The sequence below is a fragment of the Elephas maximus genome, chromosome 2 (assembly GCF_024166365.1).
Source record: "Elephas maximus indicus isolate mEleMax1 chromosome 2, mEleMax1 primary haplotype, whole genome shotgun sequence".
Lineage (NCBI taxonomy): Eukaryota > Metazoa > Chordata > Mammalia > Proboscidea > Elephantidae > Elephas > Elephas maximus.
Window position 1 is genome coordinate 106,500,569 of NC_064820.1, and position 65,564 is coordinate 106,566,132.

At 40.5% G+C, this 65,564-nt stretch overlaps 1 protein-coding gene across 1 annotated transcript; it reads left to right on the plus strand.

Moving 5' to 3' along the window:
• Window positions 1–11,776: 11,776 nt before the first annotated feature.
• RGMB (repulsive guidance molecule BMP co-receptor b) lies at window positions 11,777–36,482 on the plus strand. Its single transcript, XM_049871430.1, has 3 exons — window positions 11,777–12,313; window positions 17,263–17,771; window positions 32,191–36,482. Exons 1-3 carry the CDS (start codon window positions 12,175–12,177, stop codon window positions 32,857–32,859), a joined length of 1,317 nt encoding a protein of 438 aa, XP_049727387.1. The 5' UTR covers window positions 11,777–12,174; the 3' UTR covers window positions 32,860–36,482.
• The last annotated feature ends 29,082 nt before the right edge of the window (window positions 36,483–65,564 follow it).

Consider the following 65,564-nt stretch of genomic DNA (forward strand, 5'->3'; position numbering starts at 1 on the left):
CGCATTCAAATCCCAATTGAGATTTAAAGAATTCTGCCTTAGAGTGTTGAAAATTCTCCCAACTAAGACACTTTTTGCCACAGTTTTATTCTGTTCCTTGAACACTACCAGATTGTTCCTTCCTGAGTCCTTGACCTCTGCCTGGAACTCTTTCCCCCATTTTATTACGTAACTGTGTTGCATTCAGGCCCCTTAAAGAATATCTCGGAAAGTTCTTTCTGCTACCAGTGGCTCCTTCTTAGCTCTTGTCACTTTCTATCCTGGCACCCTGTTATTTAATCTCTATAGCCTTATCTGAAGTTATTTTGTTTCTTGATTTGCTTACCTGTTTATTCTCTCACCACCAGAAAATAAATTCATGAAAGCCTTGACTGAATTGTTCACTGCAGTATACCATAATCCCCATGATTTAGAAGACTGTCAGGCTCATTAGTGGGTGCTCAGGAAATATTTGTTTAATGAAAGGAATAAAAGAAAGAACTTCTCTTTCAGCATGAATGTGTATCAGATCCCTGCTTAGAGTGGGTTTTGACAGGAAGCAAGAATGGTGATCAAGGGGTCTGGGGGTGTGTACCTCATACTTTGGGGCAGGCAGGGAAAGGGAAGCTTCATCTACCTCACAGTATTGCCCACACCAGTCATGCATTCCTCACATTCTTCATTAATGGATAGTTTCTGGCTAGGGCGGCTTAAGAGCGTATTAGCAACTCAACAGCAAGAGCCAAGATATCCCAGGATCTTTCCTACTCCCAAGCTATCCTCTATTGAGACAAACTGTGTTGGGTCCCATAGAGTCAATTCTAACTCATAGTGACCCATGTGACACAGTACAACTGCCCCATAGGGTTTTCTTCACTGTAATGTTTACAGTAGCAGATCATCAAGACTTTCTCCCGCAGAGCAGCTAGATGGGTTCAAGCCACCAGCCTTTTTGGTAGTAGCCAAGCTCTTAACCATTGCGATACTCAAACTCCTGACAAACGTGCCTTGTTTTCACCTTGGGTAACCTTGCTTTTGGCACAAACACTACCTCCTTATGTGATTCAGACAATTTGAAATGATGGGATAATGAGATATGAAGAAGAGAGAGGAAAAAGGAGAATATGTGATTTTTTTGCACTTGTGATTATTTGAACACTAATTTCTTGGGTCCTGTTATTGTTTCCATTTATTAAGTTGAATAAAATAAATCTCTTTTGAATTTTTTTGGTATTGGTGTCATGGATTGAATTGTGTTCCCCAAAAATATGTATATCAATTTGGCTAGGCCATGATTACTAGGATTGTGTGATTGTCCACCATTTTGTCATCTGATGTGATTTCCCTATGTGTTGTAAATCTTCTCTCTATGATGTGATGAGAGATGGGATTAGCGGCAGTTATGTTAATGAGTCAGGACTCAAATCTACAAGATTGGACTGTGTCTTGAGCCAATCTCTTTTGAGATATAAGGGAAGCAAGCAGAGAGACATGAAGACTTCATACCACCAAGAAAGTAATTCCAGGAAAAGAGCACGACCTTTGGGCTGGGGATCCCTGCGCTGACAAGCTCCTTGACCAGGGGAAGATTGATGGCAAGGACTTTCTTCCAGAGCCTACGGAGAGAGGAAGCCTTCCCCTGGAGATGACTCCCTGAATTTGGAACTGTAGTCTCCTAGACTGTGAAAGAATAAATTTCCCTTTGTTAAAGCCATCCCACTTGGGTATTTCTGTTATATCAGCACTAGGAAACTAAGACAACTAGTAAGGTAAAACATATCATCTATATGTTATAACACACCTAGCTTTTTTATTTAAACTGTTAATTGGTAGTATTAACAATTAGAATCAGGAAAATCCAATTTCCCATATGTCTTAGATTTCATGAGATTTTAAGGATTGTGGTATATTCTGCCATGTTTTTATAATGTTCTTGCCATCCCATCATTTCAAATTATCTGAATCACATGAGGAGGTAGTGTTTGTGCCAAAAGCAAAGTTGCCCAGGGTGAAAACAATGCATATTTGTCAGAAGTTTGAGTGGCGCAATGGCTCAGTTGAGTGTGGGGATAGAGAATTTTGCCTCTCAAAGAAACTATGAATTATGGTGGCAGGTATGAACTGGTTCACAGTTGGGCACCTTCCCACTTATTTATCTTTCTAAAAAGGTTTTTTTCTAACTTCTAGAAGTGTATTTTTTACAGAGAAAATGTAATGAAAATGACTATCTTTGAGATACCTATTTTCTCTCTTAAGACATATCACAAGATAATGTATGTGTGTGTATGTGTGTGCATGTGTACACATGCACGCCTACAGTACCTGCAATTGGAATACCATATTTTTACACAATAGCATACCAACATAAATAATGCACACACATAACGAGCAGAAATGGAGAAATTATTTTTAAAAGTTCCAGCATAGCATACCCATGCATATATGGTGCATGTCTCGTGACATTTCCAGAAGTGGATTTTGGCCTCATTTACCCTCATTCAAGGTCTGAAAATCTTACTTTTGATCATATTTGTATAAAAAAGGTATAAGGCATGGCCAAGAAGTCATGGGTCAAGTTTGGTAGTGCCTTGGTAATTGGAAAATAAACAATCGAAACTGTGCCTTTGTTTCTATTAATTTAAGTTGATAATTACATCCTGTAGCTTTCAAGTCATTAAATGAACCTTAAACCTACTGGAGCCTATCCATAAATCACCTACTATCAATTAGAAAGGTAAACAAAGTGAAGTCTCCACTGGCATAAATGGCATTGAGTATCTATCAATAGGAATCTCCATTCAATCTGCATTGACTTAATTATCACAGTCGTCTTTTAATTGGAGAGGTAAACAAAGCAAACTCGATACAATCCCTCTTGGCTCAGCAGTTGAATTCAAAAGTCTTATGAGATCATCTTAAGTGAAACCATTAAGCTGTATTAGACCTGCTTATTTATAGTCTAATTATGTCTTATTAGCGCCAATGTCTTTGATCAGTGATCATAAGTCACCTTAGTCACATGCTTGCGAGCATATAAAAATACCCTAGCTTCTCATACACCTCACATTTGAATTTTGTGATCTCTTCTCTAGAACTTTTTTTTTTTTTTTCTAGAACCAGCTAGTTATCTAGTATATTGCACACATTTTTTCGGTTTATAAATCAAAATCTTAGAACCCTTTAGGATCATGGCAAGAGTTAAACACAAGTCCTACACCGCTGACTTTATACTGAAAGTCATTGCAATGGCAGAAGAAACAGTAACAGAGCCTCAGCGAAAGAGTTCAAGGTTGGGGAGTTGTCCTTTCGAGAAAGGAAAAAGGTGAAAAAGGAGCTGGAGAAAATGAATCTGAGAAACTGTGCATGTCGTGGGCCTAAAGCTATGTGGCCTGAGTTGGAGAATGACTTGAAAGACTGAATTATTTCTCTAAAGGAACAAAATCAAGCTGTCTCTAATGTCAAAATTCAGATCAAAGAGAATCTTCTGGCAAATGAAAGAGGAATCCCAGATTTCAAGGCTAGTTTCACCTGGATTTCCAAATTTATGAAAAAGAATGGCCTGGACATGAGAATAAGAACCACTGATGATGATAACAAATGAATAAACTAAAATGGCCTTTTTAAGATGAAAACACAATGTCTTCTGGTGACTTTTAAAGTTGATTTTAAAGACATTGATTATCAATGCTTCAGTTTAAGATTTATGAAAGCATTAAAATAAAAATAACATTTTGTTTTTGTGGTTTTAGGCCTAGGATCATTTTTTACTTACTAATTTCCAGGCCTTAGTGCATTCGTGCACTTTGGTTTCAACATGGCGTACCATTTCCATCATGAGTCCATTCAGTTAATCTTGGTTGCACTTGGCTTAGGAAAATACATACCTTAAAAGAAGTTTCCACAGGATTAGTTTTATCTTGGTAACATTAAATCTATTGAAATTGAAGTCAGCAACATGTAAAAAAAATATTGGTATAGGATGATTATGAAAATAACACACACGGGGAGGGTTTCGAGGTTTGCAAAAACACACAAGGCGCCCTTGTCATTTTTATAAAAATATAGTAATCAACAATAACAAAGGGGAAAAAGCCAGCTCCTGCTGTTTCATGTTCCACTGTTTTACACTATGCTGAACAGTTAAAAGATTCATGGTTAACGCTTTTCCAATAGCAAGCAGATAAACAATTGCAACTTTTCTCCTGTCAATTCAAGGAAATTATTCTCTATGTTCTTTTTGTCTCAGAAATACTTTCATGGATGTTGACTTTATTCACTTAATGTACATTTATCTATTTTATTGTGTACATATATGGAAATACTTTAGAACTGTACAATTTCTCTTGGGAAACAGGCTTGTATTGCTGATAGAATGTATTACTACCACAGAGTAATATTTTCCACCTTCTAAAAGACACTGTTTTTTTTTTTTTAATTTTCTCTATCCATTATTTATGAGTCCAGTGGTTTTGTTTTTAAAACTTACTATTTACCAGAATTCCCTGTTTTAACCATCTTAGGAGCTGATGATTCAGGACAGCTGTCTTAAATCTGTGTACAGGAGCAAAAAACCAAAGCAAATTTTAACCCTTTTAAACATAGAAGTAAGTTTTTAGATCCTTTCAGTTTTTCTCAATTTAAACACTGATTCTTTACAGCAAGAAAGAACTTGATGAACTTTAGTGACATTTAACATTTTATTACATCACATTTAGAAAGTGGCATTTTCTCCTACTATTACTTTATAAAGTATACTTCATACTTTATAATGTATTATTCATTATATATAATTAATTATGATTATATTATTAGTACTGCTATTTAAAATAGCGTAATTTACTAGCAATAATAATTCTCAAATATTATGAGTAATAAAAAATAATTAAATCGGGCATTAATCTGAAATTAGTTTAGAGCAGAATTTCAACAAAACATGCAAAAAAAAGCAGTACGAGAAATACTGACAAAGCAACCCTATGCTTCTTGAGAATCGAGATGACTCTTCCGATGTATAAAACGAAAAACTCAGAAACAGCAAAGGTAAACTTGAGAACTGAGGTGCTTGGATGTATTTTAGTTAAACACTTTAAGAGCTGAAGTTTTATCATATTCAAGCCGAAACTCAGAACAGGATGTATCGTATCATCAGATGATTTATTTTTAATTAATAGAGAAATACTAGATCAATTTTACTGAAAAATGACTTCTTATCCCTTATCTATCCCCTTCTTTGGTTTCTTCTGGTTGGTGTAAGAAGGAAAGGTCAAAATGAGGTAAGAGAAAAAGTTGTGGAGCATTAAACAATACAAACAATTTGGGGGAGAAAAAAAAAACCATGGCCCTTTATTAATGGAACATCCAAGTCTTAACTAGAAATATAAATGTTTTGCATATATAAATGGGAAAGTGGAGGTATTGAGACTTGATGCAAACAAAAGCAATAAAATTAGACAAGCTCACAGCAATTTTTTGCACTAACTACTATTGTTTAAAGAAACTTTTTTTCCCCAATGAAAGGATACTTAAGAATCCTCTTTAATGGATAAATTTGAAAAGTTTGCATTATTATGAAAACTAAGCAATTCTGAAATTCTTTTGTTGAAATTGAAGATGCAATAGATTGATAGTTAAAAACTGAATACTTCATTTTGAAATTTCAGCCTTTTTTGTCCTGGAAAACAGACAAGTGCCCAGACAGAGAATTAAGGCTCAAGGTCTCAAAGTAGGTAGTGAATCGAAAATCCCGGAAAGTATCATGAGACTAAGGAAAAATTAAATATATTGATTCAGTGACTGCATTTACACGAAGGACTGTTAGCATCCGGATCCCACTGACCAATATTCATGGAAAGGGGAGGGGAAAGAAGGGATTCTGGCAGTTTGTGCCGGCTAATTCCGTGCTATCCAAAGCCAACCTAGCCAGGGAATGGTGAGCACTAGGGCTGCGTTAGAGAACATCCTCTGGCTGGCTCTCTGGGCTTACTTTGAACTCTTGCTCATCATTATTTTATGCGGCAGCTTGTCTTTGTGTTGGTGGAGGGGAAAAGAAAAACACAGGAGACTAGCCTTTAGGTTCTAAATCAAAGCTCCACTCTGCTGACTGTTGGGGTGGCTTTTCAAAGGCAAAGCAAGTGGGGACATTAAAATTCCTTGTTTCTGTGGACCAGGGGCTGAGTTCTGTTTTGTTTTGTTTTAATTCTAAGCAGCAAAAAGAGCATGTTTCAGTTTATAATACATTAACCTAACCTAGCTGAAAACATCTCCGGTATTTTTTCAATTTGACTGGCGCTTGAAGATCGAGCAAGATGGGAAAACACTTTAAAAGGAGAACTTGCAAAGGGTGTGAAGAGGCATCAATTGTCACAGAATTTCAGAAGCGGAAGGAGGCAGCCTGTTGGCTTTTAAAGTTTCCCGTTCTTGATAGTGACCCCAAAGTCCAAAGGGGTTAAATCAGTTGCCCAAGACCCAGACGCAGAAAGTCAGGATTAGACCCACCTCGCTGCGTGCTCACTCCTGCCCTGTTAAACTACCCTGTGCTGCCTCTAGCGTTAGACCGAGAAACTACAAGGTGAGAAGAGGGCCCGGAAAACCTGGAGAGGGCGAGAGACAACACTAAGGCAAGAAGTGAACTTCATGAGTCAAGATGTTTCAGTGTTTACCTTGACAAAGGAGAGAAGCTGCCTGCCTATCCCAGGCATTGAACGCGCAGACCAGGAGCTGCCGCTGAATTTCTATGATGCTTATTTTCAACTTTGGGAGATCAGTCTAGGGAAGTAAGTTAATCGCTTCATTCTCGTGCTCCACGCCTGCAACTCTGATGGAAGAGACTCGTTCCTCGAACACTCGTGGGTTTGTTTTTTTAGTAACACACTTAACCCGGGTCTTAAGTGTCTCCCCTCGTTCTTCGCAAACGTTTATCCCAAGTCTTCTTAAGCTGTACGCTCGAGTCACATTGGCACCTTAGATGGGCAGGAAAGACCGCTGGATTGCTTACTTGGACAAAAGTCCAGAGGATCGTTCCGGCCCCCTCTCCCATATTTATACACACTAGGAAAAACCCCAAAGATCATTTGTAGAGAGGAAGGTGTGTATTTTGTGATGCTGGTGGACAGACAGCTAGAGACCGGGGAAGGGAATGCAGGGCGGGGGCGCATCTGTCTCCTAGCCGCCGGGTGAGAACAGCTAGCACGCTCCCTACCTCCCTGCCCAGGCGACCGCTGGCATGGTCTCCGGCTGGGAAAAGGCAGCGTGGCGGGCTGTGAGGACCGCACGGAGGGTGGCGCTGGCGGCGTGAAAGGCGTCTTTGTGCAGGATGAGAGCAGGTGGGGAGTGGTGGGAGAGGTTAGCGCTGAGCAGGGACCTCGAGGCGGGGGTCTGAGGCGCAGCTACACCCGGCAGCCGCACTGGAACGTTCCGGGTGGCAACGGCAGGGGGCGGTACGGCACTGGCAGGATCCAGGCCCGGGGCCTGACGTCCCTGCTCTGTTTGGCTGTCTTTGACTCAAGAGGGGGGAGAAAGCAGCTTCGAGGAAGCGGGTTTGGGAGGGGGGGGATTAAGAGACTTGCCTCCCGCCCCCTTCCCTAGGTGGCGGAGAGCTTGCGCTGGCTGGAACTGCGCAGCTGGTCGTAGGGCGCTCGCTCCGGAGTCTGGGACAAGGGAGAGCGGCCTCCAGGCAGAGCCCCCACTCGCCCCGGGCACCGCGGCCCCCACCTGGGGGAGAGGGGCGGGCGCGGTGCTGCCCTCCCTCTGCGTCCTGGCCGCGTGGCTTGTGGCTTATTTTCCCAGCTGGCAAGCGTCGCGCTGCAGACAAGGGAATGCCTGTGGTGAGTTGTTTATTTTTGTTGAAGTTTGCGGTGGGCCGGGGGACGTGGGGGGCGACCGGCAGGCAGCGACCGGGACTGTTTTGTTTAGGTCTCCATCCACCTGTGTGGTATAAATCTGCCAGCCTCAGGGCGGTGGGGGGCCAGGGCGAGAAAGCCCTGTCTCTCCAAAAGGCCCCTTTTCGCCACTTGCAGACCTGGGACCACTCTTGATTCTCCACGCCTGGAACCGGCTAGATCCTAGATTACGCTGCCCCTATGCCCACCCGCCCCCCCATCAACGCTTCCTGCACCCGTTGCGGACAGGGCTGGCGATCCTAAGGGACCTGGGGAACAGCTGGCCATTGAAGCTCCTACCGGGTGCCCTTCCCGGTTCCTTGAGGGGAGGAGAGTTGAGATTTTCATGTGATGGGGCGCCTGTGAAATTGGTGGGAACTTGTTCTGGCGACTTCTCCTAGAGCTGCGTGAAGTTGGTTCAAGGGTGTCAGTACTACAAACTGAGATCCCGCGTTGGCCAGAGTGTCCTAAACTTGTGGGGAGGGGGTAACCAGTTGGCTCCTGGGGAGCCCAGAGGACCCTTCTCGGGAGGGCGGGGGGGGGGCCTGATGACAGTCACTGCTGCGGCTGCATTTGCCTAAAAAAAAAAAACCCTAAATACATTAGAGAGCTGGTAAAGCTTTTAAGGTCTTCTTGGGAGTGAGTGGCTGGCTAATGAGAGGTTAATTTTGTTTCGAAGGGAAGGCTGCGCTGGTTTCCTGAGATAAATGGACAGGAAGCGCATTACCTCCGCGCGCTGGCAAGCGGCTCCCAAATGCTTTTTGCACCTGCCACTTTGAGCCGTGCGAGCCGCGGCGGAGCCCGCAGGGATCGCGGAGGCCGATTGTGTACGTGCGGGTGATGAGCCCCATGCACGCTCCGGACCCTCTCCCTCTGGGGGCACAGCGCTCAAGCCGGGCTCTGTTCTCTCACACTCAGGTCTTGCGCCCCACGATCCCGCAGAGACCCCTGCAGGAGCGGAAGGGTTAAGAATGATGTAAGTACAAACCGAGAGCTGCTTGCCGCCGGGTTGTCCGACCCCAGGCTGTTTCAGCCCCTGCTTTGCGAACACCGTGGACAGGGAGCCCTTATTCTAGAATCGGTTGCACTAACCAAGACCCTGGGTCTGATTCCCGGTTCCTCTGACACAGGAGATGTGTTAAGCAGACAGACCTTCGTGTAATCTGGAAATGGAGATACATTAAAAAAAAATAATAATAACAGGGGTGCAATTAAGACATCGCGAATAGGTTCAGGAAAAGAAACCACATCTTGTTTAGCATCCATTTAAGATTCTGGCATGTGTTTTAATTTTATCCACTTGCATGTTCATACAGTGGCATGCTTTCCTGGGTTCCCTGAAATGTCCTGCTCTGATCTCATCTTTCCTTCCTGAAAACAAAGACGAAGGAAGAGAGTACAAACGGCAAGTAACAGGGTGGATTTGTGAGTTGTAAAAGCCATAACTCACGACTTTTTTTTTTCTGATTAAAATGTAAAACGTGTGTTTAAGTCATCGATTTTTTTTTTTTATTGTGCTCCAGCTCCCTCCCCAGACTTTTATTTGTAGAGTCTGAAATCCTCCTTAATCTTCAGCACAAGAGTGTAAGGAGTGGTTGCGCTATAAGCGACCATTCGCCGTCCTCTTCCTTTTCAAGATGGTTCTGATCTAACAGTCCGAATTTACCCCGCAAGGGTCAACTGATCTAATGTCTTGACACTTGAAAATAGGAACCACCTTGTGGTTTAATTGTGAAAATTAGCATTTTCCTCTAGCCGGCTGAACACTTATGCAGCAATAAAAAGTAAATTGTTAGGCTTATAAATCTTGGGCTTGTCAAATTTTCCAACAAAGGACCAATAATAAAGCACCTTAGAGGAGATGAAGTTTTTTTCTCTTAAGAATAGTTCCGTTTTACCACGCCAGGATTTGTAGTGACCCAAGGGCGCCCTCTATTGATAAGAAAATCTACAGCTCCCGTGTACTTAAGGAACAGGATATGGGGAGGAGGGGACGGTAAGGAGAGAGGAAGGGGAAAAAATCACGGAAAGTCACAGGCAAAAAACTCACACCAAGCTGTATTTATCCTTGACTCTGATTATAGGTTTTGAAGTATGGCCAGTAAGGTGGGACGATTCTTTCATAAGGGTCGAATTAAAACTTGGGTTAAGGAAAAAGAAATCGCATTTTACTGTCAGTCCTTGTTAGCAAAATGCTTTGAAAAACAATGTTCATATTTGATTAGTTTTGAAAGTTTACTAGTATTTTATTAACTTTATTATGTGTAGTAATTGCAAAAAAGTAAAATTTAGCTTTAATAGTATTTAGTCCATAGTATTTTTTTATTATCAAAATCCTATCTGATGATGCCTCCTCTAAAAAAGTCATTTCTCCAGGCAACTCTGAAGCTATTATTAATTATATTCATATTATGAGTATACACAAGGCTTGGATTATATCTTGGACACCAAAAGGTATGTTTACCACTTGAGTCATCGTTGTATGTAATAAGTAAGCAGTGAAAAGTTACAGTAAAAATAGGTAGACATCCTTTGTTGGGGACCTAGTGGTTTGAGCAATTCACGTGTCTAATGCGTGAACTAGTGGGACCGGAGGATTGCCCTCTATTATCCTGGTCTGTAGATTATTGTAAAATGTGCAATATTAACGTGTCCGTGGTTGATACGGAATTCCTAATTAGAGATTCTGAGTAATGTAGTGTCCGTAAAGCTGCATACAGCGATTTGGATGTAAGTGGATTTAAAATGGCAGCCCTGAGCTGTCTGGGGAACAGCAAAGGCAAGGGTAGTGTGAAGTGACTTCTAGTTTTGAGACCATTCTTGAGATTAGATACCACTTCACACTTACTTACAACCAAATTGGACCCTATCATCAATCTCACAGCTGCTTTACTGTTTCTCCACTTGGCAGCCGCTTTCCTGGAAGGCAACTGGGTGTTTTATTCCCCCCCCCCCATTTTTTTGGACACCTCCAATATCAAAAATAAAAACTGACCTGCCCTTGAATTAATTTGCCAATAGAACAGTGGAAATTTATAGAAAAGCCACTGAATAACAAGTCGTGGTATAATTATTCTTCACTGCACAAAATCTCACCTTCATTAATCTAATTATACTGTAACCTAACACCTTAAAGTTTGCCCACTCCCAGACCCCTCCCCGCCGCTTTACAAAAGGGAAAATATCAAAGAAACAAAAACACCAAAGCTTCATTCAGCTACTAGCGAATTCCACCAGGAGCTCGCGGACACCTTCCCAGTCCCATCCGATCTGCCCTGGACTGCGGGTAACATTCTGATTTCCCAAGCGGCTCGGTGCTTGTTTTACACAACGTCGCATCAGGCTCGGAACGCGGTCCCGAGAAGTGATAGGCTGCCGGAGACCTGCCGCAAGGCGCTCCATGAAAGTGCCAATTTCCTCCAAAGAGCTAGAGCCGGAGTAAGGGGGCGGAGGGAGTGTAATCAAAAAAAAAAAAGAAAAGAAAACCTTGAAGGGAAGTTGAACTCTACCACATTAATTCAAGGAGAGGTCAAAGGCCGGTTTTTTCGTAACGCCGGCGAGGTACAGAGTTACCGTCGTCTGTTTCAATTGGGTGCGAAGAAACAGTAAATCGCGAAGTGGGCGGACGGAGAGAAGGGGAGGGAGAAGGACGGGGTAGGGCCCGGGCGCTGTAGACTGGATCCGCAGTCGGAGGCCAAGGAACTCGAATTACAAGGAGCAGGCGGGAGGCAGGAGGAGGCGTAGGGGTGGGCACTTGGGGCCCTGCGAGTGGCGGGCTAGGCCCGACGAGCGCTCACAGCCAATGGGGCTGGAGGGAGGGGCGAGGCCGGGGGCGGGGACGGCGTGGATTGGTGGGCTCGGGCAGGGCGGGGCAGCAGTGCGGGTCCGAGATTGATTGACCGCGGGGGGCGCCGCGCAGAGACACCGAAGCCGCCGGCGGCTGCTCTCAGTAGCGGGGTGCGCCTCCCGTTGGTCCACGCCCGCGCTCACGCCCTTCGAGCCCACGCTGGCCGGGGCGCCCGCGTGCTCTGGGCGGCACTCGGCACTCGCTCACGGTCTTTGTGTCTTCTCTCCCGTCCCCCTCCCCGCGCCCGCCGCGATGCCGCTGCGCCCGGTTGCCGCCGCCGCCAACTCGCTCCACCCGCGGCGCGCTGCTCGCTCCGGCGGTGGCGGCGGTCTGTCTCCGACGCGGGCCTGAAGGAGGAAGAAGAGGAAGCGAGGCGCGCCCCCCGGCCCATGCAGCAGCCACGGCCGCGGATCTGCCACGGCGCCCGCGCCGCCGCCCTCGTCGGAGCCCACGAGACCTGCATGGACGGGCATGGGCTTGAGAGCAACACCTTCCTGCGCCGCCGCCGCCGCTGCCGCCGGGGCTGAGCAGCGTCGCCGCCCCCGGCCCTGCCCGCCGCCCCTGGCGCTGCTGCTGCTGCTGCTGCTCAGCCTCGGGCTGCTCCACGCAGGTACGAGGCGTGCGGGGGGGAGCCAGCCCAGGTCCGGGAGCTTTGTTCCCAAACAGCCTCCGGTCCCGAAGCCATCGCCGCGGCGGAAGACGGCGTGGCGGACGGGAAAGGCCTGCCGAACCCTGGCACGCACCTTAGCGGAGCTCGCTGCCGCCGGCGGGCGGCGCGTCCTGGGCGCCTGAGAGAGGCCCCTTCCCTCCCGCCCGGCTTTGGCACCTACCGCTGATAAATCTTCCCTTCAACAGCCGCTTATCAAAGATCTGATGGGCGGGGGCTTGGGCTCTGCGCGCCCGAGACAAACGTTCCGGTTGCTTTATTGCTCTCTGCATTGGTGTTTACTGAAAGTCAGGCTCGGATCAGGTTTCCGGCGCCGCCGCCGCCTCCTCGGAGGAGAGACTAGGAGCCTTGTGCTGCTTCTCTGGAGTTGGGGGAGAAAGGGGTGGAGGCGAGGCGAAGGAATCGCACCAGATGGAGAGATTTTAGCTAGAGTTTCAAAACCTGTGGGTTAATCTCGAAGTATAACCAAAACTTCTTTTGAACAGGGATTTCCTTCGTATTTGCAAAAGCTGCTTTTAATTCTTCTTTCAAGCTCTCTGGCAAAACTCGTGCTTTGTGGCTAGCCGCGTGTTTTCGGGATGTGGGAGAGGTTGACAGATCTGCTGCTTTCTGGAGGTCGGCGCTTTCCTTGTGGAAGCAGCAGTGTGCAACCTCTTTAGCGAAGGGAGCCTGGAGATGAGCCTTACAGCCTGTGGTACTTCCTATTTTCCTTTTAAAAACGTTCCGTTGAAATCTAGGGCGCTCTTGACAAAGCAGTGTACCACTTCTTTTTAGAAGTTTACGTAGACAGAGAATTTTTTGTAATGCCAGAACTGAAGGGGAAACATCTTCTAATTAGACAACAACCAGAACATGAGGTAAATTTATTTTTCTTCGAGGTGTTTTTGCCCTGTATTTGTTTGACAGCAGTCACGGCGCTCTGATCTGCAGAGTCCTGAACTTTCATGCCCCCCAAACCCCGATTATTTATAAATGATTAAAAATGGAGTAAATTTTATTAAGTCATACCAGGCGTGCTAAAAATCAAGGAGGTGTTTTAAGTAGAGGGAAAATGTGTGGCATCTGAGGAGACAACTTCTTTTACTTTGCATGTGGCGTAACAGCTGCATTTTAACACTTGTCACTTGGAGGAATATAGACTGAAGTCTTAAAGTGCAATAGCAAGTTTTAGAAAGATTAAGGCTTTTAATTCATGGTTTTAGAACCTTAGAAAATAATGGCTGTCTGCTTACAGTTACATAGAGAATGTTTCTTGATGTATCAAGATGTATCCGGCGTGTTTTGTGTGAAAAATGTATGTCTATAGTACCCAAGTATAGGTTTTGTGAAATGGGAATTGAAATGTTAGGCAGAAGTGTTTCCCCTTGGCTACTTGGATATTGTTTTCCGTAGTTGCCATAGGCTCCTATGACAGGATTGGAATGTGGTCTTGAAGATTTCTTTGCTGCCCTGTGAAAGCTTAAGAAGTTGGTTTAAAGATTTAAAACACTGAGGTGCCTTAGTTCAAGAGCTTGGAATTTGAAACTCTTCTTAGTATTTCAGTGTGTCCTCGACTAAACTCACCGTTAGATTTAACCTGAAGTTGCTGTGTTGAGTGATTTCTATGGACAGCTTGTTGGAGTGGAGCAATTGTTCTGGTTATAGAAAAGGGCTCTTTTTCAGAGATTTCTTTAAAGGGGGATGTTATTGAAATGCAGGGGTTGTCTCCTCAGAGCAGGGAGCCCAGCTGAGTGCTCTTTGCAGATGGACTACCATACGTTTTATGCCGGGATCTGTATCATTTGCCTCAGCACCCCATATGGCTCCACATTTCACTTTATCCAGCTTTAACGTATCTCATTTCTTCTATTATAAACTGGTGATTGTACTGCACATTCACACGTGCGGTCCTGGTGTTGAGAAACACCATCTTGAATGGTGAAGCTTTTATGTTTGAATCACGAGTGAGAGCTGTAGACTCACAAATCCTTTAGCACTTTCATTAGCTGCAATGAAAATATCACATTGATCATAGATGACCTGATTCATGAAATAGAGAAATCTGAGCTGCAAATTTTGAATCCTACCCTTGGGAAGTGGAAAGAGTGCTTTTATTTACCTTTTTTTCCCCTCTTAAAGCAAATCTCTGCAATTTCTGGTTGGAAATCCCGTATGGGAGTTACTTGCTTACTCATACAAACTTCATGGCCTTTTTGGCTACATCTTTGTAGTTCTTTCTGCTCTGCATTGTCTTGGCATTCTGGCAAGAGGTTTACTTTACTGCCTGTAACAGGCAAAGTGTGCATTGTCATTATAAATTCATGAAGCCTGGATGTTTCTGGGTGTATACTGCAAATTAGTCATACAGGAGCTTGCAATGGGGCTGAAACTGCTGACCCAAACAACACTTTCTCTCTCCAGTTTGTCCTTCCCCCTCCTGTCATCACTATACCAAAAGGCTGTTAGAAGCTGTACCCAAAACAAAAGAACTCCAGGAATTGTTTTATAGGAGATTTCTCAAAGGAATCAGCACCTACCTGCTAGAAAAAAAGGAATGATAAAGGAGCTGGGACTGAATTCAGATTCTCTTCCTTTCTGAACAGTTGCGACTACATTTTCCTGCTATTCTTACTTTTGGTATTTTATGACTATTTGAAATAATTATAAGTAGATGTATGCATGGATAGATTTTATAGACCATAAAAAGAAAAAATAGACACTGCAAGTTTAGTGGAAAGTTCTCGTGCTGTCATTGATCTGTAGTCTAAACGCTGTTTGTTATTGAGTGATCTTGACCCCCTGTTTTTATTTCCTTGCTTTCTGCTTGCTGTGAATCTGATTTAAAAAGAAAAAATTAATAGTGTAGTCTTTATCAAGTGCTGTTGTCAGACTCAGGAATTTGGAGTGAGTGTGACCTATGGAGGAAGGAAAACAGGATTAGAGGAACAGCGCCATATACCAGGCTGAATACTACCAATGTACCATCTAGGCAGGATGAGGCGTTCATACCTCTGCCTTGGTTTTCCTACTTGTAAAATGGTTTTCATGCCTTTTGGGTTTTTTTGTTTTGTTTTCTTTAAGTAAAAATAGATGGAAATGTTTTAATAACTTAATACTTAAAGAGTAAAAATACTGGAGTGAGGAGAGAGGAAATGGGCCAAGTACATGAAAATGTTTTTATGGGTTTTTTTTTTTTTAAGTGGGGTTTAATGATTGCTCTAAGTCTATAGCTCCAAAATATTAAAATGTTTTCATCTCTTTTACTCAGGCTAAAGTGAATACCAAATCTAGACTATCGTATTTTTCCCTTTTTGGCCTTTGAAATTTAAAAATGGTTGCAGAGGTATCCTCAGAGGTTGCTGCTCCTCCAATCCTTTTCTCCCAAATGAAGCCCGAAAGAGATGACAAGTTATTTCATTCAGATTTTAGAGCGGTTTACTATGGAAAAGATTCAGATGTCTTTCTAGGGTAGTATGAAGGTCAGTTTTAACTCTTGATGAAATGAAGCCCTAAGTCTTGATAATATCTGAAGCTTGTTACACCCACGTCTTGAATAATTATTAAACCACGTCTTGTGTGTTTAGTAATATTCTACTGATACTGATTTCTTTTTTCTCATCTAGAATACAAACTGTAAGATATATTATCGACCGGAAAAAAAAATCACAAAGACTACCTTTGAACAACCGCCTCATTTCTTGGATGAGGAACGTAAAACTCGAAGAGATTAAGAGACTTCCTCCATAGCTTAAAGACCTATAAGGAATTTTTAAGTAACGCAAATACGTGTGATGGTTTACTTCTATAAAATTTGAGGTTAATGATAAAGAAAAATATTTCTCTCTTCATTAAATCCATTGTGCTCACTTTATGGAACAGAACATTAAATCGATTGGAGCACACAGCTCACCTAGTATTGGCAATTACTGTGTGTTTTTTGTGCTTTAAGTTGTTCTTAAAATGTGTTTGAGAGGCAGCTAGCAGCAAAGCATCATTTGGAAATTGATTTTTTAAATAGTCATTAAGTTTATATGACTTGTTGAAGGGAAAAAGTAAAGTTTATAATCACTGTTAAGAGTTCTGTCTTAGTTCTCTGGTTCTGTCTCTGAAAGAAAAGTTCAGTGGGAGCATCTATCTCTGCAGCATAATTGTGGTATAGTGCACCTCTCCTGTGAACAGCTTGGGAGCTGAGATCCTAGGGTGATGGAGATGGATGTTAAGGGAGAAGTGAATACGTAGTTTAGCCAAATGAATGACTTTATTTTTTCAGACAGCGTTTATACCTTATAGAAACGAGAAGACTGTCAGTTTCTATACAGTTTGTTAATAAACATGCCTTAGGAAGTGCAGAATGGCTTATTACCCAGATTTTTCTTGATATTTTCCCTATATCTGTACTAGAAGTGTTAACTAACTATGGCGTAATTTGGGATTTTCCCCCTTCCCAAGGTGTGGAGGCCTTACTCATGGTTTTGTGCATAGTGCTTGCTTTTACAATGCTTTCTGAAGCAAATTTATCTAATGCGGTTTTCAAAATCAAAACAAAGATCATGGTTTTGGCTTGGCCTTAGAGCAGAGGACTCTGTCAAAATCCGTGAAGAGGTAGGAAACTTGATAAAATATTTCATTTACCATTCCATTAAAATTTTAACCTAAGAACACTGGACTGGGCTCGTGTTCATTCACAATGGCCACACTTTATAAAGTTTTAAATAAACTAACTGCATGCAGTTTTTTGTCAGTGGCTTAATACGAGAGAGACATGGAGGCACAATGCAACTCTATTTCTGAAGGCCTTCTTAAAATAGGAGAATATGAAATAGAACAAACGGTTCCCAGAGGAGAATGTCATTTTCTCATGTAGTTCAGGAAGTTATGGAGCATTTAAAAATATTCGGTCTTCTTTCCCATAGGTGACTGCCAACAGCCGGCCCAATGTCGAATCCAGAAATGCACCACAGACTTTGTGTCCCTGACTTCACACCTGAACTCCGCCATTGACGGCTTTGACTCTGAGTTTTGCAAGGCTCTGCGTGCCTATGCGGGTTGCACCCAGCGAACTTCAAAAGCCTGTCGTGGCAACCTTGTATACCATTCTGCTGTGCTGGGTATCAGTGACCTCATGAGCCAGAGAAACTGTTCCAAGGATGGACCCACATCCTCTACCAACCCCGAAGTGACCCATGACCCTTGTAACTATCACAGCCATGCAGGAGCCAGAGAATACAGGGGAGGGGACCAGAACCCTCCCAGTTACCTTTTCTGTGGCTTGTTCGGAGATCCTCACCTTAGAACTTTCAAGGATCACTTTCAAACGTGCAAAGTGGAAGGGGCCTGGCCACTCATAGATAATAATTATCTTTCAGTTCAAGTGACGAATGTGCCCGTGGTCCCTGGATCCAGTGCTACTGCTACAAATAAGGCAAGATATACTTTTTTTTTTTTTTAATACCCCTTCTCACTCGTAACTTTCAGATGCTTGATGCTTCAGGTATGTTTGAGGTATGTTGCAAAAGACCTAGTTTCAAAGGAACCTTTTTTGTCTTGTTAGAAGCAATCAATAGGATTGATGAAGGATTAAAAAAAAAAATTACAAGAAACTTTAGGACTTATTGTAAAATGTGGGTCTAAATTTAAGTAGGCAACAAGATAAAGAATACAAAGTAAAAGATGAAATTGAGTTCTCTAGGAAAAAAGTAGGCTTGTTTAGTGAAAAAAATGTGGGCTTTTTATCAATGATGTTTGTTTTGAGTAAATGAGTGTGTGACTTTTCTTGAAGAAATTCATGTCCACATTTATCAGACTGACTGAAGTGGGCATTCTGAATAAAGAAAGCTGTGAAACCCAAGGCAGTGGCCCATCAGGAAGCATTTTATTGGAAATTTAGAAGCTATATAGTAAAATGTAATGGCTATAAGCCAGCCTCTCATTGTAAACACACAATGGTATTTTAGTTAACTAAGCTCGTGGTAACCGAGGAAGTTGAGAATTGTATATTGCAAAGCAATGATGTATAACCCAGGAAAATCTCAGGACCTCAGGTTAACAATTTAAGTCAGAAGCTGAGGGAAAAGTTGGCAAAATTAAGTGACGCGTACTCCAACTAGCTGTCAGTGTCTGTGGTCCATGTTTTTTGTATGTTTGTTTGTTTTGAAGAAATTAAATACTGTCCAGAAGTACTCTAAGCCATCTCTAAGGCCAGTGTCTTCGTGTACGTATAGGTGGAAAGAAGCTCTGAACTGGTCTCGCAGTTGCCATTCAATTCTAATTCAGTCATTAGTAAATAGCCCACCAACCTGTTGCCGTCAAGTCGATTCCGACCCATAGCAACCCTGTAGGACAGAATAGAACTGCCCCATAGAGTTCCAAGGAGCGCCTGGCAGGTTTGAACTCCCGACCTCTTGGTTAGCAGCCGAAGCACTTAACCACTATGCCACCAGGGTTTCCTTAGTAAATAAAGAAGTCGTGAAAGGTTTCCTACAAAAACCGTGGCCCAGGTAACCAGCTCCTTCCTCATCACGCTCAACGACAAAATCACACCGACCGTTTCATCTTGCTTAATTTCCTTTATTATATCTATTCATAAGTTATGGAGCCCTGATCGCGCAGTGGTTAAGAGCTTGGCTGCTAGCCAAAAGATCGGCAGTTCAAATCCACCAGCCACTCCTTGGAAACCCTATGGGGAAGTTTTACTTTGTCCTGTAGGGTCACTATGAGTTGGAACCAACTGGACGGCAATGGGTTTGGTTTTGCGTTTATTCATAAGTTAGTTTAAACTAAAATGTGATTGACAAGGGTCAGGCTTTTTAAATACCTGTGACTTCTTTGGAATCCAGGACACCCTCCCTTGCCTCCAAACATGTGGCATATTTCTTAAGTGAATTTAAATTATTTTACTTGGCATTTTGTAGAGAGAATTATACAACATCAGGAGATATCTGGAGACACCCTGAAGTGTCACAAATCTAAGATTAGATGTTGCTCTGAAGAAAGAAGAGTGTTACACTGGTCCAGACATCTTAGGGGAACTCCAGAATGTTGTACTCCGACTCCCAGTCAAGGCCTAAGCTTGCCTTCTCCCTTACTAAATCCTGCATCTCAAAATACACTTTTCTTCCTCTGTTTTTTATATGTGAATAATTTTTCCTATACGTATATCAGAATATATGTCTGCTTATAAGTTACGCTACAAAGTATAAGCCAATTGTGAAGTTATAAGACAAAACACGGGCCAAAAATCCATCACTGCCAGGAAGTCATAGGGTACGTAAAACCTGGGAATAGTCTTTGGGAAAACAGCACTGGAAATTCAGGAAGACAGCTCCGTTGGGAATGGAGAAAGTCATCACTCAGTTGTACAAATAATTGAGGACTTGGAGGAGTAACCTTCAAACAGAACTATTGAGATTAAGTACTGTGTGCGTGGGAAAATATTGGTTCTTTTCACAAGCCAAGTTTTATTTTCCATGCCTTCCAGTCAGTCACATGTCACTTCTATTTTTTATTCAACCTTTCAAAATTCTGTACTTCTTACTGATTATGGAAAGAAATATTTGGGGAATAACCACTTTAAAAATTCCAATATTATATAAAATGAAACAATTTACACTGAAGTATTTAATATTCCATTTCAGTTGTGGTTGAATCTGTTGTGATTTTTAGCAAGTAAAAAAAAAGTGAAACTTTGTCCTCTCCCTCAGTTTGGTAAGAATCAAAGGTTTTACTTGTTCCAAAAAGGAGGGGAGGAAAGTTGTCCTCCGACATAAATTCAGGTGGACAATGAGAACACTTGGTCTTTAGTTACACTACTGGAAAGTGTTTCCCCACATCTGGTTGTCATGCTGTTCAACAACAAATTACTCTATGGCTTCACAGCCTCTTGGTGTTATTTTCCTTCTTTTTGTAATTCTCTCCACAGCCTCAGAAATCATCTGGAAGGTTACTGTTGACAGCCTATCTCAACGCTTGTATGACCTGTGCTGGTAAAACCAAACCAAAGCCTAAAATCTTGCAATGCCATGTCCTTTGACTTATCCAGAACCAAATTAAAGCCTTAAAAGATCCTAAGCAACAAAAAATTGGTGTAATAAAAACTAAAACAATACTGGGCAAAAAGTCAGTATAAAATAAGCTCCTTAAAAAAAGCTGATGTTTCCATCAGTGACTATTGTGATACTTTTTAAAATACGTCTTTTGAATGATTGTGTGTCCCAGCTTTACTGATACCTTTACAGTTGCTGTCAAGTCGACTGACCCCATGTGTCAGAGTAGAACTGTGCTGCACAGGGTTTTTGATGGCTGATTTTTTCAGAAGTAGATTGCCAGGACTTTCTTCCATGGTGCCTCTGGGTGGACTCAAACTGCTAAACACATGCATAGACCAGCTGTTGGATAACCCAGCACTATCCATTGCAGTTACTGTGTCATCTCTGTGGTCAAGCATTTTTCACGTGCTCAGTGTTCCTAGATGTAAAGATTGACCATTGATGTAATAGAGGCTGTGTGTGTGTATACATATTATGATATATACACACACACAGTGATACTGAAATTATTCTATTTAAAAGCATATTCATTTCACTGCTTTCAGCACTGAACTGAAGCACTGAACCTGGGGTGCTTTGCTCAGTAGGGCCCATAAGATAACTCCTCAGTTCGAGGAACCTGGCCTATACCTGGCTTCTCAAGCAAGCTGATCTTTGTGAGCTCTACCTGTCCCTAAGCACCCCCTTTCCCTCATCGCAAAAAGACAAAGCAGGAGGAGAAATGTAAACAACAAAATGAAAGAAAGTGGAGTCATATCTACTCAAGAGGCAGTTTATTAGCTAAGCCTTTGCCTCTTTCCACATGGCAAGCAGTGAGTTTAGGGCAGATAGGCCTGCAGTATTTGATAATGCTGTCTTGTCTTCCTTTGTCTGCTGTTCCTCTCCCCACACTCCACCCGCCATCCCTGGGAAACGTAGAGCTTGTTTTCCAGTTAGACGCGGTGTGCGCAGGTATGCTTTCTCAGGGCCACTTTGTTTTTATTTATGCCCTCCGCCATTCTGTTATGTTCCACTTCTTCAGAGGAGTCTGTGCCAGTTGGCCACCTTGCCAGGTAGGCGTGTTACTAAAAGGAAGCCAGAGCGGTTTTTCATCTCCACCCTAGGGGCTGCAGGGGTTTCTGGCACACCTACACGCCTCCACTGAGATCCACATCAGCTCTGGGCCGTCTTTCTCACCTGTGGCTTTGTGAGGCGGCTACAGGCATGCAGGCACTCGGGGAGAGCGAAATGGGTGGGGGAGGCAGGCTACCTGGTACTGACAGTGACAGGGTTAGCTACACTGAAAAAAAGCAGTTTTTGTTTGGGAAGAGGAGATAGCCTACATTATACAGGCTCCAGAGAGGACATGTCACTAGCTCTTCTGTGCCTCACACACTGGGGTAGACCACATCATCTGCTTGTGGGGCACCTGACTTCTCTACCTTCTATTCCACATTCTCTCCTAACTCCCCTCCACCCCCCGTTCTGGCCTCGGTGCCTGTTAAATTCATTCTGTGTATCTGTGTTTCTGCATGAGCTCAGTAAGAATTCCTGTGTGTGCCATGGTTGCAGAAGGTGACTTAGGACTAAACATTTTATGAAAGGATTCTGTACTTTACAGATGTATCCTTAGTACCATTCATTAAAATCACCAGTTTCTCAAATGCATTTAAAATGGTTCCTTTTCTAAAAAAATCTCAGGAGTACATTTATTATTAAATTACACACCTGAACAATGGCAGTTTTTTTTTTTTATTTTTAAAAAGTATGTTGGATAACTGTGCTTCATTTGCCTTTAATTTTAATGTAATCATATTCCTTTTCATCAATCTAGCTTTTTTATCCCATCCTTCAGTTTCAGTGAACCCTGGTGGCGTAGTGGTTAAGTGCTACGGCTGCTAACCAAAGAGTTGGCAGTTCAAATCTGCCAGGCGCTCCTAGGAAACTCTGTGGGGCAGTTCTGCTCTGTCCTATAGGATCACTATGAGTCGGAATCAACTCAATGGCACTGGGTTTTTGGTTTTGGTTCAGTTTCAGTAAAACAAAATAAAAAGTGGGAGAGGGTATTGGGAATGACAGCAGGCCCTTTTACCAATCTTCTGCTACATACTTTTCTGTGCTTCATCCTGTAGTTGAGAGAACGTGATTTACTTTAAGGCAGTTCGCATTTGGGAAAGGGATATGTTCTTTGAGCTTGTCGAAACTTGATGAGCGTTGGCCAGCTGAGAGGGCGATCTGCGATGCCTCATATGTTGTTCTCGCTGCTGCCTCTTTGTTAGCCATGCAGCCACCAGCTCTGCAATCCCTTGGGGAGCAGCACTCAGTGTCCTTGAAAGCTAGTGGGAGGACTTAACCTTGCAGGTAAGTAGTAAGCTTTGCTGGGAAGAGGCCCTGCCCATCAGGTGTATATTATGTGTGTATGTGTATGTGTGTGTTTAAAAATTGTATTATTATCCCCAGATTTCAAACTCTGTAGCTACTTTCTTAGAAACTACTGAAAATTTCCGCTGGTTGATGATACTAGGGATACAGAAAAGACTTCATTTGGTTTGCCCTTGCTTAATGTCTTTCTCAAACTATAACTAAAAGTTTTCCCTTGTGATAAGACACCATTTGTTTGTATGCTCCTAGGGAGTGAGTTGGGTCCACTCGTCCTTTCCGATGCCCCTTAGCATGTAGTATCGTTCCACAACAGCATATAGACCATGTAGGCTTGTGACTCAGTGTTCTGGATCATTGTCTCGGTTACAAAATCAGGGCCCCACACACCTGCATTTCAGAGGCCTTTTCAACTGTCATTTTAAGCATATCTCTGGATCAAGATTTAGAAATCTGTCCTCTCTTAACCCCAGGCCTAGTACATTTTTTTTGTAGCCAAGTTTTTGCAACCCATTTGTTTGGTGTCTTTGTGGAGATCCTAAGATGTGAGCTACATGGTGGTGATCATTCTTATTTTTATAGACTGAGGAAGAATCCCTTCTTCCCACTGATGAGATTGTGCTTTGAATATATGAGCACCACCCCTGGACATGATGTTGTTACAGAGGGAACACACGATGTTTTCTTGGGAATACAGAACCATCCCCAACAATGACATTGTCTTTGCTCCTGGGATCTGGCACTATCTCCCTTTCCACATCCCACAGTCAAGGTGCGTCCTTATTTCCTCACCCACAGACAGCCAAGTAGGGTCTACAACCCTGGCTCCTACTCTTGAAAGGTTGTTGGTCTTTGACTTAATATCAAAAAGCTTTCTAGAATTTCACTATTAGAGTCACCAGGTTTTAATTAAATTCATTTTTAAGGTTCTGTCTTTTTTTTTTAAAACATTCATAAAAGCATTTGCTAGATATTTTCCCTGAATTTATTTATTGTAGAAACAATATTGAAACATTAAAGAGTAGTTTTTAGAAGAGCAGAAATGAGCTATAATTCCAGGTGGTAGTGTGCTTATTTTTTGTTTTTCTGTCCTGCAATAGCTCTTGTTTGTATTGGATTATAAGGTGTTAGGCCCAGGAGCTATTCAACTTTGCTTCATCTAGTTTCAGCAAATTGCCTGGAGGTAAAAGGATTTCCAAGTGTGGGAAAAGAAAACAAAGAAAGGGAAGGGAGAATTTATTAGCTGTATGAGGTACGTAGAAGCATAAAAAATGATTCTGTGAAATTAGTAGGCCCACCTTGCTTATTCTTTACACTGTGTTTTTCAAGCAAGGTATACCTTTACATCATGCATATGCATTAAACTATTTCGGCAATGAGTCTGTCCATTCTCCGGAATGAAGAGACGTAGAAGATGCTAGTAGATAAAGTCTAAAAACTGTACAAAGGTTGTAGCTGAGTAGCTCCTACATCCCCACATTTTCAGTCTCCCTGACTGTGCCACTCCCTCCCTCCCAGAAGTGGTTTAGGAGGAGTAGGGGGCCTTCAAAACCCCCATCTAGAAGTGAAACTAACCCAGCACCTGCCCAAGACAGGCAGGACCACGAAGGTGCTGTGGCCCCTGCTGCTTTAAACAAATCCACACTCCTCCATAGTTAAAACCAGAGGCAAGAGGCCAAGTCTGATTACCAGCTGAGAGTTAGAACTTGTTTTTCTGTCACATTTCCAAATGTGTCTCTCTCTCCTTTGTTAAATATTCTTTGAGTCAACATTTTGAGGGGAAGGGGCAACAAGGAAACATTGGGTGGTTGGTACTTTTTTTGTTGGCTTCAATTAATGCTAACCAAACAGTTTCTGCCTGTGTGGAAGGTGGCACGTAAGAAGAGTTACCTGCAGTGTTCAACAATGAAAAATGCTTTCTTACCCATTTTGTCTTCATTTGTTTTGACTGCAGTAGAACTTGCTCTTCCACTGTTTTGAATTTTGTGTTCTTGTAGGTGGGGTAATTTAAGGACTTTTTTAAAGTGCTCAACTTGTCAGTAAGTGATAACTAACAAGAATGGCTAACACACACCTAATAGAATTGAACTGGACCACCTTGAAGTAAAAGTACGGTGCTGTTGAGAAAGAACTTCAGGTGAAACTGATTCTGTGGAGAGAGGCATTTTTTATGCTCCAGTTACCTGGTTATTTTAAGACTCAGAGCCAAAAGACCAAAACAAAAAAAACAAACCCAGTGCCGTCAAGTCGATTTTGACTCATAGTGACCCTATAGGACAGGATAGAACTGCCCCGTAGAGTTTCCAAGGAGGACCTGGTGGATTCGAACTACCGACCCTTTGGTTAGCAGCTGTAGCACTTAACCACTACGCCACCAGGGTTTCCGAAAGAATGTTTAGCTAATTCTGGTAGGGTGCTTTCGCGTTGGAACATATTGTATATACCGTGAGTAGAGTTGATACAACGGCATTTAAGCCCTAACTTCTCATCTGCATGTGCTCCTGAAATGGGGGTCAGGATTTAATCTTCCCATTTAAAGGGGTATGTGTGTGTGTGTACACATATGTTAAGTCATGTGCATACGTGGTATTGATATGTCCTCTCTCTGCACAAGGAAATGACAACAAAAGGATGTTGTTGTGTAGCATTCCAGTTAACTGGCTTCTTGAAATACATGGTCACCACTTCTCACCGCCTTGTTCCTGAATTCTTTAAGACTTTTTTTTTTTAAGCTCTGGGGACTTGAAACTGAACCTGGAGGTTACAGAGTGTGAGTGTATTATGAATACCTTCAAGCCATTTTACTTTTTTGTTCACCTTCCAAAGTTGAAAAATGATCAAAAAGGCTGTGATTTCCTAATCCCCTTCGGCTTGGGGAATAGCTGTGCTGAACCTCGGCCCAGAGCATTTGTCCAAGGTCCCCGGTGGAGTCAGATCTGTTTCCTACATACCCCCCCACCCCCACCACCTCCCACCCCCGTCCCCACTACGAGGGGATACCTGTGAAGGCAAGACCTGCTAGGGCAGATTCCTGCCCTAGAGTTACTGCCTCTGGGCCTGGCGCTCGCCTTTCAAAATATTTTTAGCCTCTGGGCTGAAGCACAGTGGCATCCTAGGCCTGTAATACTGTCCACGGGAGCCTCAGTTCACATGTGAAAACACAGTGAGTTCCTACATTTGCTGGCCTCCTCGTAATGCAGAGGCTGAGCACAGCAAACAGGCACGCTGGTGGAGAAGCTCCCTGGGGAGTGGCTGCGACACTGGCCCAGAGACCCCTCCTCAAGCTCAGCACAGCATTGCTCTGGTCTACAAAAGGAATCTGCCAGGTTCCCTGTCTCTGCGCCTGTTCATGCTTCCAGCCTGCCTTATAAGTGTATAGAAGTTACTTTTTGGAAGTCTGCATTTTTGTGTCTGTCCCTTTTATGTGTCACCCCTGGGCCTGCTTCCTTTTTCACTCTTAAAGGCTCTTTCCAACCACTGAGCTTAATGTTTGTTCCCTGGACCACCCTAGCAGCCTTCCCCTTCTGGTTTGGTTTCTTTCTCCAGCTGCTGCCAAGTTCCTCTCCAGTAGCCAAGGCAGCCCCTGTTCCTGCATGTATTTCCCAGGGCAACAGTGGAGACTAGTCTGATCTGTTCCATGTCTTCAGGATCCTGTGAGTGCGCCTGGTACAGAGCTCCGTGGAAATTGGCATGGAGATGGTGGCAGTGTCAGTTGCTGTGGAGTCGATTCCAGCTCATGCTCAACCCCTGTGTTCAGAGTAGAATTGTATTCCATAAGGTTTTCGAGACTTGTGACCTTTCAGTCTTCCAAGGCACCTCTGGGTGGGTTCGAACTGCCAGCCTTTCAGCTAGTAGTCTGGCACTTAAGCATTTGTGCCACCCAGGGACTCCAGCACAAGGACAGAGAAATCTACTTGGATCTTTTTTGAAGATACCAGATTCTTGCAGTCTCATTGTGGCCCTAAAAGGAGTCTAGAGTGAGATTTTTAATCTGCTGCCTCCCTCTTAAACACGTGTGCTGTCATAGTACCTTGTCCTAGCCCAGTGAAATTATTTAACAAAACATCCTCTGTGGGTCTTGAGTTCAGCATTCCTGTAGGTGGATATTTGATATATAGGCTGAATAGTGATTGTAAAATTACATTCCAGTTTATTGAGCTCATAGCTTCCCAGCAGATTTTTTTCCCCTAATTTTTTAGGAAAATTATCAGTGACATCAAGTATCTCCGAACTCAACATCTTAAACAGCCTCTTTTTTTTGCATGAAACTATTCAGACAGAAAGTTATCCTAGGTGAATGTGCTTTTTTTTTCCTGCCCCACAAAAGGAAGACACAGTGTTCTTCCCAGTCTTACATAGCCCAAGGATAGAATTGCCTTCCTGGGGCCTGCATGGAGTACCTCTGCCCACCACACTTCCCGTTACTCGGAAGGTAGGTAGAGGTGGGACCAGGGAAGAGGCTTGCAGGAAGGTGACTTCACGGGTCTCTGCTCCCTCTGGTGTCTCAGAATTTGCAGAAGTAAAAATGGCGCTTTTTAGGTATGAAGATAGAGCATTCTTTTTTTTTTTTTTTTTCCTTTGAAGCATTTTCTCTTGTTGGTCTCTTTTGTTCACTCTAGAGAAATAACTGTACAGGCTGTGTGCCACTTAACACATGTTTAAGAGTAAAAAGGGCCGGGAACAGAATGTTCTCTTCTTCTTAGAGTCTCCTATTTTTTTAACCTTATAATTGCACACAGTGCATTTGATAAACATATTAGGTAATTATAGGAAATAAAATTCATTTTAGCTTCCTTGATGCAAGCAAGCAGAATTTTAACCAGGTTTTTGTAAACATTCTCTGCGTTCCAAGCAGATTTCTGTGGCTGTTTCAGTTGGGTTTCCTGGCCCATCTTAAGCCAAGAGATTTGAGTTCCTCGATCTAAAAGTCCAGTTCTGGGATTTAAGGATTCCAGTAAAGTCCTGCACTTGTAGTGCCAAATGGCCAATTAAACACCGGTAAACGTTTCTTCCAAAATACAATAAGCACAAATAGTTAAGTGCACAGCCTTTGGGGAATTCTGCTCTTTTAAAACCTGTGCTTAGCAATTTGCAAGACTGCCGTGCCTTGGGAAGAAGAGCTCTGTATCTCTGGGTGCGGTAGTGCCTGGGTTTTCCTCTTTGTTGCCCGCCTTGTTTTCATTTAATGTACTTTATTTTTTCCTGGTGGAAAAGAGAAGCAGATGCCTCTTAGTTTTGATATTTCATGGAAACCTTAAGTCCTTGTTGTAGAAAGGCTGATTTGTAACTGCTGCCTCTCTCTTCCTAATAGACCGTGTGGGTGGTAAAGATCACAGGGAGTGAAACATTAAAAATGAATGAGGAGAACTGGAGAAGTTGTCTAAGGCGGGGTTGAGAGGGGCTGGGTGGGGGAGGTTTAACAAAAGGCATTGATGTTTTAAATGCACAGAAATGCTGTCCATCAATAATAAATGGTGTGGCATAGAACCAATGTGCCAAATTGAGTTATTACAGCATATGGATCCATTCATGGGGGAAAATGTCAGCAGCATAGCTGGTGCTTTAAAATGATCTGTTGGAGAGCTTTTGAATACAATTCTGAATATTGTAGTTGTACGCTCTGATAGCTGGTTTGGAATTTCCAAAAATTCCAATTAAATTTTAATGTTTTTACTTTTTTTTTTACTTTATTAGGAATGAATAAACTTTGTTTTTCCAAGAAGCGAAAATGAATTTCTGACCCTTCGTGTCTGGGTGCTTGTTTTTTACGTGCTCGTGTTGTAATTGTGAGGAATGAATTGCATTACAAAACTTAAGTCATGTGAAACTGTTGCCTAGTGTTTTCTGCATTTACACGGATGACATCTAGGTGCCTGTTCAGTACACACTTAAACTACAGAGGGACACTCAGGAAGCCCCTGCTTGTGCTTTGGCCTCAATTCGTCTCCCTCAGCATTTTGATTCAAGGGATAACTCTAATACATGTGTTCTGTGTGGCGTAATCTTGGCCAGTAGGGAAACAGGAGACGTATCAGCGTCAGTGTCTCAGAAAATCACCCCTAGGAAATTGGACAGACAGGCAAGAATCTGTTACATTAATTGGACTCTCTTGTTGGTGTAGATTCTAGAGTAGGAATCAAACTTTTAGTTTTGCTTGATTTGTTTTAGATGTGTGGGAGTTACTATTATCACAGGCATAGCAGAGGGCAGTAATGTGTGAGGTGTTTAAATGACTTCTGAGTTCCTGAGTCGGAATTGGTGAGCTTAATGAAAAAAACAGAGGCTTGGGAAGACAATGTGGAACTATTCTGCTTATCTTAATATTGACCCTTGCTTGCCTTTTTGGAAACGTATTTGAAATTGGGTCTCTAAGCTTTGTTGGCCTAATCGAACTAATTCCTCTTTATTTTTCCTCATGTGAACGAAAAAGTATTTAGCTCTTGCAAGTAATGCCAAGTTTGTTTAAATTTGAGGTTTGTTAGACTAGAAAGACAAATTACTTAGGTGTCGTAGAAGAGTTTAATCCTTGAGTGTGACTGTACAGTTGAGAGTGAGGATAGTGATTATGTGAGAAGCCTATTGCTAACACTTATTTTAGCCATCTATAGTGGCTGTTTTTTGTTGTTTTTTTTTTTTTTTTAGTGTTAACTTGAAATGTTTTCAGGTGCAGAATTTACTTGAATTAATCTTTACCCCTAATTTTTTTAGGAAAATCACAGTTGGGGTAACTTAAGGACTTTTTAAACTGTTCAACTTGTTAGTAAGTGATAACTAACAGAGTGGCTAACACACCTAAGTTACAGAACTGGACCACTTTGCAGTAAAAACACGGTGTAGTTGGGTCTAGAAAGAACTTCAGGTGAAGATGATTCTGTACTAACTAGCTTCAAAAAAAGCACTTGTCAGATTGATTTTAACCAAAAAACCCAAGCCAAACTCACTGCGTCAAGTGGATTCCAACCCATAGTGATGCTATAGGACAGAGTAGAGCTGGCCCATAGGGTTTCCAAGACTCTCATCTTTATGGAAGCAGACTGCCGCATCGTTCTCCCTCAGAGTGACTGGTGGGTTCCAACTGCCAACCTTTCTGTTAGCCGAGCACTTAACACTGTGCCACCAGGGCTCCTTTAAACTGACTTTAGAGCCACCAAATAAATCTATTTTATAGTCCTATTACCCAGGTCCAAACCCCATTCACTCTGGAAGGTCCTATTGTTGGATGCACAACAAATTTCCTGAGATCATCTTTGGTACACCTCCTTAGGGTTTTTAGGACGGTGTTGAAATGTGAGAAGGCTGGTAGTGAAATTAAATTGTGGCTTAGGGTAATTAAGGAGCAAGAAACCCCAGCATTTTCACAGAACGTTGTCTGGCCTTAGTTGCAGCTGCAAACAATGGATACGAATTTCACCAGTTGCTATAGTGCAGCTGGTTCAGATCTGGCTTCGTAACTGGCTGAAGTAAAATGAAATGTCTGGAAAATTCCAGTCAAGTAACACCAGTGGGAACATGTGGCATTAAATACTGTGAGCGAATGCTGGCCGAGTTGGGGAAAAGCTTCAGACGTAAACTTGAGGGTGGTGGTGGTGACTTGTAGAGAGAGTGGGGGTGGAGGGGGAGGGCTCGTTTTCTGGCCGTTATAACAAGGGTCTATTGTTTTGATTAGTTCCCTTGCAGGAGGTGGGAGGTTTCCTCCATCCAGAGCAGTTGGTGGAGTGTTTGGCTTGTCTGCCTTCCTCCTTGACTAAAGTCACCTGATAATTTTTTTTTTTTCTTTCAAGAAGGAAAAAAAAGGCTTTTAACCTTGTTCTGGTTTGACCCCCTGCTGATAATTTGCATTTCTAACAAGTTCCCAGGCGATGCTAATACTGCCGGTTAGGGACCAATTCTGAGAATCCTGGTTCTCAAGATTTATTATACATAAGAATCACCTGGTGATCTTGTAAATTATAGATTTTGAATTCATTATACCTGGAGTGTAAATGCGACTTATTAGCAGAGTTCGAACCAGAAGGAACCAATTCAAAGCCCTGAGAAGAAACAAAGAACTTAATTACCTTAGTTACTAAAAACAACACAAATCTTAAAATATAGTCTTTTTTTCTTTAGGCAATTCTCCCATCTTGTGTGACACAGAAATGTTTGTACTTAACCTGCCTTCTGCCACCTGTACCAGAGAGAGGTTGGGTATGTTGGAGGCAAAGGTGTGCGAAGATTTTTTTTTTTTTTTTTTTTGATAACTGCTGCTATCAAAGGATTCTGCAGGAACAAAAATGGATTTATCAAAGGGAGGCTTTTGTATTATTAGATGGTTTTTTCTCTGTGAAGTGTCTGCTTGTTAATTTGGAGAACTGAGAGTTGGCTGGGAACACATTTCTGAGAAGTTAAAGGGCCATGGTTCTGTTTGGGGAAAACATTTGCTGTAACCAGGTTTAGGGTATTTATTTCCTGCCAGTGCTTGGGAGCTATATTTGCCAAGTGATTTCCTCGTCACAGGGATTAGCCAGTGATGTGAAACATTTGATTAAGGGACTTAGAGAAATCTTTCCTGAGGCACATGATTGGGAGCTGTTGCTGGGGTGCCCCCTCCTCAATTCTTTGCTTCTATTCTTAGTGTTTATATTTAGTAAGTTTGTAGTGACAGATTATTGGGATAGGGTTTTATAGACCAAGGAAGAATCTTTTTAGAAATCAAAATCCTGGAAGTTACATTGTTAATTAAGCTTTTTCAAGTTTCTGCATAACTTAGAAAGGAACGGTTTTTTTTTTTTTTTTTTTTTTTTTCCTCAGCTAAACTACAGCTCTGTTTTTGGATAGAGACAAGGTATAAATTATCAGTAAAAATTGCCTATATCCCAATAGCAGCACTTTTCTCTGTCTCAGGAAAGTAATTTTTTTTCTTGACGCACATTCCTTGGATTTGTGCTAAATTTTAATTACAAACACTTTTTAAAGTTGCCAGGACATCAGTTCTGACTCATGGTGACCCCATGTGTGTCAGCATAGAATTCCATAGGATTTTTCAGTGGCTGATTTTTCAAAAGTAGATTTCCAGGCCTTATTTCCAAGGCACTTCTGGGTGTACTCAAACCACCAACCCTTTGGTTGTGAGCTGAGTGGGTTAACCACTTCTACCACCTAGTTGTTGTTGTTTGTACCATCAAGTCGATTCCAACTCATAGCCACCCCACGTGACAGAGTAGAGCTACCCCATAGGGTTTTCTAGTCTGTAATCTTTACAGGAGCAGATTGCTGGGTCTTTTTCCTATGGAGCAGCTGGGTGGGTTCGAACCACCAACCTTTCAGTTAGCAGCCGAGTTCTTAACCGTTGCATCACCAGGGCCTGCACCAAAACGGAAGAGAACTCTTGCTACAGAGCAATGTACTGTTCTGTTTCCCTCCCATCCTGTTAAACTCTGTATGTGTTCCTTCTCATAGATCACTATCATCTTCAAAGCCCACCATGAGTGTACAGATCAGAAAGTATACCAAGCTGTGACAGATGACCTGCCGGCTGCCTTTGTCGATGGCACCACCAGTGGTGGGGATGGTGATGCCAAGAGCCTGCGTATCATGGAGAGGGAGAGTGGCCGCTATGTGGAGATGCACGCCCGCTACATAGGGACCACAGTGTTTGTGCGGCAGCTGGGTCGCTACCTGACCCTTGCCATCCGAATGCCTGAAGACCTGGCCATGTCCTATGAGGAAAGCCAGGACCTGCAGCTGTGTGTGAACGGCTGCCCCCTGAGCGAACGCATCGATGATGGGCATGGTCAGGTGTCTGCCATCCTGGGGCACACCCTGCCTCACACCGCCTTGGCGCAGACCTGGCCTGGCTACACACTGGAGACTGCCAACAGTCAATGCCATGAGAAGATGCCAGTGAAGGACATCTACTTCCAGTCCTGTGTCTTTGACCTGCTCACCACTGGTGATGCCAACTTCACCGCCGCAGCCCACAGTGCCTTGGAGGACGTGGCAGCGCTGCACCCGAGGAAGGAACGCTGGCACATTTTCCCGAGCAGCGGCAGCGGGACTCCCTGTGGAGGCAGTGACTTGTCTGTCAGCCTCGGACTCACATGCTTGTTCCTTATTGTGTTTTGGTAGGGATTGTCTTTTTGTTTTGTTTTTTTATTTTTTGTCTATAACAAGATTTTAAAATATATATTGTCATAATATATTGAGTAAAAGATAAGAGTATATATGTATATACCATGTATATGACAGGATATTTGTCCTGGGACACCTACCAGATTGTACATATTGTGTTTGGCTGTTTTCACATATTGGTTTTAGTGTTTTTTGATTGTATTGATTTTGTTTTGCAGTTTTGTGAAATGTTTTATAATGTCCCTGCCTAGGGACCTGTTAGAAAGCACTTTATTTTTTATATATTAAATATTTATGTATGTATCTGGTTAGTATGTATAATACATATACACAGACACCATACGCAGCATTCCCTTTTAGGATGACCAGTGACGTTGTTCTTAGCAGTTCTTGGCTGTTACCTCCTGCCCTTCCCCATTGCTACTGATATGCCATGGTGGGTAGTTTTCACCTGTTGCCTCCTGGTGAAGCGGCCTCCTTCTTGTGAACTGTGTTCTTACCCCTTGTTCTGCCCTTTCTCGGTTTGAAAGAGAAGGTTAACCTCCCACAGCCTCTCCTTTACAGGTACTCTTGACTCTTGTTAAACACTGATCTTTAGGTAACTCTCTGTTTAACAGCTGTCACTTTTTCAGGAGGTGGGGGGAGTGTTATTCCAGTTCTAATTGACCAGGATCGTTTTATTTGAGCACCTACAATGTATTAGTTTGAATGATATGAAACTGCTGTTTTTGTAGGTCAAAGGGGTCAAGTGATGGTGGCAATTTCATGTATAAATACCAGGCATTGTGCTAGGCCCCAGAAGTTCCCAGACTGTTTCTCATTTCATGCCCCTGTTTAACTTACAGTTTTTCACTCTTGTAACTATCCTGCATTACACAAACAAAACATAAATTTAGTGATAATCATGCCTGGCTTTTTTTTTCTCCAGTTTGTACAAACCCACATCCTTAACCTTTTCTTTCTTGACTCTCTGGGCCAAAAACACTGCCCCACAGTTTCCAACCCCTGTAAGCTCTCTACAACCTCACCTCAGGAATCCAAGTACTAGGGTTTGCTAGATTCTCTCTAATATAGGGGCCCAAATCTCATCACAGAGTTTTTCATTCTTCTTTGCCCTCCACATCATAGTCTCCATTACAGTCTTGGATGTATCTAGACACTTAATGGGATGCAATACACGTAATGACAAAAGCTCCCTTGGCCTGACCCTGTGGCCAACTCATTGCTGGTTAATCAAGCATTCTCATTAACTAAACGTTGTTGCTTCCCAGGTGGTCTCTCTTTTTAATCAGGTACTCTCCCTCTTAGCACCTGTAAGTGAGTATTTAGTTGCCCCTATAACTTAGTGAAACCCTGTAAAGTAAAATGATTTCCCTCTCCTTGCCTCTTCCATCCTAGTGTAGGCACCCCTTGGAAAAAGGAAAACAACAAAAAAAGGAACAATAATTGAGAAAGTTAACTCCAGAATAGGTAGGTTTATATTGTTATATGGCATTGTAAATGTTTGGCTTCAGGAAGTAATAAAAATTTGTAGTTTACCTTAATAATTCAGGTTTATAAAAAAGCAAAGAAGATGTGAATTTTGAATACCATAGTAATTTTGGCCAAGGTTATGCCTAATTTTAGTTGGCCAGCTAATTTCTTCTTGCCATATCCTATTGATGAGTGGCACTGCCAGAGACCTCAACTGGCAGAAAAGAGGATGCCGTTTTGTGAAGTTCTGTCTCTTAGTGAACTAGCCTCAGGATGGAATTGTGGGTTAAGGTGACAAACCTCTCTAGCTGCTCCTGGTGTATGAGAGAATAATCTCAGCCAGTCTGGGAAAATGGTGAAGGCATCCTGCTTCTTACTCTCAGAAAAAAATTCTACTCCAGAGAGTTGGAACCTAAACTTGTTACCCTTTCTTAGAAGGTGGGTTAGGGGCCCCCCACCATCAACTCTGAACTGTGGCTGCTTTAGTTCACCTTTGCAGCTACGTGCCAGGTCCTGAAGCAGTAGTTTGCTAGTACTTGTTTTGTAATTGAGTAAACAATGGAAGAAAACTCTAGGAGGATACTTCTAACTACTATTTTTGTGCAACTAGTTTAAAAATGAGGTAAAAACAATAGAAATAAGTATGGTGTCTGGGCTTAGAATGTATGTAATTACTATACCTTTGTCCGCGGAATCGACTCACAACGGGTTTGGTTTTTTGGTTTTTGTGCTTTTCAGGGAAAACTAAACCACCTCAACTAATAGTTGGGAAACAAAAAATTGGGGTTGTTTCATCCTATCGTTGAGCAGGAAAGGGTGCTTGAAAGCACTGCATCGTTGGTCTCGTACCATCGTGTTTTGCTGTCTTCCTTTCTCACCAGTGTCCTTGTATAGCACTTCCAGTCCCCACAGATAACTCTCAGAAAAAGAAATGTTTCCCTAGAGAAGAGTCAGGTTTATTTCCTCCCTGTTTCTTTTCTAGGATTTTAGAGAAAATGCTGCTTGCACATGTTCTTAAAAATGCTTAGCCAGAAGAGTTTAGGGGTCATGCTGACACATGGATGGGGTGGAGCTGCTCAGAGGTCTCCCGGGGGAGCTTAGAACTTTGGGAAAAACACTGGTTTTCACAGATGCTTCACATGGCTGTCTTTAAAAGACTCAAAATATTTTTTTCCCTTTTCTCTTTGTTAGGCTTGAAACTCCCCTCCCCCCGCCCCCATATAGCGTGTCGAGTCTTTCCAAAGAAACCCTTAGATGTGGTTCATAGGTATATGAATAAGTATCTGTGTAAAACAGTGAGCGTGCAGTGTGTAAATACTTTAAATTATTATGCTAGAAAAATAAAGTTACATACCATGCTGTGGAATGTTTGTTCTGTGATTATAGTGGCACCTGCTGGAATAGCTGAGAAACACAGGTGCAGAAGAAAGGGAATTGGGGAGGGGGGTGAGTACCATATCCCTTATGGTTACTGACAGGTTGTTCCACCTGCCCAGGAACTCAATTATTTTCTAAACTACACCACTACTGCGGTTCCCCCCGCCGCCTTTCTGTTTTTTAAACAGTTGCAAATAAACCAATATCTGTGAGACTGGTCCAGTGGTATCTTAAAGGCTCCTCTTTAGCAGTAGTTTTGGTCCCTTGCAGACAGACAGCCTGTGCTTTGAATTTTTTAAGGCAGTGTGGACTGCAGCATATCACTCCTGGTGGGCAGGATCTTAAGGGCAGGGTTTTCTGGCCTTGAAAATTTCTGTAAATTCCCCACTTCTTGGGTGTTCTGAAAAGATACATCACGGGATCACAAGTTGGCCTTTGTTCAAGAAACATACCAAGGGTAGAAATTTTTAGAAAAGAATTAAACCCAAACTGAAGGCACAGGAAAGCACTGTTACTAGGTAGAATATTAAATGGGGCAAATACTGATGGGAGAAAACACACACAGTCGCTTATTGAATAGAAAGCTTAACCTGTGCACTTAGTGTTTGTGTGTAGCAGCTCAGAACAAACAAAACAGGAAAGGCGGGTCATCTGAACCACACGAAACAGGATGACAGTGATACAGTCACTGACCAGTGCCTATGTCTGTACTAAATGAACACAATTTAATCTGTATCACAATAAAGCCTGTTTAAAAGTAAAAAATTCTTCCTCCACATACTCAATTCACATCTAGACCTCCAGTTTTCCAGGGACTGAAACTTAGGCAACTTCGGAAACCTAAAGGGGAGGTCTTTGTTTTCTTAAACAGCAAATGGTGTCTTGAACAAATCCTAAGAATTCTATTGCAGATTGTTCATTTATTTTTATTTTTTATTTGTAGCCACAGCATTGTCAGCATTCTGTTGCCTGGATCATCCGGACTAACACAAATTTAGATCCTGGTGGCACAAATTGTTAAGCGCTTGGCTGCTAACAGAAAGGTTGACAGTTCAAACCCACCCAGAGACTTCTCCGAAGACAGGTCTGGCAATCTGGTCCCATGAAGATTGCAGCCTAGAAAACCCTATGAGCAGTCCTACTCTATCAAGTGGGATCACTATGAGTCAAAATCGACTCAACAGCACCTGACAAAAACACAGTCTTGGATCGCTGCTGTCTTTTCTGAGAAAATACTAAGTTTTTCCCTCTGTTCCTGTAATGAAATGTCTATTTGTATGCAAACCAAGAAGCATCCCCCTTCCACACAGAGAATTCAGTCAAGGCATTCAAGAGGAAACAGCTCACCATTCTTAATTATTTTACCACCCAGCTCGCCACATTGTTTTCAGCCCTACTTTGTATGTCTGCCAAATAGTACTTGCATCATTATTATTGAGATGGCATTTTCCTTTGAATTTACTGCTATTCTTCCCCAAGTATCTCTAGTAAACAAGGAGTTTGAGACTTTAAATAATAGAATAATATACTGCCCTTTGTACCCAAAATGTGATGTCATGGCTGCCTGCCAGTGAGGTATATGCTTGGAGTGGTGATGTCTTTGTGTCTTAGCTCCACTGTGGGCAATGCACAGATCTACAAGGAGACTGGAGCATCCAGGGCCCAGGAGAGTATACTCACTGATCCTGCAGAGGCTGAATGGTCACCCTCGGCCTCATTAGAGTCATGCTTCACCCAGTTGAGCAAACCAGTCCTGTCAACTAAAAGATTTTAAAATAAAAAACCAGTAGCCATCGAGTCAGCTATGATTTTGGCAACCCCACGTACAACATGTGCATCAGAGTAGAACTATGCTCCATAGGGTTTTTAATGGCCGATATTTCTGAAGTAGATCACCACGCCTCTGGGTGGACTTGAACCGCCAAACTTTTGGTTAACAGCCAAGCATTTGCACCACTCAGGGAGTCCATATTAAAGTAGGTCCATCAAATCCAAGCAGGCAGAAAGCAAAATGGCAGTGTTTTCTAATTGAGAGCTCTTTGTGGGTTACATTTTAATTATCCCTTTATTTCAACAATGAAAACTCTACCTCCAGATGAAAAAACAAAGGAAGCGTTCTGCTACCAGATGGGGTACACAAGACCAAACCATACAGGAATTAACCAAGTAAGAACTGCACCTGCCTTAAATGACTTTTTTTTTTTAAACGGGATTATCTCGATCAATAATGTAACACTACCAAGGGAATGCCACTACCTGACAACCTAAAGGGCTTTCAAAGCCTTCTGACAGGAAGCAGTGAGGTGGGGTTCACTGAAGGGGGAGGATGCGGGGGACAATAAATTTATTTCCTGGTGAGGCCTTCTCTTTGAATTGTTAAATAGCAATACCATTAGTGCACTGTTGGTCATCAAGACAGTGGTATGGGTCATCAAGACAGTGGTATGGGTAGAGCTGTTGATTGGCTTGCTCTAAGAACAGGGGAAAAAGTTCCAGTCCTGAGTTAACTCATGAATTTCTGGTCCCTAGGTAACTTCTTGAGAAGGAAATTCAAAGAGTTGTGAAATAACTTGGGCCATTACAAAAACAAAGATTTTTGGCAACCTGTCAACTTGGAAATTTGGGTGACATTTGGAGGTTAGGAAAGAGGTGAAAGTGCATCTGGGGAGCTGGGAGAAAGGGTGGCAATAGGACAGGGAGGGCTCACAAGCCAGAATGACAATGTGGAGTGTGTTCAGATTACATTTGGATAGAAATTTTGAGCCACAGGGCCATTATCAGGGTTTTGTTTGTATGTAAATATATATTCCACCCTAGGGGAAGCAGCATAGCAGAATGGTTGAGATGACCAATTATGGAATCACACAATTCTGAATTCAAATCTACCCAATTTACTAGTTGTGTAGGCTTAGACATGCCAAGCCATATCTGGGCTTCAGTTTTCCCATCTTTAAAATGGGGACCTAATAGACCTTCCCATTGCAAACATTCATGGTGAGGGCTAAATGAGTTAATGCATCTAAAGTTCTTTGCACCTGGTATGGACCTAGTATGTTACTCGAAAGTGTACCTGAGATGGAGAGTTGTGTGTTCACCTTTGGAAACTGGCCGAGCTATGAGTTATGCCTGGGACTAAATTTGCATTTATGCCCCTGTGAACATTCAAGAATTCAGGTTTATTCCCCTGTGAACATTCCAGAATTTAGGTTTATGCCCCTGTGAACACTAAAGAATTTAGGGCTGGGTCAACATTTTGCAGATCCCTGAGTTTAGACATATCCTTGAGGGAGAAGAAGTCTCATGGCTCCGGAGAGAGTGGGTAAGACCAAATGCAATGGCCATGCATGAGGCGTGACTAAGACTTCCCTCCTCACTGCAGCCACCCACAGAAATCTCAGCTTAAATCCTCCGAGGGCCCTAGTAAGAGAATAACCCTGACCTGTGAGCAGCTATTTGCCCGGAAAGCACTTCAGGCACTAACTGTAGCCTGGGAACACGAAGACTCTGAGAAATAGCTGTCACCAGTGAAAATATTGCTAGAGCTTACTGGTCATGTATCATACATCTCGGTGAACAGGACTCCCAGTGGAGAGAGTGTACAACTTTGGAAAAGGACATTAGGAAACATTTTCATGGCTTTGGGAGCTCTTAGAAGGTCTGGAAATTAGGCTTCCAGTGCTCACATCATAACTCTTGTCCATAGAACCCTTCTAATTGCTCAGACTGTCATGTTCTCAGAATTGCTAGGAGTACAAAAAGGAGAAAAGAAAGAGGAGAGGCCACCTACCATGGAGGCTGACAGATTTAGATTCATCCACTTTAGCAAAGTTCTTCTCTTTTCTAATGAAGATTTTTTTTCAAATGTAAGAGTGACAATCTCTTGACAATGTGGAGGAAAGTTGTGAGAAATTGCATACACAATAAAAAGGCAACACGGGAAAAAAATTAATGAAAAGATGTTGAAAGAGACTAGAAAAAGAATTGGGGTGGAGAACTACAGAGAGAAGGATGATTGAGAATTTATATATAATTAATAAAAATTGAATAAAGATACAAAAATGCAGGCAGTGCTTTGTGATATTTATGGAGGAAAGCAGTGACATGGAGGAATCCAATATCCTCCTTGTATATATTTGCTTTTAAAAGTTACTATACATTCCTCACCAAGACCATATTTTCCAGCTACCAATCTTTCTTCTTTGTTTCAATGTTTCAATAATTACCAATGAATCCTGATTGCATGTTCTATCAATTTCAGACTGCATAAGTCGGTAAAAAACTTCAATTTCTTCACCTTTGGCCTTACTGGTTAGTGTGTAAAATTGAATAATAGCCCTATTAACTGGTCTTCCTTGTAGGCGTATGGATATTATCCTACCACTGACAGTGCTGTATTTCAGGATAGACCTTCAAATGTTCTTTTTGACAATTAATGCAACACCATTCCTCTTCAAGTTGTCATTCCTGGAATAGTAAACCATATGATTGTTTGATTCATAACGGCCAATACTAGTCCATTTCAGCTCACTAATGCCTAGGATATCAATGTTTATATGTTCCATTTCATTTTTGACAGTTTCCAATTTTCCTAGTTTTGTACTTCATACATCCCATGTTCCAATTATTAATGGCTGTTTGTAGCTGTTTCTTCTCATTTTGAGTCATGCCACATCAGCAAATGAAGGTCCTGAAAGCTTGACTTCAACCATTTCATTAAGTTTGACTCTACTTTGAGGAGGCAACTCTTGTCTAGTCATCTTGTGCTTGCCTTCCAAACAGAGGGACTCATCTTCCAGCGCTATATTAGACAATGTTCCACTGCTATTCATAAGGTTTTCACTGGCTAATTCTTTTCAGAAGTAGACCACCAGATCCTTCTTCCTAGTCTGTCTTAGTCTGGAAGCTCAGCTGAAACCTGTCCACCATGATGATCCTGCTGGTATTTGAATACTGGTGTCACAGCCTCCAGCATCACAGCAACACGCAAACCCCCACAGTATGACAAACTGACAGATTGGAATGCAAAAGGTGGAAACAAAGAAGGATTGGTCGCTGGAAAATATAGCTTTGGTAATAGAAACAATGCTGGAAATCCCATGATAGAATTTTGCAAGACCAACGGCTTCTTTGCAAATACATTTTTTCACCAACATAAATGGCAACTATACACATGGACCTCATCAGATGGAACATGCAAGAATCAAATCAACTACATCTGTGGAAAGACGATGAAAAACTCAATATCATCAGTCAGAACAAGGCCGGGGCGAACTGCAGAGCAAACCATCAATTGCTCATATGCAAGTTCAAGTTGAAACTGAAGAAAATTAGAACAAGTCCACAAGAGCCAAAGTACGACCTAGAGTATATCCCACCTGAATTTAGAGACCGTCTCAAGAATAGATTTGAAGCATCGAACACTAATGACCAAAGACCAGATGAGCTGTGGAATGACATCAAGGATATCATACATGAAAAAAGCAAGAGGCCATTAAAAAGACAGAAAAGAACAAAATGGAGGTCAGAAGAGACTCTAAAACTTGCTCTTGAACTTCAAGTATCTAAACAAAAGGAAGAAATGATGAAGTAAAACAGCCAAACAGAAGATTTCAAAGGGCAGCTTGAGAAGAGAAAGTAAGGTATTATAATGACATGTGCAAAGACCTGCAGTTAGAAATCCAAAAGGGAAGAACACACTTGGCATTTCTCAAGCTGAAAGAACTGAAGAAACAATTCAAGCCTTACAGTTGCAATATTGAAGGATTCTATGGGGAAAATATTAAACGATGCAGGAAACATCAAAAGAAGATGAAAGGAAGGCAGAGCCAAGATGGCGGAATAGACAGATGCTTCTGTCGAGCCCTCTTTACAACAAAGACCTGAAAAGACAAGTGAAATGAGTATATTTGTGACAAACTGAGAGCCCTGAGCATCAAAGGCAAGCTTAGACAACGAACTGAGGGGCAGGGGGAGGAAGAGGCCATTCAGAAGTGGAGAGAAGTTATGGGACCTGAATTCCAGGGAGCCCTCAGGCACTATTCCCGGAGCAGCTGCGGGCTGGTACTAGCATTCAGCCGCAGTTTCCTCAGGAAGAAGCAGTCAGCCGCACAGCCTACTCACACCTCCGGAACCTGAGGAGAACAGTGCTCTTGGCAAAAGCTAAATACTTGCATATATTTTACTGGGCTTCCCCCCACCCCCAAGCTGGCTTCAGCGGCTGAATCCCTGGGCACGAGACAGACCCTGGTGAGCACCTAGAGCCATCCCCCCCAGCCTTGGGGAAGGAAAAAATTTGCAACTGGGTGGTAAAGATAAATTGCTAGCTCCATTAATCAGGGGAGCTCAGGACAGAAGTGGCTCCTGTCCAGGCATAAACCGTCCGTGGACCTTCAGCACCTTTCCTTTCTGCATGGACCTGTGTGGGCCTATTTCTGGAGAATAGGCCCTTGTTGGCAAACTCCAACCATTTAAGCTGTGTGGTGGAGAGGTGGGTATTTGACGTTTGACATTGCTTTGCCTACTAAACAAGGTCCTCACCTACCCACATCAGGGACCTAAGGACTGGTAGATCCACTCAGGTCACCCAGCCACCTGCGACAGAGGTCAAAAGATAACTGGTACCTCCTAGTCCTTACAACCAAAAACTTTGGGTGCCCATGGTCCCTCTGCAGAACCCATCCACCAACATGTTCTAGGGAACAGAGACATTTGGTGGTCGGTTCTCAGCCCCCTGCCTTGTTCAGAGCGTGACCTTCTGCTGCGATCAGATACCGGTATATACACAAATCACCCCTGCCCCTCTAAGACTGTAGGACAGAGCCTTTACCACACACTTGATATCAGCTACCTGGAAACCTGAGCTGAATTCATATGAGAAAACTGAATGGACTCCTAGACTAATATACCTGATGACACCTCTAGCCAGCTGGGGACAGGACACCAGAGCTCCAAAAGCAAAAATAATCAAGTTAGCTCACTCAAGCAACCCATAGGGGTATACCAAAACAAAGCAAAGCAAGCAGCTACGACAGAGTAAGCAAGCATAAACTAATATAATAAATTATAGATGGATCAGAGACAACAATCAATGTCAAGTCACATTAAGAAACAGACCATGATCACCTCAACAGGCTCTCAAAACAAAGAATCCAGGGATCTTCTAGATGAAAGTGCATTCCTGGAATTACCAGATGCAAAATACAAAAGTTTAATATACAGAACCCTTTAAGACATCAGGAAGGAAATGAGGCAATATGCAGAACAAGCCAAGGAACACACAGATAAAACAACTGAATAAATTAGAAAGATTTTTCAGGAACATAAGGAAAAGTTTAATAAGCTAGAAAAATCCATAGACAGACAGCAATCAAATTCAAAAGAGTAACAGTAAAATTACAGAATTAGATAATAGAAAGTCAGAGGAGCAGAATTGAGCAAGTAGAAGCTAGAATTTCTGAACTTGAAGATAAATCACTTCGCACTAGTATATTTGAAGAAAAATCAGATAAAAGAATTTTAAAAAATGAAGAAACCTTAAGAATCATGTGGGACTCTATCAAGAGAAATAACCTACGAGTGATTGGAGTACCAGAACAGGGAGGGATAACAGAAAATTGTTGAAGATTTGTTGGCAGAAAAGTTGCCTGATATTGTGAAAGATGAGAAAATACCTATCCAAGATGCTCGTGGAACTCCACATAAGGGAAAACTTAAAAGAAAGTCACCAAGACATATTATAATCAAGCTTGCCAAAACCAAAGATAAAGAGAGAATTATAAGAGCAGTGAGGGATAAACAAAAAGTCACCTACAAAGGAAAGCCAATAAGAATAATCTTGGACTGCTAGGCAGAAACCATGCAGGCAAGAAGACAATGGGATGACATATTTAAAAAATTGAAGGAAAAAAAATTGCCTTCCAAGAATCATATATCCATCAAAACTCTCTCTTAAATATGAAGGTGAAATTAAGACATTTCCAGATAAACACAAGTTGAGGGAATTCATAAAAACCAAAGCAAAACTACAAGAAATGCTAAAGGGAGTTCTTTGCTTAGAAAATCAATAATATCAGTTATCAACCCAAGACTAGAACACTGGGCAGAGCCACCAGAAGTCAACCCAGACAGGGAAATCCAAAAAAAAACAAAGCAAGATTATTAAAAAAAAAAAAAGCCCAAAACAGGGTACTGGCGATGTTATTATATGAAAGTAGACAACATTAAAATAATAAAGAGGGACTAAGAAATGTAATCATACACCTTCCATACAGAGAGGAGGATACAGCGATACAAAGAAACAAAAGTTAGTTTTAAATTTAGAAACATAGGGGTAAATAATAAAGTAATCACAAAGGAGACTAACTATCCTGCTCATCAAAATAAAATACAAGGGAAAAATACAGCCTCAGCAGAAACAAAATCAACAACAACAAATATGAGGAAAGGAAAATATATAAAGAAAATCTACTCAGCACACAAAATCGAGTGGAAAAAAGAAACTGTCAACACACAAAAAAAGACATCAAAATGATAGCACTAAATTCATATCTATCCATAATTATCCTGAATGTCAATAGACTAAAGGCACCAATAAAGAGACGGGGAGTGGCAGAATGGGTTAAAAAGCAAGATCTGTCTATATGCTGCCTACAAGAGACACACCTTAGACTTAAAGACGCAAACAAACTAAAACTCAAAGGATGGAAAAAAATATATCAAGCAAACAACAATCAAAAAAGAGCAGAAGTGGCAATATGAATTTCTGACAAAATAGACATTAAAGTTAAATTATCAGAAAGGATAAGTAAGGACACTATATAATGATTAAAGGGACAATACATCAAGAAGATATAACCATATTAAATATTTATGCACCCAGTGACAGGGCTGCAAGATACATAAAACAAACTATCAGCATTGAAAAGTGGGATAGCCCCACAATAATAGGAGACTTTAACCCACCACTTTTGGTGAAGGGCAGGACATCCAGAAAGAAGCTCAATAAAGACACAGAAGATCTAAATGCCACAATCGATCAACTTGACCACGTAGACATGTACAGAACACTCCACCCAACAGCAACCAAGTATACTTTCTTTTCTAGTGCACATGGAACATTCTCTAGAATAGACCACATTTTAAGTCATAAAGCAAACCTTAGCAGAATCCAAAACATTGAAATATTACAAAGCATCTTCTCTGACCACAAGGCCATAAAAGTGCAAGTCAATAACAGGAAAAGCAGGGAAAAGAAATCAAACACTTGGAAACTGAACAATACCCTGCTCAGAAAAGACTGGATTATAGAAGATGTTAAGAATGGATTAAAGAAATTCAGAGAATCCAATGAGAATGAAAACAATTCCTATCAGAACCTTTGGGACACAGCAAAAGCGGGTGCTCAGAGGCCAATTTATATCAATAAATGCACACCATCCAAAAAGAAGAAAGGGCCAAAATAAAAGAATTATCCCTACAACTTGAACAAATAGAAAGAGAGCAACAAAAGAAACCCACAGGCACCAGAAGAAAACAAATAATAAAAATTGGAGCTGAACTAAATGAAATGGAAAACAGAAAAACAATTGAAAGAATTCACAAGACCAAAAGCTGATTTTTTGAAAAAACCAACAAAATTGATAAACCACTGGCCAAATTGACAAAAGAAAAACAGGAGAGGAAGCAAATAACCTGAATAAGAAATGAGATGGGAAATATTACAATACACCCAACTGAAATTAAAAGAATCATATCAGATTACTATGAAAAATTATACTCAAACAAATTTGAAAACCTAGAAGAAATGGATAAATTCCTAGAAACACACTACCTACCTAAACTAATACAAACAGAGGTAGAACAACTAACTAGACCCATAACAAGAGAAGAGATTGAAAAAGTAATCAAAAAACTCCCAGCAAAAAAAAGCCCTGGCCCGGACGGTTTTACTGCAGAGTTCTACCAAACTTTCAGAGCAGAGTTAACACCACTACTACTAAAGGTATTTCAGAGCATAGAAAAGGACAGAATACTATCAGACTCATTCTATGAAGCCACCATATCCCTGTTACCAAAACCAGGTAAAGACACCACAAGAAATGAAAATTACAGACCTATATCCCTCATGAATGTAGATGCAAAAATCCTCAACAAGATTCTAGCCAAAAGAATTCAACAACATATCAAAAAAATAATTCAGCATGACCAAATGGGATTCATACCAGGTATGCAGGGATGGTTCAACATTAGAAAAACAATTAATGTAATCCACCACATAAATAAAAGACAAGAATCACATGATTTTATCAATTGATGCAGAAAAGACATTTGACAAAGTTCAACACTCATTCATAATAAAAACTCTCAGCAAAATAGGGATGGAAGGAAAATTCCTCAACATAATAAAGGGCATTTATACAAAGCCAACAGCCAACATCACCCTAAATGGAGAGAGCCTGAAAACATTCCCACTGAGATTGGGAACCAGGCAAGGATGCCCTTTATTACCACTCTTATTCAACATTGTGCTGGAAGTCCTAGCCAGAGCAATTAGGCTAGATAAAGAAATAAAGGGCATTCAGATTGGCAAGGAAGAAGTCAAAGTATCTCTATTTGCAGATGACATGATCTTATACACAGAAAACCCTAAGGAATCCTCCAGAAAACTACTGAAACTAATAGAAGAGTTCAGTAGAGTATCGGGATATGAGATAAACATACAAAAATCACTTGGATTCCTCTACACCAAAAAAAAGAACATTGAAGAGGAAATCTCCAAATCAATGCCATTTACAGTAGCCCCCAAGAAGATAAAATACTTAGGAATGAATCTTACCAGAGATAAAAGACTTATACAAAGAAAACTATAGTATACTTCTGCAAGAAACCAAAAGAGATTTACGTAAGTGGAAGAACATACCTTGCTCGTGGATAGGAAGACTTAACATTATAAAAATGTCTATTCTACGAAAAGCGATCTATACATTTAATGCAATTCAGATCCAAATCCCAAGGACATTCTTTTATAAGATGGAGAAACAAATCACCAATTTCCTATGGAAGAGGAAGAGTTCCCAGATAAATAAGGCATTACTGAAAAAGAAAAACAAAGTGGGAAGCCTTACTTTACCTGATTTCAGAACCTATTATACCACCACTGTAGTCAAAACAGCCTGGTACTGGTACAAGAACAGATACATGGACCAATGGAACAGAATTGAGAATCAAGACATAAATCTATCCACATACGAGGAGCTGATATTTGACAAAGGCCCCAAAACAGTTAAACGGGGAAAAGACAGTCTTTTTAACAAATGGTGCTGGCATAACTGGATATCCATCTGCCAAAAAAAGAAACAAGACCCGTACCTCACACCATGCACAAAAACTAACTCAAAATGGATCAAAGACCTAAATATAAAATCTAAAACAATAAAGACCATGGATGAAAAAATAGGGACAACGTTAGGAGCTCTACTACATGGCATAAACAGTATACAAAACATTATAAAGAATGTAGAAGAAAACCTAGATAACTGGGAGCTCCTAAAAATCAAACACCTATGCTCATCCAAAGACTTCACCAAAACAGTAAAAAGACTACCTACAGACTGGGAAAAAGTTTTTAGCTATAACATTTCCTATTAGCGTCTGATCTCTAAAATCTACATGATACTGCAAAAACTCAACTGCAAAAAGAACCCAATTAAAATTGGGCAAAAGATATGAACAGACACTCCACTAAAGAAGACATTCAGGTGGCTAACAGATATATGAGGAAATGTTCACGATCATTAGCCATTAGAGAAATGCAAATCAAAACTAAAATGAGATTTCATCTCACTCCAACAAGGCTGGCATTAATCCAAAAAACACAAAATAATAAATGTTGGAGAGGCTGTGGAGAGATTGGAACACTTATACACTGCTGGTGGGAATATAAAATGGTACAACCATTTTGGAAATCGATTCGGCACTTCCCTCAAAAGCTAGAAAAAGAACTACAATACGATCCAGCAATCCCACTACTTGGAATATATCCTAGAGAAATAAGAGCCTTTACATAAACAGATATATGCACACCCATGTTCATTGCAGCACTGTTTACAATAGCAAAAAGATGGAAGCAACCAAGGTGCCCATCAACGGATGAATAGATAAATAAATTAAGGTATATTCACACAATGGAATACTACTCATCAGTAAAGAAAAGTGATGAATCTGTGAAACATTTCATAACATGGAGGAATCTGGAAGGCATTATGCTGAGTGAAATTAGTCAGTTGCAAAAGGACAAATATTGTATAAGACCACTGTTATAAGAACTTGAGAAATAGTTTAAACTGAGAAGAAAACATTCATTTGTGGTTACAAGACGGGGGAGGGTGGGAAAGGGGCATTCACTAATTAGATAGTGGATAAGAACTACTTTTTTTTTTTTTAAGAACTACTTTAGGTGAAGGGAAAGAGCACACAATACAGGGCAGATCAGCACAATTGGACTAAACCAAAAGCAAAGAAGTTTCCTGAATAAACTGAATGCTTCGAAGGCCAGCATGGCAGTGGTCTGGGGACCATGGTTTCAGGGGACATCTAAGTCAATTGGCATAATAAAATCTATTAAGAAAACATTCTGCATCCCACTTTGAAGAGTGGCGTCTGGGGTCTTAAACACTAGCAAGCAGCCATCTAAGATGCATCAATTGGTCTCAACCCACCTGGATCAAAGGAGAATGAAGAACATCAAGGACACAAGGTGATTACGAGCCCAAGAGACAGAAGGGGCAACATGAACCACAGACTACATCATCCTGAGACCGGAAGAACTAGATGGTGCCCGGCTACAACTGATGACTGCCCTGACAGGGAACACAACAGAGAACCCCTGAGGGAGCAGGAGACCATTGGGATGCAGACCCTAAATTCTCATAAGACCAGACTTAATGGTCTGACTGAGACTAGAAGGACCCCGGTGGTCATGGCCCCCAGACCTTCTGTTGCCCCAGGACAGCAACCATTCCCGAAGCCAACTCTTCAGACATGGATTGGACTGGACAATGGGTTGGAGGGGATGCTGGTGAGGAGTGAGCTTCTTGAATCAGGTGGATTCTTGAGACTATGTTGACATTTCCGGCCTAGAAGGGAGATGAGAGGGTGGAGGGGGTTAGAAGCTGGTGAAATGGACACGAAAAGATAGAGTGGAGGGAGAGAGCAGTCTGTCTCATTAGGGGGGGAGTAAGTGGGAGTGTGTAGCAAGGTGTATATGGGTTTTTGTGTGAGAGACTGTCTTGATTTGTAAACTTTCACTTAGAGCACAATAAAAATTATTAAAAAAAAAAAAGAAGAAGATGGAAGGAATACACAAAGTCACTATACCAACAAGAATTGGTCAACGTTCAACCATTTCAGGAGGTAGCATATGACCAGGAACCGATAGTACTGAAGGAAGAGGTCAAAGCTGCACTGAAGGCATTGGCAAAAAACAAGGCTCCAGAAATTGACAGGATACTAGTTGAGATGTTTCAACAAATGCGTGTAGCAGTGGAAGTGCTCACTCATCTATGCCAAGAAATTTGGAAGACAGCTACCTGGCCAACCAACGGGAAGAGATCCATATTCATGCATATTCTCAAGAAAGGTGATGCAACCGAATGCAGAAATTATCACACAATATCACATGCAAGTAAAATATTACTGAAGATCATTCAAAAGTGGCTGCAGCAGTACATCTACAGGGATCTGCCAGAAATTGAAGTCTGATTCAGAAGAGGATGTGGAACCAGGGATATCATAGCTGACGTCAGATGGATCCTGGCTGAAAACAAAGAATACCAGAAAGATTTTAACCAGTGTTTAATTGACTATGCAAAGGCATTCAACTGTGTGGATCATAACAAATTATGGATAATATTGCAAAAATTGAAATTCCAGAACACTTAATTGTACTCATGTGAACCTCTACATAGATCAAGAGGAAGTCATTCAAACAGAACAAGGTATGTATGGTTTACAGTCAGGAAAGTGTGTGTCAGAGTTGTATCCTTTCACCATACTTATTCAATCTGTATGCTAAGCAAATAATCTGAGAAGATTAACTCTATGAGGAAGAAGGGGACATCAAGGTTGGAGGAAGACTCATTAACAACCTGTGTTATACAGATAACACAACCTTGCTGAAAATGAAGAGGACTTGAAGCATTTACTGATGAAGATCAAAGACCACAGCCTTCAGTATGGATTATGACTCCACATAAAGAAAACAAAAATCTTGACAACTGGATCAATAAGCAATATTACAAAAAATGGAAAAAAGATTGAAGTTGTAAAGAATTTCATTTTACTTGGATCCACAATCAACACCCATGGAAGCAGCAGTCAAGAAATCAAACAATGCGGTGCCTTGGGCAAATCTGCTGTGAAAGACCTTTTTAAAGCATTAAAAAGCAAAGATGTCATCTTGAAAACTAAAGTGTGCCTGACCCAAGCCATGGTGTTTTCAGTAACTTCATATGCATGCAAACCTGGACAATGAATAAGGAAGACCGAAGAAGAATTGACACTTTTGAATTATGATGTTGGCGAAAAATACTGAATATACCAAAAGAACTGCCAAAAGAACAAACAAATCTTTCTTGGAAGAAGTACAGCCAGAAAGTTCCTTAGAAGCAAGATGGTGAGACTACATCTCACATACTTTGTACATGTTACCAGGACCAGTTCCTGAGAAGGACTTCATGCTTAGTTAAGTAGAGGATCAGTGAAAAAGAGGAAGACCCTCAATGAGATGGCTTGACACAGTGGCTGTAACAATGGGCTCAAGCATAACAATGGTTGTGAGGATGTCTCAGGACCAGGCAGTGTTTCGTTCTGTTGAACATAGTGTCACTATAAGTCAGAACCAACTTGAGGGCATACTTTCCTCAGGCATTTGAATGGGGTAATACTTGATCAAGACTCTGGTTTCATTAATAAAGTCCAACTTAAACTTCCTCAAGCACAAAGGGGGAAAGGAGGGACTTATTGGAAGGTTATAGAATTATCTTATGGAACCCGGGGCATGATTGGAGCCAGGAAAACTGTTAGGGTCTCATCTCTGCTTTTGACTCTACAAGCACTTTCTTCTCGCTTGCTCTGCAGGGTGATTTCTCTACCTCACCAGTGCACTTGTGATACATGGTCACTTCATAAAGGTATGTTTCTGTCCAACCACAGAGATTCCAGACTCCTGGGGGAGAACCTCTTTGACCTAGATTAGGCCAGATAAGAGAACACAACACAAAAAAGGGTGAGTGAGCCTTTCCTTCACTTCACCACAGGCTTCCAGGTAGTTTGGTTACTTCGGGTCTCTAGGGCACCAATGGTGTAGCTTAGCAGGAGAAAGCAAACCAGTGGTGCCTAGCAGTGCTTGGCAGCAGCATCAGGGAAAAATGACATCTAAGGCCCTCGGGAAAAGCAGAAGCCTGGCCCTGCCCAGCAGAGGAGATGGGAACAGAGGCTCACTCAGAGGAAGCAGTGCTGGCAGAGGTCACATTCAGTTCACAAGATTTTTCCACAAGCCTGAGTATGACATCCCTTGAGGACTCTCGGGTACCTAACTGGAATCTGTAGGAGGCTAAACTATGAGCAGATGGGTCAAAAGTCTTTGAAAGTTGCACTATTACTACTAATATAACTGCATTTGTTGAGATATGGGGCTCACTGTTACATATGTAAAGCACTCCTTCCCACTGGACCCGTAATCCCTACTTTATTAATTTCTTCACCACCTTACAATATACTGCATTGCTTGTTTTTACATTTATTGTTTGTATGTTTATTATCTGCCTTATATCCCAGGTAGGATGTAATCTCCATAAAGGCAGGGACTTTTTGCCATTTACTGTTTTTCCGCAGAGAAAACAATATTGCCTATTTTGTATAAATAGAGCATTTGTGGAAAGAAGATGGGCAGGCAGGAAGAAGAAAGGAGGGAGAGAGGGAGGAAAAGAAGGAAGGGAGGAAAGGAGGGAGGGAGGGAGGGAGGAAGGAAGGGAGGGAGGGAAAGGAAGGAAGGAAGGAAAGAAAGGAAGGAAGGTAGGAAAGGAGGAAAAAGAATTTATTTAGTATGTTTCAAGGTAGAGTGAACCCCTGTTTGTGCAGTGGTTAAAGTGCTCCATTACTAACCAAAAATGTTGATGGTTTGAACCCACCAGCCACTCTGGGGGAGAAAGATGTGGCAGTCTGCTTCTGTATAGATTTACAGCCTTGGGGACCCTATGGGCAGTTCTACTCTGTCCTATAGGGGGTCTCTATGAGTTGGAATCAACTCAGTGGCAGTGGGTTTGGTTTGGGTTTGAAGGTAGAACTAGGACTGAAACTAGAAGAAACAAAAAATGGAGGAGTCAAGAATAAACTGACAGATGTGATTATTTATAATCAGGAAGGCTTCAAGCCTATGATAACCATTTTTCAACACTTGCCTATAAAGGATATTGACATGGAGACTGTGAAAAGGAGGGAGTTGACTCTAGAAGTAGACTGATCCTGCATCCAACAGAGGAGAAGGAAAGGAATCTAATATTTGTTGAGCACCTACTATGTCAGACATAACGCTGGCACCTTGTAAACTCCATGAGATAGATGAAGAAACTAAGCAGAGAGGCTGGGTAATAAGACTGTGATCACCATTCAGTAGTGATAAAGTTTACATTAGAATCCAGACTCCTCGGCACTCTAAAGCCCATGCTGGGCCACGTGAAACCATGCTCCAGCCCAATAATGTGTTACTGTTGCTATATAGTTTACATTGAATTATAGGGTCTACCTGAGAGAAAATGCTAACAAAGTCTGGATAAATAGTACCATTAAACAGGCTTTCTTTTATTAATAGGTAAGTGCTACAAATTACTGTTTTAATTTTTTGCCAACATGTCATCTAAAATATTTGAAAATATTGCCATAAGAAGGGAAATAGTTCTTCTATAATTTTACTTATCAAACACTTTGCATATTCAAAAAGTGAACTTCATCATCCTTGTTTGAATCAGTGAGTGAAAAACTAAAGGCCATTTAGCCTGTTTTGTGTGTAAACATCTATGTAAACACACACAGAGACACACACACATATATATATACATAATGCTGCTAAAGCTTTATATAAGTTTCAACATTAGTAGTCACTTCATAAAGATGTGCCGAAACTTGTCTATGCATCAAAATCACATTCTTTGGCAATCACGGGACAGAATTACAAATTCAATTCATAAAATTACTCACTGCAATTAAAGAGGAATTTCAATGAGAAGAAAAATTGGAGTGAGTATTGTATGGAAGAGAAGAGATATTCACTTAACAAATCTTTATTGAATACTTACTAAATGCAAAATAATCTGTCCAACACTGGAAATTCAAAGTTGAAGAAAGGTTTATTTTGGTCAGCCCTCAAGCCTCAACTTTGAAATTAAATGTTTTATAATAAGATAATATGGTTTTTGTCTATCAAGTATAATTCATTTATATAATATCTACCCATAATTTCAAAGAAGTAAAGTTTTTCATAGCTTCATCCAGGGAAATAAATAGATGAATGGATAGTGTTTCAGTTGTCCATTGCTGTATAAAGAACCACCCCAAAACTCAGTGACTTAAAACAATTTATTACTTTGTCTCATAGCTCTGTAAATTGACTCAGCTCAGCTGGGTGGTTCTTCTTTGGGATATCTCAATCAGTTGTAGTTAGAGGTCACCTGAAGCTGCAGTGTTCTAAAGGTTCAATTGGACTGGTCTTCCAAGGTGGCCCACTCAAATGGCTAGCAGTCAACACTAGTTGTTTACTGGGAGGTCAGCTGGAGTTGTGAACTGGAGCACCAATCCAAGGCTTTTCCAAGTGACTTTAACTTGGGCTTCTCTTAGCATGATGATTCCCAGAGGGAGAGTATCAAAAGTGAGCAAAGAACAGACTCATGTTCTTAATATCCAAGGAAGATAATAAATCAAACCCATTTAAGAGCTATACCAGGAACTAAAATAGTATTACTTTCACTGTATTCCATTGATCAAAGCAGTTACAGGGCTTACTCAAATTCAAGGCCACTCAGAAATAAACTCTACCTCTTGATGGGGAGTCTCAAAGTCACATTATAGAAGAGAATGTAGATTTAGAGATATCTTTGGAAAGCACCATCTGCCCAGATAGAAAAGTAATTGTTTTGAGCGATATTTTATTTCAAATTATCTTAACCTGGTATTAAAACTTCTAAATGCAGTGAATCACTGGCTACCCAAGAAAACAGGTAATCAAATCTACACTTTGCTAGGAGAAAGAAGGAAATATCTCAGTTGAGGAAGGGGCTCCCTTCAAATGGTAAGACAAGTAGTAGTTTAAGTCTAACATATATAACACATACATACATCACATAGTACAGAAACAAGTCTTTAACATCCAGAGCAATATAATAAATCTAAACATAGTCTTAAGTGATTATAAATCCAATGTTTATATCAGGTGTTATATCCTTTTGGTTATTCGTTATTTAAATATATATATATAGAAACCATCAACATAAAATTGTTATGTATCTTAGTGCCTAAAGCCTTAAATCCCTGAAATCCAGTCTTTCTAGAATTTTCTGTCAAGGGGCTGAAAAATATTGTCTCTTCTTCAGGATCAGTCTCAGTGGAAGTTCATGCTTCCCTTATCACTGTTTTTTTTTTTTTTTTCCTCCCCAGACGGCTACCCATACATGTCAAACAAAATAAAGAATTAACTTTGAGTAGGCTTCCTTTTAACCTCCATTCACTGAGAAACAATTTCAAAGATCTCTAGTGTTCCTATCAATAGGGGAAAGATCACTTTAAATGCCTCAACATTTTTTGATAGTGCTCTGTATAAAAAAGAAATGGGAGTAATGCTCACGATAGCCAACACAGATTAACTTTGGAAACTGTTATAACTGTTCATGGAATAGGGACACAAGGTAGGCTTCGAAAATTCCCCAAAATTCTCCCAACGCTTAACAATTTCTAGCTTTTTGTACGTCTTCATCTTAAAAAGACAACTTGCTTTGGTGAGGTCCTAAAAAATCCCAGATGGTAAATATACTGGTTCTGGAGTGACAGTAAGACAGAAAGGCACATTAGAAGGTCTAGGCTGAAATTTTTCCTGATGAGAACTTCTGCCCACCTCTCCTTTTGGTACAATGGAGAGGAATGCTTCCTTCACCTCATGTTCTCCATAAGCTAAGATCCAGATCCCTTCCCTAGCTTCCATGCAGAGTGTAAACCTTGCTGCCATTATCAATATGGACAGGCCTGATGACTCCCAAGCTCTCTAAATGATGGAGATTACAAAGAAACTAGCAGGAGGCTGGTTCACTGGAGAGCACTTCAAATCGATTGCAAATATGCATTGGCTATGTGAGTCAATGAATTCTGGGAGTGAGCTCAGGTGGTTCAATGCAGAAGGTCACTTCCTTGGGCTACCTCTGACCTTAGTTTAAGCAATTTATTTATAGTTCGGATAATGTAGTTTTTTGCATGACCTTACAGTAAATTGAACAAGCCAATCAACAATGCAATAATCAGCCAGTATGAAGCCCATTTTTTACAGGAAAGAGATGCATTTACATCTTTGGGACAAACTTGATAGCAACCAAGGTGGTAGAAATGTGGGAAGAAATCTCAGAAACAAGGATAAATGGTTTGTTTTTTAGAGGAATAAGTGGGTCAATGTTCCAAACATTCCACTTCGTTAATTAAGTTGGCAGCAGCATCAACAAGCTTAATTGCTAGCAAATTATTATCTAATTAAAATGGGAAGAAGAATATACTCAGATATAAAGAGCTGACTAAATTTTATAAGATTTAAAAGTACTCTTAATGCATTCTTTTCTGACTGTGTCAGTAGTATGTTGGCTAACACTTATTTACCAGAAAAAAAAATCTCAAGAATTTGCATTTTCTTTACAGACTATACATTCCTTCTTCTCTAAGAATCTTACTCTACTTCTCAAGATCACTGTCATAGGTTGAATTCTGTCCCCCCAAAATGTATCAACGTGGCTAGGCCATGATTTCCAGTATTGTGTGATTATCCATCATTTTGTCATCTGATGTGATTTTCCTATGTTTTTTAAATTCTGCCTCTATGATGTTAATGAGGCAGGATTAGGGGCAATTATGTTAATGAGGTAGGACTCAATCTACAAGAATAGGTTGTGTCTTAAGTCAATATCTTTTGAGATATGAGAGAGAGAAGTGAGCAGAGAGACAGGAGGACCTCATAATATCAACAAACAAGAGCCAGGAGAATAGTGCGTCATTTGGACCCAGGGTCCCTGTGCTGAGAAACTCCTCCACCAGGGAAGATTGATGACAAGGACCTTCACCCAGAGCCGACAGAGAGAGAAAGCCTTCCTCTGGGGCTGGCACCCTGAATTTGGATTTCTAGCCTCCTAGACTGTGAGAGAATAAATTTCTCTTTGTTAAAGCCATCCACTTGTGGTATTTCTATTATAGTGGCATTAGATAACCAAGACAATCACTGAACTCAAAAACTTCACTGAACCATTTAAAGAACAAAATGACCTCAGTGTGTCATTATTCATACTCCTGAAAAAGAACTCCTTAAGGTCATATTGTGTTTTGTTGTCTATGCCTTTTTTTTTTTAATGCCATTCCCAATTATCTACCAGTGCCAAAAAATGTTTAGGATAGCGATGAAATCACTCAATGAAAATTGGAGACATGCCCAAATGCACAAGCAATAATTTCAGAGAAAAAAGGAGAAAATGGTATTTTCCCTCCACCCATGAAATATAAAACTGATAAAGAGAGACATTGACTAACCACTAAAATTTTGCTCCACGGAGAGGCAAGTGATATTTCATATGGGTATCTAAGACATTCAAGCTCCAAGCCCCGGGCCTTAAGCTTCTCAACCACTTATCCTTGGATGACTCAACTCTACAGCCTGATTTATCTGGTCTACATTCACCTAGAGCTCTTACTTAACTTCTCCAATCCCCTTCTCATGAAACATTTTGCAAGAAAGCTTTCCCTTTGACACCTTATTCGGCATAATATTGTATCAAATGTAGATTAACAATGTATTTGTTCCAAGATCAGTTATCTGGCAAACTCAACTACCCAAGGCACAGCCAAGAATAAATAGCAAGAGAAAAAGTTATCTGAATCACCAAGTAAGTCTTATAGAATAAGCACAAGTCTTGTGAAGTTTACTCTCAGAAGAATCTCTCCGGCCACCACTCAGGGCTATTTTACTTCTGGTTTAAATACAATTCTTATATGCTTAATCAACCAAATTCTTATTTAACATCAGAAGAAAAGCAACAAATATGCAGACAGGAAAGAAGGCTGGTAGAAGCAGGCACACTGACAATGTTGTTCTCAGTTGTCAGCTACAGTGGAGTCGATTCTGACTCACGGGAACGCTATGTGTGCAGAGTAGAAGTGCTCCATAGGGTTTTCAAAGCTGCGACCTTTTGGAAGCAGATCATCTGGCCTGCCTTCCAAGGTGTGTCTGGGTGGATTCAAACTGCCAGTCTTTTGTCTAGTAGTTGACTGCTTAACCATTTGTGCCATCCAGGGACCTACAATAGCAATAACCAAAAATAAACCTGATGACCTGTTTTGGATACAGAAGAGAGAAGAGCTTTAAAATACACATCAGAATAAAAGACACACAATTCTAAAACTGGGCATCCCCTGAGGCCATCAGTGATGTTCATTACAGTGAAACCAAGTCATCAAACAAATGTTAAGTTATATTTTGCGGCTACCAAATAAGAAGGCTGAATGTGCATTGCCTGTCACATAAAGCTTTCCAATAAAAATGGCTGAAATAAAAGATTTCATTCATTCATTTATTAAACAGGCATTGAGTGCTTACTATGTGCCAAGTTCCACTTCCATCTTCTGCCTTTTGATTTTAATTGTAGTTGGGGGCCTGTAAGATAAGCTATCTACTTATTCCTAACCACATTCTACAAATCACTCGTAGATTAAGCCAGGCCATAAAGATGGTGTGTACCTGAAACATAGTGCTCATCTTCTGCAGCCCCCCTGAACTCCCAAACTGCCCTCAATGGATTGCTCATGGTGTGGCTGAGGGGATGATGAGACACCGTCCAATAAAAAAAAAAACCTGTTTGTGCATTAACTATGAGAAAGTTTGTTGAAATAATAGATGTTAGGGTCTAGGGATTCATTTCTCTCTGTTCCTAATCTAAGGAGTAATGCTATCCTTTAATTTTTAAGTTATACACTCTGAAGCATGTAACTGATCATGGTTTCTATTTTGCCCTGGCTACCAGAAAACTGAAAGCCAAGATTGTGATCTACCTCTCAATGTGAAAGATTTCATGAAACTTATTTTATGTACTGTGCTTTGTTTCCCTCCCCTCCCCCATTTGTTTCAACTTTCTTACTTATTTTGAATTTATATCTTTTTGTTATATTGTTTATTTTACCAGAAAAAAAAAAAAACTTATATGGGATTTACCCTGTGCTAGGCACTGTTCTGAGCACTTTACAAAAATTAACATTGATTTCTCATCATTATCCTGTATGGTAAGTGCTGTTATTATATCATTGATAATTTAAAACTGAGGCACTGAGAGATTAGTTATCATATGTATCTTTTAATCCATATACAACCTTTTTGGAAAAGAAGATAACTGGAAAATTCACTTATATGGATATCCTCATTTTCTAACAGGGTGAAATATAGAATTAAAAATAAATAAATAAATAACCACTATGGTTGAGTCAATTCCGACTCATAGCGACCCTATAGGACAGAGTAGAACTGCCCCATAGAGTTTCCAAGGAGCGCCTGGCAGATTCGAACTGCCAACCTCTTGGTTAGCAGCTGTAGCACTTAACCACTATGTCACCAGGGTTTCCAAACAAATAAACAAATACATAAAAATATATATGTGTATGTGTGTGCATTTTCAAAATAGGAAACAATCAGTTACAGGATTCACTGAGTAATGGAAACAAGAAGTACTATCATTCCTTATGTTAAGAACAGAGAGAAATGCACCTCTGGATCTTAATGTCTATTATTTCCATGAAATTTCTCATAGGTTTTATTGGGCTGTGTCTGATCATATACGTATGCAAATTTCAAGTGATATTTTTCTGATTAGAGAAGACCTTAATCACCCTGTGATCTAATCATAGACTCCTAGGTGGGAAATCACTGCAGTGATTTGATGCTTCATAGAACACTTCCTACTGGCCTTCTGAGGATGTGTTTCACACTTCTTCATGAAGCTGTCTATAATCCCTAATGCATGCTTTGGCAACGGTGTTTATACACTTTTAGCTTGTGTGACATAATAGAGTTGACTACCATTTGGTGAATGGCACAGTCCTTCCTTTTATTGGATAGTAGCACTGTTAGCTGCCGGAGAATAACTAATCCAAGTCTCCACCTCTCCTGAGAAACCAACAACTAGCATAGAACAGTTTTTCTGTGATTGTTTCAAGGATTCTTGTTCAGGTTTTTAGTGCAGCATGCTGGGAACAGTTTCTTAAACAATTGAAAGTTGCAGGACATCGGGGTTAATTAGCTGAGTAAACGTCAATGAGTCCTTTACTCTCAGGGCCCAGTGCTTCTCTTCTCCTGCCTGATATTACCCCCTTGAGTTGGCTCTGGAGAATTCAGAGGCTGAATGAGGCATCACCAGCTCAGAAGAGATTAATCTCACTAACATTTAAAAACAAATGGCAAAGAAAAGCACTTTGGACCCCTTATTCATTTTAAAATTATTCCTAAAATAAGAACCAAAAAGAAATAGAATGTCAATTTTTGATGACTTTGAAATAAATTTGTATTCCCTAAACCTCCATGTAAGTCAGAAAATAAATAAGGAGCCATTGGAAATTTAAAATATGACAGCAGAAGTAAATGTTTCACTAGAAGAATTGGAAAATAAATCCAGGAAATCTTCCAAAAGGTACAACAGAAAAACAAAGTGATAGACAATGTGGAGAAAACGATTGTTATTATTATTTTTTTAATTTAGAGCATCAATCCTGGAGGTTTGACATCAATTCTTAGGAGTTCCAGAAAGACCAAACTGAAAAAAACAATTTGGAGAAAGATTTGGAGAATGTCAAGCAAATGAAAACATGAGACAGTTAATTCCTAGGAAGGGTAGAGGAGGATGTTGTAAAGAAACGAAAAGTTATAGTGTACTGCTTGATCCAATGGAGAGAAATATTTGAATCTATTAATAGAAATACTATACTAATTTAACCAAAAACTGCAATTGTGCCATTTTTGGGAAGAGGTGAAGGAAGGATTAAGAGAGCAAAAATTATTATCCGTCCTTACAAAAATTTAATAGAGAATGTTTAAAACTGATAAATTAAGAGAGATCAATAAACACATATTATGTAGCAATAGGGAGGTAAATACAGGAGAACAAAAAGAAAAAAATGTAAAGTAGTTACTTTGAGGAGCAGGATTCTGGTGGTAGAGGATTATGGGCACTGTTGTTTGTTAGAGTGTGTTTTGTTGTTGCTTTTCCTTTTTTTGTGCTTTAGGTGAAAGCTTACACAGCAAATTCGTCTCCCTTTCAACAATTAATACACCAATTGTTTTGTAACATTGGTTGCAATCCCTGCAATGTGTCAACATTCTCCCCTTCCCTACCCCAGTTTCCCCATTTCCAATAGTGTGTTTTCGTGTCCCTTTCTGCCTTTTGGGCAGGTGTGCCCGTTTGGTTTTGAGTACATGATTGAACCAAGGAGCACGTTCCTCACGTATGTTATTATTTGTTTTATAGGCCTCTCTAATCTTTGGCTGAAAGGTGAACTTGGGAGTGACTGCAGTTCCGAGTTAAAAGGGTGCCCAGGGTGTTGTTGCTTTTAGCACTTCAAAACTTTTTAAAACCAGGAGCACGACTGCTTTGAAAAGTTAAAACTATGATCGAACATCAACACGAACTCTCAGGTCATCAAAATGCCTAGCGTTTGAGGAATGGCTATTGTCCATTGAAAGCGATAGTGCGATGAGACATCACAAGGAATTTCCTGGGCAAGTGAGTTTCTTCAAACCCTGGGTGGTCCCTCATGGTCTATCAAAGGTCCTCAGTCTTGGCAATTATCCTTTTTTTTTTTTTTCATTTAAAACAATTGCTTACATATTTCATAAATTTGAAATACGTGATTAATTATCTTTTGTGCTAAAATCCCATTGTGTTCTAACGATTCCTTAGTTTTTAAAATTAGGACTGCTGATCAGAAACTCTTGCTTAACATTCAGGTAAAGTGAAATGTTGTCTCTTGGCTAATGGCGTTTTCAAGTCAATTGGATATCATTGTTTAAATTTTTTCAGTTTGCGTTTTTCATTGTTATTATCCTAATTCAAAGGAAATATATCAATAGCTCAAAAGTGGCTCATTATAGATTAAAAAGAGTGATGAAAATGGTAATATAAATATAGCAACTCAGAATAAAATTGGACATATAAATAGGGAGCAGCACTCCAGTGATGAATCTAGAAGGTGAATCTGTATGAACTAAAGCAAATAAATGTAAATGTGTAATGATTTTGCACAAATATCCAAAAACAAAAAGTGTGATTAAGTGCAAGGATGAATATAAGACAAATCAACCTTTTTGGAAAATTGACCTACTGCCACTAGTCTCAGACTGTACATTATCGGTTAAAACACCTGTCTATGGCAGCATGCTACCCTAAGGATTTCATGCCTAGTAACTGTTCTTTTACAGCAATCATAATTTTACAAAACTATGCAAACTAATCCTTTTAAATACAAAATTTGTTTATTTTTTTCATAAAGACATTTAAATTGACCAAAACTATAGACCGGTATTTATTCAAATTTATATACCTGTTAGACTTTACTGCTATGAAGCTTTTTTTAAAAAAAATCAATGTCATATATTAAATTGGAGAGAAAACAATAATTTTGAGGAAAAACAAATTGGGGAAACATGTCATACCAGGTATTAATAATTATATAAAATCATAACAATTAAAACAATGTGAAACTGACTCAGAATTAGAAAAATCAGCTAGTTAAAGAGAATGGAGGCTAGAAGTTGACACAAGCATATATAGAAACTTGATGTATGATGGAATTGGCAATTCAAAGCAGTGGAGAAAGAATGAAGCATTTAATAAACTGTGCTTTACTACTGCTTATTCATACGTTAAAAATTAGCATCCTATCTTTACCTCACTCTGTGTGAAACTCCAGATGGATTAAAGACATAAATGTCACAAGAAAAACATTTTTAAATGTTAGGAGAAAATACAGGTATATATACTTATGACCTTAAATTAAATGAAAAAAAAATTTTAACAATATGCCAGAAGCTAGCTACAGAATGATACATCTGACTACATTAAAATTTTGAACTTTGATATGAAATTTGAGGACACATTTATGTGCTGAAAGTATAAGATATGAATCGTTGTTAACTTTGGAGGGGCAGGAAGGGGAATAGATTCAGGCTAAGGATGCAGGAAATTTCAATTATATTTATAGTATTTTATTTCTCAAAAATATTTATAACTTAAGCACATATGGTAAAAATGTAACATTTTGACAGGATTTCATATTCTCATCCAGATTTTCTGGATCCATGGAGGCTGGGTGAAGCCCTGAAACTATTGGCCTGAGATAATCTATAAACCTTAAACCAAATATATCCCCTGAAGTCTTCCTAAAACCAAACAACAGTTTAGCTTAACTAGTAAAGAATGTCTGCCTTGAGCGTTGTGCTCTTTTAAGATCTATCTGTATGAGATCACATTGACAACAGCAACTCAAAAGGCTAGATAGGAAACTTAGGGGGCAGTGAGTTTATGTTAATGTTAACAATTCAGAAAAGGAGAGTGAGAATGGTTGCACAACTCAAAGAATGTGATCAATGTCGCTGAATTGCACAAGTAGTATTGTTAAATTGGTGCATATTCTCCTGTGTTTATTCTCAACAGCAACAAAAATAAAATAAATTATTTAAAAAAATTGTCAATGTTATGGTTTGACAAAGATACTAGTGTTGGTTATATTATTTTCTATAATTTCTTTATCCTATGCTTGTAATAGAGCCCTGGTTGTAGTTTAAAACGTTTAAGAATGGTTAAGAGACAAAAATGAAAGAATGTGAAGTTCCTTATATATAAAATGGGAGGTTTAGAAGGAAATATTAGGGTGAATGAAAGAGTTGTATCTTCAAAGAGATAATGGCTGAATATTTTTCAAAACCGATAAAAGAAATGAATCAAATTATTAAAATATATGCACAAAAAAATGTGCATTTCCTAGCAGGATAAAGATATCCATATCTAGCCACAATATGGCAAATTGAAGATATCAAAGACAAAGAAATAACCTTATAATCAACCAGAGAAAAAATAGATTATCTATGAACACACAGCCATTAGTCTGGCAAAGCTCCCTAGGTGGAGCCCACCCAGCGGTGCCTCAGAAGTCAGGCCTGGTGATCTGCTTCTGATAGGTCACAGCCTTGAAAACCCTATGGAACAGTTCTACTCTGCACACACGGGGTTGCCATGAGTTGGAGCCAACTTGACAGCAACTAACAAGTTTAACAACAAAATTCTCAACAACAATAGAATCCAGGGAAAAAAATATAATAATTTTAAAGGCTATACCCAGCTAGATTATCATTTAACAGTAATGTCAAAATAAAGAAAATTTCTGGATAAAGGCAGAGAGAAGTTACAACTCATAAAACCTTTCTGATATAATGTCTAAAGGCTACACTTAGGGGAGAAGTAAAGTGAAGTCAGAAGGAAGATGTTGGATGCAAGAAGCAACACTAGAAATATGATGAAGATGATGACTTGGGAGGTCGATATTCAGATCGTTTTTGTCAGGGCTGTTGATCAAAACTGAGGTGCATTTCAAGGCATGAACAGCTCTGAACGAATTTATTACATTTATACAACAGTTAACTTGCTGAATGGAATCCTTATGGCTGGCTGGCTCTCATGAATTCCTAGGAATACACATTTTTCTTAAAAAACAGTTGACTTTGATCTGGAGCCTTTTGACTACAATTTGTACCAAAAGAATAAAAGTGTCTGAGCTGGGATGGAACAAACTTATAAAACATGAATACCAACAATTAAGTATTCTTATCTGCTTGGCAATATACAAATAAAGACAAAATAAGCTATTGATAAAATTCCTTTTTCAAATGATACTGTTAGATATTATATATATAAAGGTTATATGACATTATAGAGCAGAGACTGTATGGCCTGCAAAGCCTAAAATATTTATTCTCTGGCTATTTACAGAAGAAGTCTGCCAACCTCTGACATAGATTATAAATGTGTGACTCAAAACATTCCACTCTTCTAGCCTGAAACCAGAAGAATTAGATGGTGCCCAACTATCACTACCAACCCTTCTGACCAGGGACAAAATAGAAAGTTCTGATTAGAATGGGAGAAAAATGTAGAATGAAACTCAAATTCATAAAAAAAGACCAGACTTGCTGGACTAATAAAGACTAGAGGAACCCCTGAGACTATCGCCCTAAGATGCCCTTTTAACCTGGAACTGAAGCCACCCCCGGAGGTCACTTTTCAGCTAAATAATAGATTGGCCTATAAAATAAAGACTCATGAGGAACATGCTCCTTTTAAACAATCAACTATACAAGACCAAACAGTCAAGTTTTACCCAAAAGCAAAGATGAGAAGGTGAGGACGGGTAGGGAAGTTGGATGGATGGAAGTAGGACAGGCGGGGTAGAAATGGTGAGAGGGCTGACACACTGTGGGATTGTAACCAATGTCACAAAACAATTTGTGTATGAGTTGTTGAATGGGAATCTAATTTGCTCTGTAAACTTTCACCTAAAACAAGATAAAATATTTAAAAACAAAACAAAACAAAAAAACTCCACTAGCTGTGCCGGAAAGAAAGAGATAAATTGCAAGTCAAATATTTTATTCAATAATGCCAGTTTGTACATGGCTTTATTCACAGATAACATTATGTAGAAAATATGACCCTTAATCATGATTCAGCACAAAACGAAACTGTGAAAGTTAATATAATTAAATTGTGGCAGTGAGAACTCCTTTCTTCATGTTATATAAAGACATAATAAGTAAGTAAATGATAGCTTTTTGTACTGCAGCAAGCAGGCTTTTGAAGAGGAAGTAGCTCACATGAAGCTTTGAAAGCAGAAATGAAATTAAAACGCTTCATCATGACACTGAAAATCCCAGTAAAGATCATATTTTTAGTTTCATGTTGTGTTACCCAGTGGACAGCCAGAATTTAACATTTCAAGACCAAAATTCCACAAGTTTTAATTTCAAAAATAAGATATAAATTTTTCTAAGAAAACAAAATTATGGTTCGAATTTATGCACTGCTGAATATTTGACTCCTTTCAAGCACTTGATATTTTTCTCTACTTCAGAGAATGAAATCAATGATACATTGTTGTACAAACTGTAAATCCCAACTTAAATGTTGAAACAGAACATGAAGGAATGTTCCAGAGCTAAATGAAACCTACAAAGCACAACCTTATACATTGAAGCAACCAACTTTATAGGTTTTTATTGCTGTTGTTTCTGTGTGATAATACATCATATATGGTGTCCAACAAAGTCAAGACAGACTATTTCAAAGGGTAATTTTTCTTGAACTTCAAGGTTTGTGTTCGATACAAACATGGAAAACTGGTTGTTTTTAAACAGTTGCTCCCATTCCCAATGATACACAAATGGGGATTATGATTTTTTAATTCAATTGAAATAAAGATTAAGATAAGAAAACCCCTAAATATGGAACTCCACTGCAACACCTCATTGAGAA

Excerpts from the sequence above, each read along its gene's own strand:
- RGMB (XM_049871430.1), top strand. The coding sequence starts at position 12,175 with ATGGGCTTGAGAGCAACACCTTCCTGCGCCGCCGCCGCCGCTGCCGCC. Across the intron at positions 12,314-17,262 it reads CCTCGGGCTGCTCCACGCAG|GTGACTGCCAACAGCCGGCC; the intron begins GTACGAGGCGTG and ends TCTTTCCCATAG. Across the intron at positions 17,772-32,190 it reads GTGCTACTGCTACAAATAAG|ATCACTATCATCTTCAAAGC; the intron begins GCAAGATATACT and ends TCCTTCTCATAG.